This window comes from Mustelus asterias, chromosome 18, assembly GCF_964213995.1.
Source record: "Mustelus asterias chromosome 18, sMusAst1.hap1.1, whole genome shotgun sequence".
Classification (NCBI taxonomy): Eukaryota; Metazoa; Chordata; class Chondrichthyes; order Carcharhiniformes; family Triakidae; genus Mustelus; species Mustelus asterias.
This window is the reverse complement of record NC_135818.1, coordinates 85,243,010-85,315,098: the sequence shown is the minus strand read 5'-3', so window position 1 is coordinate 85,315,098 and position 72,089 is coordinate 85,243,010. Positions and strand designations below refer to the sequence as shown.

Sequence of the window (72,089 nt, the reverse complement as noted above, 5' to 3'; positions counted from 1 at the left end):
CTGTTAGCACTCCGTGCTGAGGCACCAGTTAGTTTGCAGTTAAATCCGCCCTGTCAACCAAATCAGCAGCTCTGCGCTGAGGCTTCCCTCTGCTGACTGAAGTCTTCATCCATTCGCTCGGGCAGACTTCAGAGCAACAGCCCAGATCCAGAAAGAGAATGCGAGCAAACTCTTCCAGTTTATAACTCCAGTTTTATTTCTTGCCTGGCTCACAGACAGAAACAAGGACAGTTGTTTAGCTCTCGCAGGCTTGCTGTGAAACCCTCCAGTTCAGTGCCCAAGATCAGTATTTCTCCCTCGCTTTGCACGGAATCGGTGGAGAAAATGGAGAAATGCAAGTGATCCCCAGGTAAGTTTTTTCTTCTTGTTTTGCTGTGGTGTGGGACTAAATAGGAAATCGGACATTCTGAGAGGGAGAGAGGCAATGAAGGAGAGAGTGGGATACAGGTGGGTTGGCAGGGCGACTAGGCAAACAGGATAAATCCCCCGAGAAAGTTAGAGAGGTGAGAGTGAGTGATAAGAAGAAACACTGTAGCCTTGTTCAAAGGTTTGCACAATGCGATCAGATATATCTTCTTCCTCGGAAGGTTGAGGTTTCACTCTGACTGCGGGTTGAGACTTTATTCTGCTGTTAGTCTGTTCTGGTCTGCCCGAATGAGAGATAATTGAAAATGAGCTCCTTCCAAACCGCGTGGAGTTTTGCTTTATGCCTGTCAGTGTGCTGTTTCAGGCAGCGCGGTCGCTGGGAGAAAACAGGCGATCCCAGCTTTATTTGTGTTCTTGTATTAAGCGAGAAACCTCAGCAGCGCCTGGGTGTAAATCTGCCCAAACTTCTGGAACTCTGAAATAAAAACAGAAACTGCAGCCTGGTCAGGCAGCATCTGCGGAGAGCCACGTTTCAGGTCGAAAGCCTTTCATCAGAACCTTTCATAAAATCACAGAATGCTTACAAGATAGGAAGGAGGCCGTTCGGCCCCTTGTGACTGTGCTGGCTGTCTGAAGGAGCAATTCACTAAGGGCCACATCCCTGTCTTTTCCCTACTGTCCTGCAGATCCTTTCTTTTCAGACAACAATCCAATTCTCCTCTGAATGCCCCTACTCACCCTGTCTCCACCACACTCCCAGACAGTGCATTCCAGATCCTAACCACTCATTGACACGTTAACTCCAGATGCTGCCAGACCTGCTGGGTATTTCCAGCACTTTCTGTTGTGTTGATAATTTTGTGGATTTGTAGAATACTGTGCATTCCTATAGAACATTCTATTGGAATGCGAGATGGGTGGAGTTCACTGACAGGAATAGACTTGACAGCTAAAGGCCTTTGCTTGTATTACATTTTTCTAATTTATCCAGTCGGCTATTGTGAAGTTAGGGAGTGAGCCTTTCTGCTGAAATGGATAATAAGGCAACCCTTCACTTAGTCTCTAAGTGTCTGTTGTTAGAAAATGGTTTAATTGTGGGTGTCAGCCATGGCTTGATAATTACACTTTCTCATCCTTAGTCAGAAGGTTGTGGGTTGGAAATTCCACACGGACTCAAGAGCACATATTCTAGTCTGGCGCTCCTGGTCCAATACTGAGGGAGTGCTGCACCACCAGACGTGCCATCTGTTGGAAGAAACATTGATACAATAAATTGTCTGGCCATTTATCTCAAGGCTGGAGCTGGAAGCTTGCTGTGTGGTTAAACTGCCCGTGCACCTTACCGACTCGAAGCACTTTGGGACATCTGGTGTTTGTGAAAGGGGAATAAAAATGCAAGTCTTACCTTTCTTAAACCATGCAAAAGCGAGTCCTATAAAGTAGGAAGAGGCCCTCATACATTTTGGAGGGTCTAAAGAGGAAAATGGAATCTGAACCAGTCAATTGTGATGGTGAAGATGAAGCCAAAAATAAAATTACTTTTGTGAATGTCTGTGGAGCAGAACTGCAGCCCTAGGCTCCATGGCAACAAGAACTTGCATTTTAATAGCATCTTTAACATGGCAGAAATTCCAAAACACTTCAAAGGAGCAGTGTGAGCTAAAATGTAACACAGAGCCACTCAAGGAAATATTAGGTCATTTTGGTCAAAAGAGTTTTTAAAGAACAGCTTATGGGATGGGGGGAGACAGAGAGGGGGAGGTTTAGGGAGGAAATTTCAGAGCTTAGGGTCCAGGCAGCTGAAGGCACAGCCATCAATGATGCTGGGTTCAATTCCTGGCTTGGGTCACTGGCTGTGTGGAGTCTGCACATTCTCCCCGTGTCTGCGTGGGTTTCCTCCGGGTGCTCTGGTTTCTTCCACACAAAGATGTGCGGGTTAGGTGGATTGGCCATGTTAAATTGCCCCTTGGTGTCCCAGGATGCGTAGGTTAGAGGGATTAATGGGGTAAATGTGTGGGGTGACGGGGATAGGGCCTGGGTGGGATTGTTGTCGGTGCAGACTCAATGGGCCTCCTTCCGCATTGTAGGAATTCTATGATTCGATGGGATTCTATGAATGATTACAATTAAAATTGGGGATGCTCAGGGCTCCAGGATTGAAGAGGTGCAGATATCACAAGAAGCCTCAGAGGGTTGTAAGGCTGGAGGAGGTTACAGAGTTGGGGGGTTGTAGGGCTGGAGGAGGTTACAGAGTTGGGGGTTGTAGGGCTGGAGGAGGTTACAGAGTTGGGGGGTTGTAGGGCTGGAGGAGGTTACAGAGTTAGGGGGGTTGCCGGGCTGGAGAATGTTACAGAGTTGGGGGGGTTGTAGGGCTGGAGGAGGTTACAGAATTGGGGGTTGTAGGGCTGGAGGAGGTTACAGAGTTAGGGGGGTTGTAGGGCTGGAGGAGGTTATGGAGTTGGGGGGATTGTAAGGCTGGAGGAGGTTATGGAGTTGGGGGGTTGTAGAGCTGGAGGAGGTTACAGAGTTGGGGGGGGGGGGGGTTGCCAGGCTGGAGAACGTTACAGAGTTGGGGGGGTTGTAGGGCTGGAGGAGGTTACAGAGTTGGGGGGGTTGTAGGGCTGGAGGAGGTTACAGAGTTGGAGGGTTTTGGGCTGGAGAAGGTTACAGAGTTGGGGGGTTTGTAGGGCTGGAGGAAATTACAGAGTTGGGGGGATTGTAGGGCTGAAGGAGGTTATGGAGTTGAGGGGGTTGTAGGGCTGGAGGAGGTTACAGATTTGGGGGGTTTGTAGGGCTGGAGGAGGTTATAGAGTTGGGGGGGTTGTAGGGCTGGAGTAGGTTATGGGGTTGGAGGGTTTTGGGCTGGAGGAGGTTATGGAGTTTTGCTGAGGATTTGAAAGCAATGATGATGCTTAGAAGTGGAGGCATTGCCAGAGCAGGAGCTCATACAGGTCAGAGAGCAGCTGAACCAAGCTTGGTGCAAGTTAGGATTTCAAGCAGTAAAACAATGCTGAGATCCTGAATTCGAGCTAGGGGCAATCTTTGGCCCAATACTGCTGCAGCCCAGAGTCAGGGATCTATAGCAGGACATTAATCTGGGTATATACCTGGAGCTATTCTTAGAGGAACAGGCCTCAAAATGAACCATCCCTCTTGCCAGGGACAACTGGCTGGATAATAGAGAAAAAAACACCATGAAACACATCATGAGGAAGACAGTTGAACTTGGAATGATTTATAAATAATTCACCACCCCCTCCCCCCCCCCACCGTCCCCCATCATCTCTTTTCTTTAACCCCCCTCCAATGCCACCTTTAGCTATTTGTTTACCATGGAACCAGGCAATTGAACCTCAAAGCTGGTGACCCAGACTGTTAATGATCATGTTGGGTTGTACCTTTCCTTAAATAAACCACCAGGGAGCAATTATAGACTGAACTAAAGTATTTTCAAAACCAACCATATTCCCTGAAGGCATCAGAGGAAATGTGAAGTAACTTAAAAAGTCTAAGCGAGTGCTGGATGATTCTCCTTCAAGTCACCGAGGTGACTCTGCAGTCAGTTCATTGCTTAACCTAACCGTAACCAGCAGAGCTCTGTAATTAAACCTCCCCCAGATCCAGATTTGCTTATTGTGTGAGTAACTTGCAAATATGGCAACAATTACAGTCTTTCATTACACAAAGCATTCTATATTTCGTCTAAAATATTTCAGTTGCTTTTGGCTTGGACCAATGTTGATACGGTCTGGTGCCAGTACAATCACTATTCTGTACAGCCAGGGGCACTGTCAGACATGAGAACTTTCTTTGATAAACATGATGGAAGCAGTCCCACTCTATAAACTCGACTCCCAGTTTACATCATAGCATCAAACAGGGCACAGCCAGGCTGTTTACCATTGCTCCATTGACTGAGCACGTTCAGACAGTGGGTGTCGCAGGATTGGCCTCCAGATTGCACTAGGCCAGTTCATTTCACTAAGGATGATAATTGGGATGCTCAGGAGAAGTAGGCAACATGATCCCCCTCAAGCCTGCTCCCAATAATGTCTCAAAGCCTTTACAGTCAACGAAGCATTTGTCACTGTTGTAATGTAGGAAACGCAACAGCCAGTTTTCACACAGCAAGCTGCCACAACAGCAGTGTGACCATGACTAGATAATCAGTCTTTTTCATGTTAATTGAGGGGTCGATATTGACCAGGACACCGAGGGAGAACTCCCCTTCGTTCCATTGAAAAGTGCCAGGGAATCTTTTACACCTACTCGAGCAGCCAGGTGACAGAGCCTCAGTTACTATGTCAACTGAGGGACAGCACCTTCACCAGGTCAGCACTCTTTCAGTAAGGTAAAGTCGCCATAGACTCAGATAACCATAGGCTGCTCAACCCTTTGAGGGGCAGAGCTGACTGGTAGTGATTTAAACCTGAGGTTCACAGCCTACTGTAATTTTCTTTATGACATGACAGCTCTGACGAAGAGGCATCCAGAATCAAAACATTGGCTCTATTCTCTCTCGATGTGGAGATGCCGGCGTTGGACTGGGGTAAACACGTAAGAAGTCTCACAACACCAGGTTAAAGTCCAACAGGTTTATTTGGTAGCAAAAGTCTCACAACACCAGGTTAAAGTCCAACAGGTTTATTTGGTAGCAAAAGCAAAAGCCACTGACTGGACTTTAACCTGGTGTTGTGAGATTTCTTACTCTATTCTCTCTCCACAGATGCTGTCAGACCTGTTGAGTTTCCCCAGCATTTGCTGTCTATATTTCATTTATCTCTGGGATCTGGGCAATATAAAAAAAACTATACTCTTTGATAAAGTAACTTGTGTAAAGCCATGTGGGACTTTGACCTGACAAGGACACTACAGACACAAGTAATTATTTGTTTACTGAACAGGCTAATTAGATGACTATGCAGCATGTCAGCTGAGAATTTTAATTTAAATGCTTAAGTGGCATTTAGTTTAATGAATGAATAATAAATATTTCTTTCAGCAGTTGTTAAACTGCTTCTAGATATCCATTGCCTTTGGTGGGTTATCTTCCATTCGGCCATTGACATAGACAGTTTTGTTTTTACCTTCAGTGGTACCAGGTTTTCTGTCAAGTGTTAACTGCAAGGTTTAATTATAGAATCATAGAATCCCTACAGTGCAGAAGGAGACCATTTGGCCCATCGAGCCTGCACCGATTCTCCGAAAGAGTATCCTACCTAGGCCCACCCCATCCCCGCTAATCCCCCTAACCTTCACATCTTGGGACATCAAGGGGCAATTTAGCATGGCAAATCCACCTGACCCACACATCTTTGGACTGTGGGTTAGTCATCGGGAGAATGTGCAGACTCCGCACAGACAGTGACGCGATAAATTAAGACAGCACATTCCAGAAATGATCTCTTTTCTCCCTCTCAATCTCTTTTCTCCCTCTCATCTTCTTTCCTACGTTTCGGAGACCACAACTCCACAAACTACTGGACATGTTTCAGTAACAGCCACACTTTCTATACAACCAGAGCCACCCAGCAGGAGGGGGGCGGAGGGAGGGGTTTGGGGGGTGTTGGCGGGGTGTTGGGATGGTTTGGAAGTCATGTGTTCAAGTCCCATTCCAGAGACAAGAGAATATAACCCAGGCCTAACTTTCCAAGTGCAGTGCTGAGGGAGTGCTGCTCTGCCAGAGGCGCCATCTTTTGGATGCACAATTAACTTGATTTTATATATCTGCCCTCTGAGGTGGATGCAAAAGATTTCACAATGCTACTCCAAAGAAGAGTGACAGGGGGAGTCCTGCCCAGTGTCTGGGCCAATATTTATCCCTCAAACAATATCACAAAAACAGAGTATCTCATTGCTGCTTGTGGGGGCTTTCTGGGCATGAATTGATAGCTGCGTTACCATGATGTGGAGATGCCGGCATTGGACTGGGGTGGGCACAGTAAGAAGTCTCACAACACCAGGTTAAAAACCACAGGTTTATTTGGCAGCGCTGCTCCGAAAGTTCGTGCTACCAAATAAACCTGTTGGACTTTAACCTGGTGTTGTGAGACTTCTTACTGTCACTATGTTACGACAGTGAGTACTTTTCAAGCATGCTTCATTGACTCTAAAATGCTTTGCTAAATCCTGCAGTCAGGAAAGGCACGATAGAAATGCAGACCTCTTAATTTCAGACCTTCAGTTTCCCTTTCCTGTGCACCTGAGTAACACTCAGTTTAATGAGTGTGCAGTCATAGAATCCCTACAGTACAGAAGGAGGCCATTTGGCCCATTGAGTCTGTACCAATGACAATCCTACCCAGGTCCTATTCCCGGAGCCTCACGCATTTACCCTGCTAATCTCCCTGAAACTAGGGTCAATTTAGCACGACCAATCAACCTAACCCGCACAACTTTGGAGTGTGTGAGGAAACCCGAACACCCGGAGGAAACCCACGCAGACATGGGGAGAATGTGCAGACTCCACACAGACAGTGACCCGAGGCTGGAGTTGAACCCGGGACCCTGGCGCTGTGAGGCAGCAGTGCTAACCACTGTACCACCCACTGCCTGTGTGGTTAAAGTCAACACAGACTGAGATCATGCTGCCAGTGCCAGTTGATTGTAAAAGGAAAGGAATAATAATGGAAAGAATTGGAAACACAGCATCGCTGTCAGTTACCGAGAGAGAGGTGGGGAGGATGTGTTAATGTTTAGTTAACTTCTCTGATCAGGAAATAAACTGAGCAAAACGAAGAGGAAACTGACAAAGGTCAAAGATACAGATTTGCTCATAACTCAAACTTGCGTTTATAAGGCCAGTCACAACCTCAGGGCATTGCAAAGTCAATTGATTCATTTTTAATGGGTGGTTAGATTTTGTTTTTATTCATTCACAGGATGTGGGTGTCATTGGCCAGGCCAGGATTTTGTGTCCATTCCTAATTGGTTTGGAAATGTTGGTTGCTTTTCTTTGAACAGCTGCAGTCTATGAGAATTATAGATTTCCGTAGGGGTTTGAAATAACTGAGTGGCTTGCTTGGCCATTTCAGGGGACCTGGAGTCACATAACAGCCAGGCTGGGGTAAGGATGGCAGATTTACTTTCCTAAAGGCACTGGTCAACCAGATGGGTTTTTGCAACTATCTCACTATTACTGGGTGGCACAATGGTTAGCACTGCTGCCTCACAGCACCAGGGACCTGGGTTCGATTCCCAGCTTGGGTCACTGTCTGTGTGGAGTCTGCACATTCTCCCCCTTGTCTGCATGGGTTTCCTCTGGGTGCTCCGGTTTCCTCTCACAGTGTGAAGATGTGTGGGGTAGATGCATTGGCCATGCTAAATCCACCCTAGTTTTGGGGGGATTAGCAGGGTAAACCTGTGGGGCTACGGGCATAGGGTGGGATTTTTGTCGGTGCAGGCTCGATGGGCCGAATGGCCTCGTTCTGTACTGTAGGGATTCTATGATTCTTCTATTCTACTAAGACTAGCTCTTTCTTCTTTGGTTCTCTACCCAACCCACAGAATCATAGCATCAGCAAGGAGGCAGGTCCTGAATCCAGATCAAATCCTGTGCTATTGCTACTAATCTGATTCACATGAGCCATCTAGCCAACTGAGCCAACCAGCCTCCAAAGAATCCAAGTTGCTGTGGCAACATCCAATTGTAGATGCCATTCTGCAGCTTGGAGCCATGGATTGTGATGGAAGAGATTATAATTTCTTTCCATCACATGACTGACCAGCAATCTTTCCAATTCCTACCACTTGCTGTTGGCATGCATTGGGAGGATTTACAGGTTGCTACTCACCATAAGTCCTGGAGTGACACTCAAAACTGAAGCTTCTGGCTCAGAGATAGGGACACTACACAATGCACCACATGACCTTCATAGCTCTTTATTCCAGATTTATTTAACGAACTGAATTTAAATTCCCCTGGCTGCATTGGTGGCATTTGCCTCCACTTGGATTTGTCAAGGTGAATAGCATGGATTTGTAAAAAACAAAGAACAGTACAGCACAGGAACAGGCCCTTCAGCCCACCAAGTCTGTGTCAACACATGACGCCTTTCTAATCTAAAGACCCTTTGCCTCTATGCAGTTTGTATCTCTCCATTCCCTGCCTAATCATGTATCTGTCAAGATGCTTCTTAAGAGGCGGCATGGTGGCACAGTGGTTAGCACTGCTGCTTCACAGTGCCAGGGACCCAGGTTCAACTCCCGGCTTGGGTCACTGTCTGTGTGGAGTTTGCACGTTGTCTGCGTGGGTTTCCTCCGGGTGCTCCGGTTTCCTCCCACAGTCCAAAGATGTGCGGGTTAGGTGGACTGGCCATGTTAAATTCTCCCTTAGTGTCAGAACTAACTAGAGTAAATGGGGATAAGGCCCGGGTGGGATTGTGGTCGGTGCAGACTTGATGGGCTGAATGGCCTCCTTCTGCACTGTAGGATTCTATGATTCTATGAAATGCTGCTATTGTATCTGCTTCTACCACCTCCTCTGGCAGTGCATTCCAGGCATTTAACACCATCTGTGTAAAAAACGTGCCTCTCACATCTCCTTTAAACTTTCCTCCTTTTACTTTAAACCAATGTCCCCTAGTAATCGACAGTTCTACCCTGGGAAAAAGACTCATGACTATCCACTCTACCCATGCCTCTCATAATTTTGTAAACTTTTATCATTTTGTAAATTTCTTTTAAGAGGAAGCTAGGTAGCTACATGAGGGAGCGAGGAGGAGAAAGGAATGTTGATGGGTGAAGTGGGGAAGAGTGGCAGTAGGCTCCTGTGGAGTATAAACACCAGTGTGGACCAGTTAGCACAAGAACACAAGAAATAGGAGCAGAAGTAGACCATTCAGCCCATCGAACCTGCTCCACCATTCAACATGATCATGGCTGAGCTTGGGCTGCATCTCCAGTTGGGCTATAAATTTGATCTAATTTTTGTCCACACTCATTGCCCATAGTTGCCTTGAAAGGGATATGGAGTAGAGTAATGAAATTCAAATGGATTGAATATAAACATGGTGTGGAGCTAGCTAAATTGGCCTCTCAGAGAGCCAACATGAACTGGATGGCCTGAATAAGCTTCTGTGCTGTAATCATTCAATGAACTTGGGTTCAATCCAGCCTCGGATCACTGTCTGTGCGGAGTCTGCACATTCTCCCCGTGTCTGAGTGGGTTTCCTCCGGGTGCTCCATTTTCCTCCCACAGTCCAAAGATGTGCGGGTTAGGTTGATTGGCCATGCTAAATGGACCCTAGTGTCAGGGGGACTAGAAGGGTAAATATGTGGGATTACGGGAATAGGGCTATGGGATTGTGGTCGGTGCAGACTCGATGGGCCAAATGGTCTCCTTCTGCATTGTAGGGATTCTATGATTCTATGATTATGATTCTATTCTTTGATGTGAAGGTGGTGGCAGTAGTTAAAAGGATAAAGTAATAATGCTTAAAACAACAAATTAACATGCATGAACTGTAAGGCATAGAATGTGGGAAATAAATTGAGGGAGCTGGAAATAATTATTTTACAGTAAACTCTAGAATTAACTGCAACAGAAACCGGCTAACAACTGGGCAAGAAAATACAGTAAATATAAACAGAAGAAAAAGAGAAGGGCAGTGCTGATTAAAGAGGAATAGGAAAGTGCAGCAGTTGTACACAGGGGAATTTCCCACAAGCAACAGATGAGATAAATAAACTAACTTTTGTTGTTGCTGGATTTTTGGTTAAGGGGGTATTATTGACTGGACGGAACTCTACTGCTCCTCTTTGATTAACGTTGGGAATCTTTTATTTCCACCTAAGCAGGCAGCTAGGACTTTTGACACCTCCCAGAATAGCAGCATCCCCATACAAAACCTGAGCATAAAATCCAGGCGGACTCTCCACTCTGGGGCTGAGGGAGTGCTGCACTGTTGGTGTGGTGGTACCATCTTTCAGATGAGACATTAGATTGAAACTCCCCAGCCTCTGGGGCAGTTCTTTCAGATATGTGCCAAACATGGCTCAGTTGGGAACTCACTCACTGATCTTACCTTTCAGTCAGAAGGTCGTAGCTTCAAGTCCCACACTCAGGGCTTGAGCATAACAATCTAGGCTGTAGTGCTGATGCAGTACTGAAGGAGCACTGCGCTGTCGAAGGTGCTGTTTTTGGGTGAGGACCTGCTCGTTTTCGCAGATGCCTGTAAAGGATCCTGTGGTTTAAGAAGGTGGCTCACCACCACTTTCTCACAGGGAATTAAGGATGAGCAATATATGCAGGCCTTGATGCATGTGTTCAACATCATGAAGGGCTTTGCTCGAGTAAATAAGGAGATATTGTTTCTAGTGATGGTTGTTGTGTTATTGCCCTCAAAACACAACTTACCAATCACACCTTGATGAATGGTAACAAATGCCTAGGTTATTTATTGTTGAGCACAGCGCTATATAGAGGATTACAGGAGAGTTCTACATACACATGCTATCCAACAGCTTTGTCACATGTTACTTGTCACTGCCTGCTGCGATGATGTGATTTAACCATGTACATATTCAGTAATGTGTGAATTAAAATACCTCACTACACACATTTAAGCAATAACTGGGTCTGTGGTAGAGTCTGTAACTAAAGGAAAATGATTTAAGGTAATTGGCAAAAAAAAAACAAGATTATTTTTTAACATAGCCAGCTATCACTGTCTGAGAGCATGGAGGAAGCAGATTCAATAGTAACTGTCAAGAGAGAATTGTATAAATAATTGAAGGGAGAAATTTGCAGGGCTATACAATGGCTGTGGGACTAATCACTCTCAAAGACCCCACACAGGCATGGTGGGCAGTGTAAAGATGTACTTTCACAGATTTCATTAATGAACACAAAAGGTATTTATCAATAAGAATTATAGAGCAGCCTGATGTCGCTTTGCCTAAGAGACTCTCTCACCATGGGGTGATTCCACACTGTGTCCCGATTGGCTACACAGGCCATGTGACCCTTACTCTGCTGTGTTGCCCTCAAAGGGATAATCACCACAGGTAGAATGTCCTCCTTCTGTACCATATCATTCTCTGAGGGAGGGGAAAGATTATCTTAGACTCTATCGCTGAAAGTTTGAAAGTGCGAGAGGAAAGTTGTGAAGAGCAGTGACCATATCCAAATTGAGAAAGTAGAGGAAGAGAATAGCAGGTTTATGTAAATATAAGAGCCGGAGTGTAGACATGAGAAAGGGATCTATCAAATGATAGTGGATGACTAGTTTTCAATTTATAAGCTGTCCAGGAGGATGAGAGTGTTGGTAAATGTGTCTTGCCAGTTATTGGAGTAGGACTGAAGACTCTAGATAGTTAAGGCTGAACTGTTTAACCAGTGAGTGATTCCTAGCTCTTACGCCTCTGTACCCAATAGTTCAAGAGACTAAGAAACAAGTTTATCAAGAATTGATGGTTTGTTGATAAGCGGTTGGGTTTTGAGCGCCTGTAGATTGTAGAATGATGGTAGGACTTAGAAAAGGGAGTGTTTGATCTCCAGCGAATTAATGAATTAGATTAGAAAATTTATCTTGTTTTCAATATGAACATGAATCTGGAGAGAAGAAAATCCACATGATATTTGAAGTTTTGTTCTTACATGGGATGTGGGTGTCACCTGCTGGGCCAGCATTTATTGCACATCCTTTATTGCCTTTTATTGCTATTTCAGAGGGCATTTTAAGAGTCAACCACATAGGTGTGGGTCTGGAATCACATGTAGCTTGTCACATATCCTTTCCTAAAAGGCATTAATGAACCAGGTGGATTTTTATGACAATGTTTCAAGTTTTTAAATCCAGATTTTCTATTGATTGAATTTAAATTTCACCTTCTGCTGTGATGGGATTGAAACCCAGGTGCCCAGAACCTTACCCTGCATCGCTGGATTACCTGTCCAGTAACAATACCACTGCGCCCCATCGCCTTCCAATTGGTTGACTGAAAAATCAACATGGCAGCAGATGCCAAATTATGATGATGATACAAACAAAAGATGTAATCATAACTTGTATATGGTTATAGGCTAGAATTAAAATAAAAAGAAAGTATAAATAAAGGATTGCATAATTATGAACGTTGTGGTGTAGAAATAAATGTGATACAGTACAGAATGTGGGGGCGGGGCAGGGGGTTGTCCATCAAAGAGAACTGCTGACCAATCTGATTGACTGACAGCTCTGTAGTCCCAGTAGTGCCAGAGGATGGTAGTGGCCATTGCTGAGATTTCAACCAGAACCCACAAAGAAGGGAAGGTACATACTGCACCAGGGATCATGGATGTGCACAGCTGGTAGACCCCAGTGAGTGGATGGGAGGCGGGTAAGGGAGAGTGTTAGAGAGAGGCCAGGAGATGAGGGGAAGGAAGGATACCCTGATAGGCACAGGTACTCCCTGAAAGGAGGTATTCGCTTTTCCTGCCTCATTCAGTGAAAGCTGCTGGGCTAGTTCCAATCCTTCCGCCTTTCCCTCACAGATTGAAAAATTGCGGCAGAGGTGGCATGAGGTCCATAAGGACCTCAATAAGCCTATGGGAAGGCAGCTGCCTGCCAACCTACCAACCCCACTAATATGTGGGATAGCCTAGGGTTGGGTGGAAAGGCAGGGCACTGGTTTTACACTTCATTTTACGTGTCCACACCCACCTTCAAATACACTGCATTGGAGGCATTAAATTCACCCACAGGTCTCCTTAATGTACTCAGTAAAAATGAAAGAGCAACTGTATCCTGCATCCATGTTGTCAGGTTGAGTGAGATCAATAAAGGATATTTCAATAGATCAATAGCCAATACAGTACTTGATAAAAAGCTGAGGTAACCTCGTAATGTCTCTTCTCCAAAATGAATCCTGTTAACACAATGCGGCAACAGCAGAGAGCCATTTAATAATTGATAAGTCATCAAAATTGCAAAGTATTAAGTTGTTTCACAGCTTCTCTTTTTTTTGTTTTCCAGCCAGACGACTTTCAATAAAGAGGAAGTAAAGGGAGAATTATCAGGACAATTTTGACACTAAACACAAGACTGTTGCCTGGGAATCAGCGCGAAATTAAGTTCATTTTTTAAAAAGGTTCCAGTCTTGTGTTCAATAATGACCAACATGAGCAACTGTACGGTCGACCACAGTATCCATCAGATCCTGTTTCCCATTGTTTACTCCGTTGTCTTCATCATCGGCCTCCCGACTAATCTGCTGTCCCTGTATCACAGCTACCTGCAGATCAGACAGAAGAATGAGCTGGGAATCTATCTCTGCAATCTGACCATCTCAGACCTGTTGTACCTCATTTCCTTGCCCTTCTGGGTTCAGTATATGCTACAGCACGATGACTGGGTCCTCTCTCGGGCACTCTGCATTCTCAGTGGTATGTTCCTCTACCAGAATATCTACATCAGCATTTGTTTCCTCTGTTTCATCTCCATTAATCGCTTCCTCGTCGTGGCCTACCCAATGAAATTTAAATTCTTACACACCAGGAAGGCTGCAGTGTTGATCAGTGCTCTCATCTGGCTCAAGGAGATACCTGTCTGCAGCTTTTACATCCACTCCCAGGTTCTCAGTAAAGACAAGGAGAATGACACCTTGTGTTTCGAACAATATCCCATGCAGACAGAGGACAGATACTTAAATATTTACAAGCTGTCTGCTGGCTTCTTCCTCCCTTTAGTTTTATTAATCTACTCTTACTACAGGGTGCTGGTGGTTGTCCACAACAGCCATGGGCTTGAAAGACAGCGGAAATTGAGAATTAAAAAGTTGGTGTCTGCAACAATCATCATTTTCCTCGCTTGCTTTGTTCCTTATCACATTTTCTTGATGGTCCGGACCATATCTGAGTATGACTGTAAATTTGCAGATGCAGTTTTTGAGGCTTACCATTTTGGACTTCTGCTGACGAGTTTAAATTGTCTAGCTGATCCCATTTTGTACTGTTTAATATCGCCGAGTTCACAGGGCTGGTTAGGCAGGTTCCTGGATCCTATTACAAACCTCCTTCCTTGCAAAAGAAGGAAAGAAATTGAGAATGTGGAGATGAAGACCAATTCACCGGCTACAGCCAAAATAAGTCTGATATCGCAAAGACTCGAAAAACCGAAAGAAAATGATTACCAGAGTTCAACAAATGCATGATTCGCTAATTAAACCTCTGATGGGATATCAGTAAAAACAACGTATGTATTTAGATGTGTAAAGGTCAACTGACAAAGTGTGCTGTATAAAAGAGGCACATTCCAAGGACTGTCTGAGCTTATCGGTCTGTGTTTGTTTGGGGGGGGGGAGGGGGAGGGGGGGGCAGTGTGCTATCTGTGTGCAATATCTGTGCATGTGTGTCCAATAGGGCCAGGGTGTAAAGGTAAAAGGTAAGGTAAAGTCACCATAGTTCCAAATGACCATAGGCTGCTCTCCCCTTTCAGGGAGAAAGCTGACTGGTGGAGATTTTAACCTGAGGGTTAGAACACCTCAGGTGAGAGGCAAGATTGAGAAGGTGGGGCCTTCATGAATAACCTCAACTAGGAATGGGAATTGAACCCGCGCTGTTGGCGTTGCTCTGCATCATAATCCAGCTACCCAACCGACTGAGCTAACCAAGTCCCCAAGGAACAGGGGGTATAATGGGGACAGGGTGTATAATGGGGCAGAGTGTATAATGGGGACAGGGTGTATAATGGGGACGGGGAGTATAATGGGGACGGGGAGTATAATGGGGACAGGGTGTATAATGGGGCAGAGTGTATAATGGGGACAGGGTGTATAATGGGGACAGGGTATATAATGGGACAGGGTGTATAATGGGGATGGGGAGTGTAATGGGGATAGGGTGTATAATGGAGATAGGGTGTATAATGGGGATAGGGTGTATAATGGGGCAGAGTGTATAATGGGGATAGGGTGTATAATGGGGATAGGGTGTATAATGGGGATAGGGTGTATAATGGGGATAGGGTGTATAATGGGGATGGGGTGTATAATGGGGATGGGGTGTATAATGGGGACGGGGAGTATAATGGGGACGGGGAGTATAATGGGGACAGGGCGTATAATGGGGCAGAGTGTATAATGGGGATAGGGTGTATAATGGGGATAGGGTGTATAATGGGGCAGAGTGTATAATGGGGATAGGGTGTATAATGGAGATAGGGTGTATAATGGGGATAGGGTGTATAATGGGGCAGAGTGTATAATGGGGATAGGGTGTATAATGGGGATAGGGTGTATAATGGGGATAGGGTGTATAATGGGGATAGGGTGTATAATGGGGACGGGGAGTTTAATAGGGGCAGGGTGAATAATGGTGATAGGATGTTAAATTATTGCGATTGTTTGAAATTTGGCATTCTTGCATTTGTCCTGATGGGTGCGAGACAGAAACATGTGTCCCCTTTCAGCAAATTTCAGGTATGCATAATTTTAAATTGTTTATAGGAATCGATAGGAAGGATGTAGAGAAACTATTTCCTCTGATGGCTCCAAAATAAAAAAGGCTTCTCCTTAAAATTAGAGTTGATGGGCGATCTCATGGAGTCATAGATATACAGCACGGAAATAGGCTCTTCGGCCCAATTCGTCCATGCCAACCAGGTTTCCTAAACTGAACTGATTTGCCTGTGTTTGGCCCATACCCCTCTAAACCTGTATCTGTCCTGTACCTGTCCAAATGTCTTTTAAATGTTGTAATTGTACCCACCTCTTACCAAAATGTCTGAATTAAACTCCACCTGCCATTCCTCGCCTCACTAATCCAGTTGATCAAGGTTCTGTTGTAGTCTTAGATAATCTTCTTCTCCGTCCACTGCACCAACAATCTTGGTGTCATCTGCAAACTTACTAACCATGCCTCCTATATTGTCATCCAACTCGTTTATATAAATGACAAATAACAGTGGACGCAGCACCGATCCCTGCTGCACACCACTGATCACAGGCCTCCAGTCTGAAAACAACCTTCTACCACCACCCTTGCTCTCCTCCCGGCAAGCCCATTTTTTTTCTAATTGGCTAGTTCTCCCTGAATCCCATGTGATCTTATCATACTGACCAGTCTACCATGCAGTCTACCTTGTAAAGGCCTTGCTAAAGTCCATGTAGACAACATCTACCACAGTTCCCTCATCTACTTTCTTGGTTACCCCTTCAAAAAACTATCAAATTTGTAAGACATGATTTTCCACTCACAAAGCCGGGCTGACTGTCCCTAATCAGTCCTTGCCCCTCCAAATGCTTGTAGATCCTGTCTCTCAGAATCCCCTCCAACAATTTACCCACCACTGATGTTAGGCTCAACGGTCAGTAGTTCCCTGGCTTTTCCCTGCCGCCTTTCTTAAATACCGGCACAACATTTGCCTCCCTCCAGTCTTCCGGCACCTCACCCGTGGCTGTTGATGATACAAATATCTCCACTAGGGTCCTCACAATTTCTTCCCTAGCTTCCCACAATGTCCTGGGATACACTTGATCAGGTCCTGGGAATTTATCTACCTTTATGCGTTTTAAGACCTTCAGCACCTTGTCTTCTGCAATGTGGACGCTTTTCAAGACATCACTATTTACTTCCCTGAGTTCCCTAGCTTACATGTCTTTCTCCACAGTAAATACTGACCAGAAATATTCATTTAGGATCTCACCCATCTGCTGTGGCTTCACACATTGATGACCTTGTTGATCTATAAGGGGCCCTATTCTCTCCCCAGTTACACTTTTGCCCTTGATATACTTGTAAAATCTCTTTGGATTCTCCTTTAACATCTGCCAAAGCTATCTCATGTCCCATTTTTGCCCTCCTGATTTCCCTTCAAGTGTACTCCTACACCCTCTATACTCCTCAAGGGTTTCACTTGGAAGCGTGTCCTCATACAAAGGGGGAAATCTGGAATCTCCTCCCATGAAAATACTGCTGAGGCTGAGGGGAAATTGAAGATTTCACAATTGTGATTGATAAATGTTAGTTTGGCAAGGATCTTAATGTACAGATGGAAGCAGGCAGATGGGCTGAAGATACAGTTCAGCCGTGATCTAATTCAACGGCATAACATGCTCAAGTGGCTGAATGGCCTCCTCCTGTTCACGCGGCATGGTGGCACAGTGGTTAGCACTGCTGTCTCACAGCATCAGGGACCTGGGTTCAATTCCAGCCTTGGGTGACTATGCAGAGTCTACACGTTCTCCCTGTGTCTGTGTGGGTTTCCCCCAGGTGCTCCGGTTTCCTCCCACAATCCAAAAATGTGCAGGTTAGGCAGGTCATGCTAAAATTGCCCCTTAATGTCCCAAGATGTGTAGGTTAGGGGGATTAGCGGGATGAATGTGTGGGGTTAGGGGGATAGGGCTGAAGGGGAGGGCCTGAGTAAGGTGCTCTGCCAGAGAGTCAGTGCAGACTCGATGGGCTGAATGAATTCCTCCTGTGATTCTGATCCTGAGCTCTTCTATCTGAAGTTAAGTTTTACTCCTGTATCTGCACAGAACATGGGGCAGCAATTGTTTAGCTTCACAACCTGTACTTTTTGTATTCCTCCCTGACCCCCATCCCACTTAGGAAAACCTCCTGCTTTGATTTTGTGGTGGAATTGAAGAGGTGAAGCAATTCAAAGAGGGTTCACTTTATATTGACTGTGGAAATGGCCAACCAATCAGCGTGCGACAAAGATGACTGCACCAATTGTACTCTAGATTACAGTATCCATCAGATCCTGTTTCCCCCCGTCTACATTATTGTCTTCGTCGTCGGCCTCCCGACTAATCTGCTGTCCCTGTATCACAGCTACCTGCAGATCAGACAGAGGAACGAGCTGGGAATCTATCTCTGCAATCTGACCATCTCAGACCTGTTGCACCTCGCCTGTTTGCCCTTGTGGATCCAGTACTTAATGATGAAAGATAATTGGGTGAATGGTGAGTTGCTGTGCAGGATCTCTGGGATCGTCCTCTACGAGAACATATATGTGAGCATCGCATTCCTCTGTTGCATCTCTGTAGACCGCTACTTAGCAGTGGTCCACCCTTTAAGATTCCACGCCTTCCGCACTTTGAAAGCTGTGCTTCTAGTGAGTGCTTTCGTCTGGGTTAAAGAAATCGGAACCAGTCTTTTCATTTTCTCTCATGATGGGTCAGTGAAAGATCAAAATAATAATTTACTCTGTTTTGAGCATTATCCATTGCAGTCCTGGCAAAGGGGGATAAACTATTACCGTCTCTCTGTTGGTTTCCTTTTCCCCATTGCTTTGTTGGCCTTTTCCTATCACAGGATGTTGATATCTATTCGGGAGAGTCAAGGCATTCAACAGAAACAAAAGTTAAGGATCAAAAAGTTGGTGTTAAGTGCCATTGTCATTTTTTGCATTTGCTTTGCCCCTTATCACGTTATGCTGCTGGTCAGAACTCTATTTGAGGACAATTGCAGCTTTGTGAGGCGCTCGTACCATTATTTTCACTTTGGGTTGCTGCTAACCAGTTTAAATTGTGTGGCCGACCCCATTCTCTACTCCTTTGTGTCAGAGAGCTCACACGGAGTCCTGATGACACTCTTGGAGCCTCTTGTGAATCTCTTCACTGCAAACAGAAAGAGGGAAGTAAATCTTCATCAGTTAGCACCCCAGAAACCTAGAAGATTGAACATTAACCCCAGGATGATAGCAACTGGTGTCAACTTTGGCGCGTCGGGTAGCTCGCTCTCATCTTAGAGTCAGAAGGTTCAAGTCCCATTATAGATATTATAACATATCCAGGCTGATTGCCTCAGTGTAGTATCCAGGGAGTGCAGCACTCTGAGATGCCGTATTTTGAGTAGGTGGTTAAGCTAAGGCCCTGTCTTCTCTCTTAGGTAGACAAAAAGATTCAAAGGAGAGCAGGAGAGTTCTCATGAGATTCTTGGACAATATCATGAAAGAACAGATTATCCCCACTGCTCTTACCATATCTGTTGATATCAATTTGCCACTTTCAAAAGGATAAAAAACCTTTCCATCCAACCCTGCAAAATCCTCTCCTGATATTACACTGTGCCTCAACCAGCCATCCTTTTCTGTTTTTGGGTAAATTTAAAGTTTGACGTTTATTTTATTAGTGTCACAAGTAGGCTTACATTAACACTGCAATGAAGTTACTGTGAAAATCCCCTAGTTGCCGCACTTCGGCGCTTGTTCAGGTACACTGAGGGAGAATTTAGCATGGCCAATGAACCTAACCAGCATGTCTTTCAGACTGTGGGAGGAAATCGGAGCACCCGGAGGAATAGAGTTAGGATTAGAGTAGAGTTTTCAGGTTGGATCTGGAGGAACATTTCAGGTAATGATTCCTATTGAAATAAAGCTCCCAAAAATGGGGGCAGACAGAAAAGTGGAATTGAGACCACAATCAGATCATGTTATCGAATGATGGAGCAGTCTGGAGGGGCTGAATGGCCTACTCATGCTCCTGATCCTTGTGTTCATGTGAGAAATACTGAGATTATATTTGAGTTTCCAGGAAGGATCAGGATTGGATTCATTCTTCCATGGAGAGTAGGATTGGATTGGAGCTTCAATAAGTATTAAGATTGGATTAGAATTCCTTTTAGGTACCGTGATACTTTAGAGTTTCAGATAATGACGAGGAGAAGACTGGAGCTTCAGGATTGATTTGGAATTGAATTAGAGGGATCATTTCACCTCCACCGGTTAGCAGCAAACTGATGAATTCAGATCAGAAAGCCATTTTATATCCCACCCTGCTGAGGTAAATGGATTGTAGAGTTGGGCAGGGAACAAAACAGGCCTCTTATCCAAAGCCATCCTGACAAATCTCAACCCTTCCCAACCTTGCCTAACTCATCTCATCTAATATCTCATCCCATCCAATTCCATAGAACCATAGTAAAGTTACAGCAGGAGATCATTCAGCCCAACTTGTCCTTGCCAGTCCGAGGATACCAAGACTTCCTTCCTAATTGCACCTTCCTGCACCTGTCCCATAGTCCTGTATCTTACAGCGTTTAAGGTGCAGATTCAGGTACTTTTGAGTTTAGGATCTCTGCCTCCACCACCAACTCAGCGAATTCCAAATACCCACCATCCTGTGTGTAAAAAAAGTTCTTCCTCATGTCCCCTCTACACCTACTGCCACTTATCTATGTCCCCTGGTTCTAGAATTCTAGAATGGTTCTAGAATGCATGGACTTTAACCTGGTGTTGTGAGACTTCTTACTGTCTAGAATTCTCTACCAGGGGAAACAATTTTATCTTGCCCACTCTATCTCTTCCCCTCATAATTGTGTACACCGCTATCAAGTCACCCCTCAGCTTTCTTTACTCCACAGAAAAGAACCCCAACCTATCTTCACGGCTACACTTTTCTACCCTAGCAACATTCTTGTAAACCACCTCTGCACTCTCTCCAGAGCAATTACATCCTTCCTGTAATAGGATGACCAGAAATGCACACAATACTCTAGTTGTGGCCTCAAAATTCCAACATGCTATCCTTACTTTTGTATTCTATCCCTCAAAGGGAGCATTCTATATGACTCCTTTACCACCTTGTCTACTTAAACTGCTACCTTTAGGGTTCTGTCTACTTGTATACCAAAATTTCTCACTTTTCCTACCCTTCTTAGTATATTCCCATTCATTGTGTATTCCCTATAACTGTTTGACCTCCCTAAATGCACTAACTCACACTTCTCCATGCTAAAATCCATCTGCTACTTTACCACCCACACCACCAACCCATCGATATTGTTTTATAGACTACAGCTATCCTCTACACTATCCACTACTCGGCCAATCTTTGTGTCGTCTGTATTCCATTCCAATCTGACTGGGCCAATAAGTTAAAATTAATTCCAGAGTTTCTGGTGAGAGATGGGCTTGTGCTGGAACCTCTATAAGGATTAGGGTTAGTTTAAGGGTTCAGGGTGATGGGACATTTTCCATAGTGAGCAATCAGTGTTTGCATTAAACTTTATGAGGTCAGGTGTAGCACAATTAGACACATCACAAAGCTTTCTCTATTCTGCCCCAATAATGTGCCTCAGCCCAGCATTTGCACTGTGTACAACTAGGCTCCATAGTCATTCTGATCCCTATTCTGAATTAAATTGCCAATTTTGTCCAATGATTGGGGGAATTCTGCACTGTGTGCACATTATGGGTGTCACAATGGTTAGTGATTAGCACTGCAGCCTCACAGTGCCAGGGACTTGGGTTCAATTCCCGGCTTGGGTCACTGCCTGTGTGGCATCTGCATGTTCTCCCCGTGTCTGCGTGGGTTTCCTCCAAGTGCCCTGATTTCCTCCCACAGTCCGAAAGACATGCTGGTTAGGTGGATTGGCCATGCTAAATTCTCCCTCAGTGTGGTGACTAGTGGATTTTCACAGTAACTTAATTGCAGTGTTAATGTAAGCCTACTTGTGACACTAATAAATAAATAATAATAATGCTTGCTGCAATTAGGTTAACACATTTCACATTCATAGCAACCATTTGAATCTTCCACCTACATAAGCGAAGGAATTCCACAAGGATCTTAAACAGCAGCACAGACCTGTTGGGCTGAATGGCCAGTTTCTTTCCTGTAAAACTCAATTAAATGAACACAGAGAACACTGGGCATGAATTGCTGATCAGTCAAAATCTGAAAGAGAAAGGACAGGTCTACATTGAAGCTGCGATTCTTCATCAGAACTGGAGAGAGGACCCCCTTACAATGTCCCTTTCCACATAATTAGAAAGTTATCCTCCAAGTCTCCGCTGTTCCTTGGGATCTTACATTGGATAATAGTTAGTGAATGTCAAAAATTACAACAGGAGGTAAAACCCACTGAGAATATTTCTAACTAACTCAATAGATTAAAACGTTTTGAAAATATCATTATTGTACAGTATCCATTAGTTTTGATTTTCCCCTGGTCTTCACAGTTTACACTCAAGAATTTCAGACTTGTTACCAACAGTGTCTTGAAGACAATGATAACTTGATTCCTCCTTTCGCAACACCAGGAAGACAGCACCTCTGACTATGCAACACTCCATCAGTACTGCACTGGGAGTGTCAGCCTGAATTTTGTTGTTGTATCTGGAGTGGGATTTGAGCCCACAGCCTTCTGACTCAGAGGGGAGAGAGCTACCCACTGAGGTAAGATGATACCTGAAAGCTATGCGCAGTTGACAGCAGCTACAAAAAGAGAACTTGAATTTCTGTAGCTTCACAACTTCAGGGTTGCCCCAAAACACTTCACTGCCCATGATGTACCTCTGAAAACCCAAGTCTTGCTGTGGCATAGAGAAACATGGAGGTCACTTTGTGCACAGCAAACTCCCACTAACAGCAGTGAGCTATAATGTCCTGTGCTGTAGAATGAGAATTTGCCGGCATGCACACAGTAAGTCGCTGATCAGAGGGTGGTTGCCAAGTATTGGCCATTGCACTCCGACACAGGGAGGCAAAGAAAAGGACCATTTATCTACCCAAATTCCTCTAATTTATCCCTCCTGGGCAGGCTCAGGATTCTGACCAACAGAAGTCTAAAGAATGTGAATGTGGAATGATGTAGGTTAATTTGAATAAATCTTTTATGCAGGCATTTTTAATGAACAGTTTATTCTATTTAAAGGTTATATTTCTGTACTGAGCTTTATCAATATGAATTGCACTTATATTTTTCTTAAATTGTAATAACTTTGTCACTTCAATGTTAAATAAAATTTGTTTCACTTGGCTAAACAATACATCACTTTGAGCAGTGAGTGCTGTGGGGTGGAAATTTTGATCGGGAGGGAAACTTCCTAGGAGATTCATTCGTGTGAGGGAGATGGGAAGGAATGATCCAAGGACTTGGTGTTGGAGCAAGCTAATCTTTCTAATGTGTAATCAAGGTAATCTGATCAATAGCGAAGAGATTTTTACTCGGGAAGGACTGAACAGGCAGGGCTCTTTTCACTAGAAAAGAGAAAGCTGATAGATTACCAAATTCACCTTGAGTACTTGTCCAGGGACACACTGGAGGTAATGCAGAAGAAAGGAGCCAGGGGCCTTATCCCCAAGATTTAGAGTTGCAGTGGGAATGAAAAGCTGGAGAAACTTGTAATATCCTAACTATGTTCGGGTTTGTGGGTTTTAAACAAAAATAAAAGATGTGATTTGCATACTGTTAGGATCCTGGACCAGAACCACAAGTATATTATGAAGCCAGACTAGACCCCAACAATTTTTCTATTTTGGCACAAATATGAGGAAAGGATGTTTCGCTCCAGTAGTAATTCTACTGACAAATTAAAGATCTTTTATAGTAAAACAAACTTGGCTTAATAATGTAGTTTAAATATAGCAGCTTAACTATTAACAGTAGAACAATATTTAAAAATGAAAGGAAACAACTTTATTTTCTAACTTATCACTGTTCCAGTTCCAAATAAGCCATATAATAAGAACATAAGAAATAGGAGCAGGAGTAGGCCATCTAGCCCCTCGAGCCTGCCCCGCCATTCAATAAGATCATGGCTGATCTGATATATTCCTCTTACAGACTTAAATGCCACTTTAAGTACAGTTAACAACCATAGATATATTTGCTATAATGAATGTAGACAGTCTTGAAGCTTTCAGGGAGAAAATGAGTTGCAGAGCAGCTTGCAGGAAACCTCTGTCTTCAAACAATTACCAGCTAGAACTCCAACTCTAAACTCCAAAAACTTTTTTTTCTGTCTGCTAGAGACCCAGCTCTGTCACTAACCACATTATCACATGATCCTGTGCATCAACTTTCTGAGGAATCTTTTCGGTAAGCAAAAGCCCATTAGTTCTACCAAACTAACAAATTCTAGCTGAAATGAGTAATTAACTTGCTTTTACAACCCATGAACTAAATGTCTTCCAGACACAGCAATTCCCTGCAGAATAAAACTAAGTTTTAAACTTTCCCCTTAAACAAAATTAACAAATGTATATTTATATCAATTGTGCTACTATCATCACAACACGTGGTTTCAAAATAACAACAACAGGGTTTTTGGAAGGAGTCTTGTGTGTGCAGAGAAGAAAATTAAATTTACGCAGGAGCCTGTGAAACACCTTAATGACATCGTCATCAAATCATGTGAACAACTCATAAAGCAATCATTCAACCACTTAAATATATAGCATCTCCCATTTTACTTCTGTGGTCAGGACAACAAAGTACTATCATGTTATACATTGACTCAATAGTACTCCAGGTAAACTGCACTGCACCATTAATCCTACACAGGCAATGAGAAAGTTGATCAGGAGGGTGTTTATTCTTCTTTGGTTGTATATAATGTATGCCATTCACAACACTGGGCACTAAAGAAGTTGCTACTTCTGGGTTTGGAGATGATTCTGAGAAATTATTTCGAGATGACAACAATTGGTCAGCATGGTGTCGCCAAAATAATTCATCTTCGGTTTGAACCATGGATGGAATTGGACGTGTTTTTGCTAAAACTATGGCCAGTACCCATTTCCCACTCATAGCACGATTACACGCTAACACTCAATCTTGTTAAAATCCATAGAATCCCCACATTGTAGAAGGAGGCAATTTGGCCCATCGAGTCTGCACAGACCCTCCAAAAGAGCACTCTAACTAGGCCCACTCCCCCGCCCTATCTCTATAAAACTGTGCTTTGATTATGGCCAATGCACCAGGGGATTTTCACAGTAACTTCATTGCAGTGTTAATGTAAGCCTATTTGTGACTAATAAATGAAGAAGACAGAAGACCCAAGCTGCACATCCTTGGACACTAAGGGGCGATTTAGCATGGTCAATCCACCTAAGCTGCACATTTTTGGACACTAGGGGGTGATTTAGTCATGGTCAATCCACCTAAGCTGTACATCTTTGAACTGTGTGAGGAAACTGGAGCACTCAAAAGAAACCCACACAGATAGGGGGAGAACGTGCAAACTCCTGGGCATTGTTTTGTCCTCACTTCTCATCTAGCAACTTGAGATTGTTGTTGACGCTCAACTTTCTCTGAAGTTTCTGCGGTAATAACAAATCAAACATAGTTGTCAACCTTATCTTTAAGAGTAGCAATGCAGGTGAACTTTGGATAGTTGCATGAGCAGTGTTTCTATAAGGTGCCAAAAAACTATTCACACGAATCTTTCAGCTAATCCATTGGTTGATGGATGATAAGGTGCAGATTTTATTAAAATCATAGAATCATACAGTGCAGAAGAGACCCTTCAGCCCATTGAATCTGTACTGACACAGAAGAAACACCTCACCTCCCACCTAATCCCATTTACCAGTACTTCATCCATTGCCTTGCATGTTATGTCATGCCAAGTGCTCATCCAGGTATTTTTTAAAGGATGTGAAGCAACTCACCTCTACCACCCTCCCAGGCAGCACATTCCAGACTGTCACCATCCACTGGGTAAAAAAACTTTTCCTCACATCCCCCCAAACCTCTTGCCTCTCATCTTGAACCTATGTCCCCTTGTGACTGACCTTTCAACTAAGGGGAGCAGCTGCTCCTTGTCCACTCTATGTCCATGTCTCTCATAATCTTGTACATCTCGATCAGGTCGCCCCTCAGTCTTCTCTGCTCCAATGAAAACAACCCAAGCCTATGCAACTTCTCTTCATAACTTAAATGTTCCATCCCAGGCAGCATCCTGGTGAATCTCCTCTGCACCCCCTCCAGTGCGATCACATCCTTCTTATACCTGAATACCATTTACTTTGAGATAATTCTCAAGCTCTTGTGAAGTAAACTGTGAACCATTATCACCAACAGTCTGTTCCGGCTTACCAAATCTTACAAACATTTTGTCAAGTTTTTCAATGGTTTGTTCAGATTTAACAGATTTAACGATAACAACCTCAGGCCACTTTGAGTGCATAACTCAAATGGACCAGTAAAATCTACATCCAATCATTGCCATGGCAATTTAGGCCATTCCTAAGGGTGTAAAGGCGGCAGCGGTGGTGTATGTCTTATTTGTGCACAAGGCTGACACTGTCTGACCTTTTCTTCAATCTGAGTATCCAGACCTGGCCACCAACAATAACTACATGCTAACTCCTTCATCCGGACTATACCAGGATGTCCTTCATGTGGTTGTTTAAGAATTCTTCCATGCAGACTTGGAGGAATTCCCTCCAATAGACACCCACCTTGGACGGTCAACTCAAGCTTTCTTGACACAAATAGCTTCAAATCAGGATGTGTACGAAGCTTTCTAGCTATCATTCCTTTCAATACCATATCCATCACCTTCCCCATCAGGGTATCATTTCTGGTATATCTCTGAACTTGAGAAGCTGCCACAGGCAAATGATCTACTGGTGAAAAATAAAGAATATTAACAAAACTGGTTGGTGGTATCTGTTCAAAAGGTAAAAGTAAATGTGATAGGCATCAGCATTAGCATAACACTCTGATTGGCAATAATTTATATTGTAGGAGTGTGCAGATAGGATCAGTGACCATCTTTGCAATCAGCTAGCAGCTAATGAAGGTATGCCTTAATGCAGCCCACAAATAGCAGTTCAGGGTCGATGATCAGTTAATAATGTGAAATGATGACCATATAGATAATGATGAAATGGTCATACCCCAGAAAGTATACTCAATGCCTCTTTTTCAAGCTGAGCAGAGTTAGATGCAGCACTAGTCAGAGTACGCGAAGCAAAAGCTATTGGTTGTTCTTCTCCCGAAGACATAATATATGAAATGACTATCCATATTCCATAAGGTGAAGCATTGCAAGCAAGCAGTAATGGTAGCTGCAAATTAAAATTATCAATACTTCAGACTTCTGCAGAGCATCTTTGACAGACTTGTATGCTTTCTCACATTCTGTTGTCCAGCCCCATGACTGTTTCACACATAGTAAATTATACAATGGCTTCAATAATGCAGCTAAGTTCGGAACGTATTTGCCATAATAATTTACATATCCTCGAAAGGACCTCAGTTGTGTCACCTTCATTGGATGTAGTGCTTCTAAAATATTTGAGGTGCTTTATGTGGGCCTTTACCATCAATAGCATAACCCAAATACTGGACTGACATCTGGAAAAAGTCACACTCTTCTATCTTGATATGCACACGCCATGTGCTTGAAGATGTTCCAATGTTGCTGCTAAATTATTTAAGTGCTCCTGTTCACTGGACCCTGTAATTAGAATATCATCCAGGTAACATTTTATACCAGAGACCATTTAAAATTTGAGGTATTGACCTTTGAAATAGTGTGGATTTATTCCAAAAGGCAATCTTTTATAACAAAAAATACCTTTATGTGTAACAATGGTAAATAATGGTTGAGATTCAGTGGCTACATTCATCTGTAAATGTGCTTACGAATGTGTGGTGGACCTCAGTTGTGCCTTTGTCCTATATGGACCACCGTTGTGTGTGTTTGTCATACCTGGACACATCCCCTTCCAGTTTGGTTCCTCCCCTCAGCACCTAGTATAAAGGTGGCTGTCTCCTCCCCCTTGTTCAGTCCAGGTCGGTTAATTGTTGGGATCTGCTCCTGATTCTGTTGTGAATAAAAGCCTACACTTATATTGGCATATCGGTAGTCTTTCGCCTTATTGATAGCGCATCAGAATGATCAATCTTGCTGAATTTCTGCCCACCTGATAATCCCAGCAAACAAATCTTCAATTAAAGGAAGCAGATATTGATTGGCACACAACAGTGCATTTATGGTTATTTTAAAATCACCACAAATACAAATTGAACCACCTGGTTTCATGACAGGCACGATGAGGGTAGCCCAGTCATTCATTGTAACCGCCTCTAACATACCAGTGTTAACAAGTTGTACTAATTCTTCTTCGACCTTGGGACAAATTGCATGTATCATCACTCTTGCTTTGAGACCTTTTCAGTTGACTTTTAGGCTTTATCTTGAGTTTCACTTGAACTCCCTTCATTGAGCCAAGTGTCTCTTCGAATACACTTTTGTATTTATCCAGAAGGTGCTGCAGGTCAGTTTTGCCATCGACCAATCTGTTGATAGCACTCCAGTTAGGTTTTATCTTCTCCAACCATGATCCCCCAAATAGAACTAGAAAATTACCATGGACCACATGGAGAAGAAACTTTGCTGTCTGTCCACTCAACTCTATGCTGATCATGGCGGAATCTTTTAATAGCATGATCTCTTCCAGGTATGTCCTTAAAATCTCATCAGCTAGTTTCAAAGGAAGATGCTCCAGCTTTTGTTGGTATGTAGTCCCAAGAATTAAAAAATACAGCAGCACCAGTATCAACCTCCAGCCGAATAGATTGTCCACTTAACTTTAAAATCACCCAGAATCTATGAGATTCATCCTGTATGAATAAGATGTTCAGTTGAAGCTCTTCATCATATTTCTGGACATTCTCTTCTTCACAGCCGTAATTCTTTCCTTCCATGTTGTAAATGTTTTTGTAGAATGCAACTTGTTCTTCTTGAAGGTGCGCAGATTCTTCTTCTGAATATTCTTCTCAGGGGAAGCTGGTCTAGCCCAACAAACTTTTGCAATGTGATCCATTTTGCCACAATTCTTGCATTGACTATCATTGCTCCAGCATTCATTGTTGGCGTTTTGGCTTCTTATGGGCAGTTCCTAACTTGTGCACCTTCATTCCTGCACTAAATTGTGAAACCTCTTTAGCAGCCAGTTCCATTAGTACTGCGATTTCTACTGATGTCTTTAAAGCCAAAACTTGTTCAGTAAGCAATCTTTTTTGAATTGCCTCATTTTGAAGACAACAAACTAGGCAATCTCAATGAGTATCTTCTAATGACCCACCATGCTCACAATGTTGCGCCAGCCTTTTTAAGGTTGCCACAAACTGAGTAATACTTTTGCCTTCCACTTAATTCTTTGGTGGAACCTGAACTGTTCCGCAGGGAGAGTGGCTTTGGAGAGTAATGCTCCTGGAGGATCTTTGTCAAGTCATTGTAAATTTTGTTTCCTGGTTTTTCTGCATGAACCAATCTCCGGAGCAAATTAAAGGTTTTACTTCTTACCGTACTGAGAAAAGCTGGTACAAGCAACTCGTTTGAAATTTTATTTGCTTGTACAAAGTATCGAAAACACTCTGCATAGGAACTCCATGTTTCATTTTCTTCATTGAAGGGATCCATGGCACCTAATTGATTCGCCATTTCTCTTACAAACTCGAGTGACTCGAGGCTGCTCAGTATATATTTTTTACTGTCTTCCTAGTACTACCCTTCTTACTGTGGAGACCTTTGACTTGATGTATTCTTTTTTCAAACAGCTCCTTTTCTTTTCAAATATGCCAGACACTACCTGGAATCTCACCCTTTTTTGATCAGATAAAACCCTCTTTTAAAACAACATGGAGAGCTTCCACCCTTTTTCAACTGTGCAGTGAGTCTCCCACTCTGTTGCTTCACACTGCAACATATGTGTGGACCCTGTCATCTACCTTTTTTTTCAGTATGACACATTTTTTTTCCTTTGAGAGATATAATCTAGTTTTAGGAGGGGTTTCCTTTAATGTTTCTGTGCCGGGAAGGAACCTGCAGTTAGATTAATGCTAGACAAAGGTGTTTGTATATATGAGGTGGTTAATTTCCAACTGTGATGCTATTGTGCTTAGAGAGAGCTATGGCATGAAGAAAAAGTATAGTTGCTTAGCAACTGTAGACCCTTTAAGAAAAAAAAGCTTTTCCTTTGTTCTCAGTTTAACTGGAATTTAGAAAGTTGCAGATCGACAGCCAGAGACAGAACATCGCCCACATTTCTACTAAAAGCAGTTGGTGACAGGCTGCTAGAGAGAGAACATCTCTCTCAAATTTGCTAAAAGAAAAGCTGTACAATGGGAGTAAGGTGCAAAAAAGCAAGCTCCATAGGAACTAAAGGGTGGTTGGTACTGGAAACCCGGAAATAGAACAGGAAACTGTTCATGGGCATCCAAGACAGTGCTGAGAAGGAATCAGCTGGTGAGAACGCCAGAGAAAGGTTTCTAAAGTGATCCTAAAGTTTGGAATGTCTTACTACCATCCCTGAAACAAAGTAATTGGGAAGAAAACATTAGCTGGATATCCGAATTTCTATACCAATGGAAGTCAATCAAGACAAAGAAATCGTAGGGGGGGTTGGTGTAAAACCTGAAGTGGAATCATTGATAGAAAAGGAACAGAAACTCTATTCAAAAGAGTCTTTTGGAAAATATGGAGTGGAATTCAGAATGGAGCGCACCGGCTAATGGAAAGCCTTATTACAAAAGACGGTTTTTGGGAGTGGAGTTTGGAAACTCTCATATGACCATCCTTTGGGGGGGGATTCTGAGGAGAAATCCACAGACACTAACTTGGGTTCAGAGAGGAGTATGTATTTGCCCACAGCCAATCTATGTGCTTTAAGAAGGGACTTTGTGTGTTAATGGGACCATTGTAGAGTCAAATGCACTGTGCCATTTGTGTTAATTTTAAAACTGTGTTTATTCATTAAGTCAAGGGTAGAGTAAAGGAGTATTACAAATATTGAAGTATTACAATCCAACTTTTTCATGTTTAATAAATGTTTTGTTTTGTTGTTAAACTAAACATCAATCCTGTGACTCTGTTCCTCCATGTTTGATTAAAAAAAAGTAATTGTTACAGTCTTTTTGAGCCAAGTTCCATTCTGGGATCTTCCCATCCAGTTATAACATTAACTGGGATTGTAACAATACAGCGTTATATCCCGACATATGAACTTGACAACAGCTTTTGAACTTAGCTGTCAAAAGGTTCTGGACTCAAGAGCAGTGCTAGCCCATGGCTAATGGCACCCTTGAGCTGGTGTGAACAATGTCAAAAGCCAGCCCGATTCCATGAAAATTACAGGTGAAATGCCAACCTTCACCTGAGGCTGGCAACAACTTTGCCTGCAAGCTCACAACCTGCAACTTTATCCAAGGCAGTTCAAAATAGCCAGCATTAGGAATGAGAATGAGAATCCTGGAATTTTTAAGGTCTGCCCAACATGGGTAGGCCCCAGGATGGGTCAGGAAAATCCCCCCTCTAAAACCAGCAGAGAAACAAAACACTCAGGCCTGTTAGTCCATGTCAGTGTTTGTGCTCCACCTGAGCTTCCTCCCATGCCTCTCCATCTCACCCTATTAATATATGCTGCTGTTCCTTTCTCCCTTGTGTGCTTATCTAGCTTCCCCTTACATACATCTACTATACTAACCTCAACTATTCCTTGTGGTAGTAAGTTCCACATTCTAACCATTCTCTGGGTAAAGACGTTTCTCCTGAATTCTCTGTTAGATATATTTAACTATCTTCTATTAATGGTCGCACCCACAGATGGAGACATTTTCTCAATGTCTACCCTGTCAAACCCTTTCATAAACTTAGTTATATCTCTCATCCCTCAGCCTTGCCTTTTCTAGAGAAAATACCTCAACCTGTTCAGTCATTCCTCTCACTTCTGGAATCATCCTGGTAAATCTAATTTTACACCTTCTCCAGAGATTCAACGTGTTTCGTAGAGTTCAGTGCTTTATGGACATTTCAGTTTAGTGACTGCAGTGTTGAACATAGGATGTGAGTGTTGTTTTAGACATTAAGATGTTGACATTGATTGTCTCTGTGGGTTTCTCTTTGTATACCTCATGGCCTCAAGGCTGTTCATGTTGCCTTGTTTGCATTCATAAGTCCAACCTTTTCCTGCCATGAGTTGTCCCAGAACTAGGGGGCATGGCCTCAAAATAAGGGGGAGCAGGTTTAGGACTGATGCGCGACAATCAAGCACGAGGTACAAGGCTTCAGCTATTGAAGGCTTTTATTAGCAAACAATGGAACTAACTAACACGAGTACACCAATTCAGACTGGAGGGGTCCCGCCTGAGCAGAGGGTCTTATACCTCTCCCCAGGAGGCGGGGCCCGACCGGGATGTGCCATAACAACATCTACCACAGGTAAACACCCTAACCCAACAACATTATACAACCCCCACAGTGGCAACACCCTAACCCAACAGTAACATAGGAATAACCCCACAGTGGTAACCAACGATGGTTCACCACATTCACCCCTCCTTTAAAAACAAAGGCCGGCGGGGTGCGAAAACAGGTCACATATATACAAAATTCACAAGTCCAGACGGTCTGGAGGACCGCACCGTCGCTGTGATCTCCTCAACACCGGTTGCGACACCGGAGCAGGTGCTTGCGGTGGCGTTCTCTCCAAAACAGCGTCCGGCTGTCCCCTCGAGGACTCCCGGGCCGGTTGACCCTGGTGAGGCGATGGTGCAGGGGATCCTGGAACCTTCTGTGGTGGCGCCGATCTCCGAGTCTCAGGCAAGCTGTACATGGGAGTATAACTGTTATGCACTGGTCCCGGTGCTGACCGCGCCACGTCTGGGGAAGAAATAAGTAGTAGGGGATTCGTGACAGGGGGTATGGGAGTGACAGGAGTTGCTACGTCCCCTGCGGGCGCCAGGTCTCGAATCGAGACTGTGTCCTCTCGCCCGTCAGGATATGCCACATAGGCATACTGAGGGTTGGCGTGGAGGAGTTGGACCGGTTCGACCAAGGGGTCGGACTTGCGGGCCCTCACATGTCGCCGCAGAAGGACGGGTCCTGGGTACGTCAACCAGGCTGGTAAGGAGATCCCCGAGGACGACTTCCGAGGGAATGAGAACATCCTCTCGTGGGGAGTAGCATTGGTTGCCGTACACAGGAGGGAGCGAATGGAATGAAGCGCATTTGGAAGGACCTCCTGCCAATGGGAGACTGGAAGGCCCCTGGATTTCAGCGCCAGTAGGACAGCCTTCCAGACTGTAGCATTCTCCCTCTCCACCTGTCCGTTACCCCTAGGGTTGTAGCTCGTGGTTCTACTAGAGGCAATCCCGTATGAGAGCAGGAATTGCCTCAAGTCGTTACTCATGAACGACGAGCCCCTGTCGCTATGTATGTAGCAGGGGTACCCGAACAGGGTAAAAAGATCACTGAATGCCTTAATCACTGTGGCAGTCGACGTGTCCGCACAGGGGACAACAAACGGGAACCGGGAGTATTCATCTATTATATTGAGAAAATAGACATTCCGGTCCGTTGAGGGAAGGGGGCCCTTAAAATCCACACTCAACCTCTCGAAGGGGCGAGTGGCCTTGACCAATTGTGCCCGGTCCGGTCGATAAAAGTGCGGTTTGCATTCCGCGCAAATCCGACAGCTTCTTGTTACTGACCTGACATCCTCCACCGAGTAGGGCAGGTTGCGGGCTTTTACGAAGTGGTAGAGTCGGGTGACTCCAGGATGGCACAGGTCATTGTGGAGGGCCTTCAAGCGGTCCTCCTGCATGATGGCGCATGTTCCGCGCGAGAGGGCATTCGAGGGCTCATTGAGCTTCCCTGGACGATACATAATATCGTAATTATAGGTGGAGAGCTCAATTCTCCACCGCAAGATCTTATCATTCTTGATCTTGCCCCTCTGCGTATTACTGAACATAAACGCCACGGATCGTTGATCCGTGATCAGGGTGAACCGCTTCCCCGCCAGGTAATGGCGCCAGTGTCTGATGGCCTCCACAATGGCCTGAGCCTCCTTCTCCACCACTGAGTGCCGAATTTCGGGACCTTGAAGGGTGCGGGGAAAAAACGCGACGGGCCTGCCTGCCTGGTTTAGTGTGGCGGCCAGGGCGAAATCAGATGCATCACTTTCCACCTGAAAAGGGATGGATTCATCCACCGCGTGCATCGTGGCTTTCGCAATGTCGCTTTTCAAAGCCTTGAAGGCCAATTGGGCCTCCGGCGTGAGTGGGAAGGTCGTGGACTTGATGAGCGGACGGGCTTTGTCCGCGTAGTTGGGGACCCACTGCGCATAATACGAAAAGAAGCCGAGGCATCTCCTCAGTGCTTTTGTGCTAGCGGGCAAGGGAAGTTCAGTAAGGGGGCGCATACGGTCTGGATCAGGGCCGATGACCCCGTTTTCCACCACGTATCCAAGGATAACTAACCTGCGCGTACGGAATACGCACTTCTCCCTGTTATAGGTCAGATTCAGGCGAGATGCAGTGCGCAGAAAGTTTTGGAGATTCGTGTCATGGTCCTGCTGGTCATGGCCGCAGATGGTGACGTTATCCAGGTACGGGAAGGTAGCCCGCAACCCGTTCTGGTCCGCCATTCGGTCCATAGCACGCTGGAAGACCGAGACCCCATTGGTGACACCAAATGGAACCCTAAGAAACTGGTATAGACGACCATCCGCCTCAAAAGCCGTGTATTGTCGGTCCTCTGGGCGGATGGGGAGTTGATGGTAGGCGGACTTAAGGTCTATGGTGGAGAACACCCGGTACTGCGCAATCTGATTGACCATATCAGATATGCGCGGGAGAGGATACGCATCCAGCTGCGTATAACGGTTAATGGTCTGACTGTAGTCGATGACCATCCGAGGTTTGTTCCCGCTTTTAACCACCACGACCTGCGCTCTCCACGGACTAGCACTGGCCTGTATGATCCCTTCTTTGAGGAGCCGCTGAACCTCAGATCTGATAAAGATCCGGTCTTCAGCGCTGTAACGCCTACTCTTAGTAGCGATGGGCTTGCAGCCTGGTACCAGATTCTTAAATAAAGAAGGTGTGGTGATTTTTAGTGTGGAAAGATTGCATGCGGGGCGCTTTGGGCAATTTGGAGGCTGCGGCTGATTCCCTACTGCCAGTGAAGGGAGTGGCCCACCGTACTGTAGGATCACACTCTTCATGTGGACCATAAAGTTTAGTCCGAGGAGAATTGGCGCACAAAGGTGCGGTAACACAAGGAGCCTGTATCGCTCGTACATTGTGCCCTGCACCTCTAGGGTTACCATACAACGTCCTTGGATCGGTACAGACCGGGACCGTGATGCCATGGAAATTGTCTGTTTGGCAGGTAGAACCCGGAGTCCACACCTTTTTGCAGTGTCAGGGTGAATAAAACTCTCGGTGCTCCCACTGTCAAACAGACAATACACAGTACGACCATTTACCTTGATGTTCATCATGGAACTGTCAAGCCTGTGGTGCTTTGTCTGGTCCAGAGAGATCGACGCCACCGTTGGCCCCTGGGCGTCACTGCATGCAGCCGAGGTTGATACTGAGGACCCCTGCTGGTCGCTCCTGGTCGTCGTCGACCATGATGGCCGCCCCCATGAATCGCACGTGGGTGAGGGCGCCAAGCGTAGCGACTCCTGGTGGTCTTCCCCCTCCTCCGTCAGCCACGATGGCGCCGTCCTGGATTCGCACGTGGTCGGGCCTCGCGGGTACCGCGACGTCGAAGGAGATTGTCTCCGCTCTGGAGGGTCACAGGCTGCACTGCCGTTCTTGGGCTTCGACCTGCAAACTTTAGCATAGTGCCCCTTTTTACCACACTGACTGCAGATCGCCGTTTTTGCAGGACACTGTTGCCGTGGATGCTTGGCTCCGCCGCAAAAATAGCATCGCTGGCCGCCTGGAGCTGCCGCCGTCGTCGGATCGATATGGGAGCGCGAGCCCGTGGGGCGAGGAGGGATTTGTGCTTGCTCCTGCCACGTTGTCTCCACGTGGTCTTCGGGGTACAGAGCCAAGCTTTTCGACGCTGCCTCCAGCATCTCAGCCATCTCCATCGCTTGGGTCAGGTTGAGGTTCCCTTTCTCTAATAGCTTAAGCCGGATGTACGAGGACCCTACCCCTGCTACGAACGCATCTCGGGCGAGGTCGTACATATATTGCTCTGCCGACACATCTTTGCAGTCGCAGCCCCTGGCAAGCTGCAAGAGCTCATTGGCGTAGTCCTCCATGGTTTCGCCCGACTGCCGCGTCGTGTAGCGAGGAGGTAACGAGCGTGGATCTCGTTGGGTGGTCTCGTGTATCGTTTCTTCAAGAGCTCGATGGCCCTCGGGTAAGTGGTGGCCGCACGAATCGCAAGATAGACCGTGTCGCTTACCCTCGCGTGGAGGACCTGGAGTTTGTCGTCGTCCGTAGTAACAGCTGCAGAGGCTGCCAGGTAGTCCTCGAAACACTTCCACCAGTGGTCGAAGGTGTTAGCAGCACCGACCGCACGTGGGTCCAGCGTCAGACGCTCTGGTTTTAGTATTTGTTCCATACTCCCTTTACTGTCGAGAGTTTTATGTTTGCTAATAAAATTGATGCGCGACAATCAAGCACGAGGTACAAGGCTTCAGCTATTGAAGGCTTTTATTAGCAAACAATGGAACTAACTAACACGAGTACACCAATTCAGACTGGAGGGGTCCCGCCTGAGCAGAGGGTCTTATACCTCTCCCCAGGAGGCGGGGCCCGACCGGGATGTGCCATAACAACATCTACCGCAGGTAAACACCCTAACCCAACAACATTATACAACCCCCACAGTGGCAACACCCTAACCCAACAGTAACATAGGAATAACCCCACAGTGGTAACCAACGATGGTTCACCACAAGGACTGAGTTGAGGAGGAACTTCTTCACCCAAAGGGATGTAAATCTGTGGAATTCCCTGCCCAGTGAAGCAGCTGAGGCTACCTCATTGAATGTTTTTAGGGCAAAGATGGATAGATTTTTAACAGTAAAGGAATTTAAGGGTTATGGTGAGCGGACGGGTAAGTGGAGCTGAGTCCACAAAATGATCAGCCATGATCTTATTGAATGGCGGAACAGGCTCGAGGGGCCAGATGGCCTACTCCTGCTCCTAGCTCTTATGTTCTTATGTAAGCACATTTCCTCAAACTCAGTCTCAGTTCTAGAGCAGGCAGTGTAAGCCTGAGAGAGGTCCTCAGTGTTACCTCACTCCAATAAGTTAAAACAGATGATGAACTTCGAGATGAACAATTCAATCGATAAGTTAGTGTACAGACATTGGTGCTGCTCCTTATCAACTACAAGCAACTTACTTCTTTCACTGGTGAGTGTGATTCTTTACATATATTGAGAGAGAAACAGGTCTGGCTTTCCTTACAGCACAGTAAGAAGTCTCACAACACCAGGTTAAAATCCAACACGTTTATTTGGTAGCACAAGCCACTAGCTTTCGGAGCACTGCCCCTTCATCAGTTGAGTGGGAGTTCTGTTCACAAACAGGGCATGTAAAGACACAAACTCAATTTACAAAATAATGGTTGGAATGCGAGTCTTTACAGGTCATAGAGTCATAGAGGTTTACAGTATGGAAACAGGCCCTTCGGCCCAACTTGTCCATGCCACCCTTTCTTTTTTAAAACCCCTAAGCTAATCCCAATTGCCCACATTTGGCCCACATCCCTCTATACCCATCGTACCCATGTAACTATCTAAATGCTTTTTAAAAGACAAAATTGTACCCGCCTCTACTACTACTTCTGGCAGCTTGTTCCAGACACTCACCACCCTCTGTGTGAAAAAATTGCCTCTCTGGACACTTTTGTATCTCTCCCCTCTCACCTTAAACCTGTGCCCTCTAGTTTTAGACTCCCCTATCTTATAGAACATAGAACATAGAACAGTACAGCACAGAACAGGCCCTTCGGCCCACGATGTTGTGCCGACCTTCATCTGAAACCAAGATCAAGCTATCCCACTCCCTACCATCCTGGTGTGCTCCATGTGCCTATCCAATAACCGCTTAAATGTTCCTAAAGTGTCTGACTCCACTATCACTGCAGGCAGTCCATTCCACACCCCAACCACTCTCTGCGTGAAGAACCTACCTCTGATATCCTTCCTATATCTCCCACCATGAACCCTATAGTTATGCCCCCTTGTAATAGCTCCATCCACCCGAGGAAATAGTCTTTGAACGTTCACTCGATCTATCCCCTTCATCATTTTATAAACCTCTATTAAGTCTCCCCTCAATCTCCTCCGCTCCAGAGAGAACAGCCCCAGCTCCCTCAACCTTTCCTCATAAGACCGACACTCCAAACCAGGCAGCATCCTGGTAAATCTCCTCTGCACTCTTTCCAGCGCTTCCACATCCTTCTTATAGTGAGGTGACCAGAACTGCACGCAATATTCCAAATGTGGTCTCACCAAGGTCCTGTACAGTTGCAGCATAACCCCACGGCTCTTAAACTCCAACCCCCTGTTAATAAAAGCTAACACACTATATGCCTTCTTCACAGCTCTATCCACTTGAGTGGCAACCTTTAGAGATCTGTGGATATGGACCCCAAGATCTCTCTGTTCCTCCACAGTCTTCAGAACCCTACCTTTGACCCTGTAATCCACATTTAAATTAGTCCTACCAAAATGAATCACCTCACATTTATCAGGGTTAAACTCCATTTGCCATTTTTCAGCCCAGCTTTGCATCCTATCTATGTCTCTTTGCAACCTACAACACCCCTCCACCTCATCCACTACTCCACCAATCTTGGTGTCATCAGCAAATTTACTGATCCACCCTTCAGCCCCCTCCTCTAAGTCATTAATAAAAATCACAAAGAGCAGAGGACCAAGCACCGATCCCTGCGGCACTCCGCTAGCAACCTGCCTCCAGTCCGAAAATTTTCCATCCACCACCACCCTCTGTCTTCGATCAGATAGCCAGTTACCTATCCAATCGGCCAACTTTCCCTCTATCCCACACCTCCTTACTTTCATCATAAGCCGACCATGGGGGACCTTATCTTTGGGAAAAAATATTGACTAGTGGGGGTTCCCACGACATGCCTGGGCTTGCAAAATCTCACTAACTGTCCAAGCTGGAGACAATACACATCTCTTTAACCTGTGCTTAACCCTCTCTCCACTCACATTGTCTGTACCTTTAAGACTTGATTACCTGTAAAGACTCGCATTTCAACCATTATTTTGTAAATTGAGTTTGTGTCTATATATGCCCTGTTTGTGAACAGAACTCCCACTCACCTGATGAAGGGACAGCGCTCCGAAAGCTAGTGGCTTGTGCTACCAAATAAACCTGTTGGACTTTAACCTGGTGTTGTGAGACTTCTTACTGTGTTTACCCCAGTCCAATGTCGGCATCTCCACATCTTTACTTACAGCGCACAAGGGCAAGGCAAGATTTAATGGAGATATTTGAAATAAGGAACAAACTTAATAGAGTCATTGTGGAGGGATGATTTCCAGTGGTTAATGTGGAGAGCTGCCTGAAAGTGTGGTAGAAGGAGGTTCAATAGTAACTTCCAAAAGGGAATTGAATAAATAGGGAGATATTTATGGGGCTATGTAGAAAAGCAGTGGGTGTAGATAATTCTTTCAAAGACCACAGGCACAATGGCCCAAAGAACTTCATTCTGTTCTGTAAGATTCAATGGTATATGCAACTGAATCTCACTTATAAAATCATAGGATCCGACAGTGCAGAAGGAGGCCAATTGACCATCGAGTCTGCACCGACCACAATCCCACCCAGGCCCTATCCCCATAACCCCATGCATTTACCCTAGCTAGTCCCCCTCACACTAAGGGGCAATTTAGCATGGCCAATCAACCTAACCCGCACATCTTTGGACTGCGGGAGGAAACCCGAACACCTGGAGGAAACGCACGCAGACACGGGGAGAGCGTGCAGACTCCACACAACAGTGATCCAAGCCGGGAATCGAACCAGGGTCCCTGGCGCTGTGAGGCAGCAGTGCCAACCACCATGCTGCCCCATAAAGAGTGGGGTGGTAACCCACATGGTAAACTTGGTGAACCCATTAAAGTTGGTAAAGAGTGAGGTGCAAGAGGTATGAAATGGTCAGACTGCAGTATTGTCCCAGTGTCCTGGAGAATTATTTTCCCCACAGCCAACCTAATCCAAACACATTATCTGGTCATTTATAACGTGATGATTGTGGGGTTTGTTGTGTGAAAATCGGCTACCATGTTTATGATGTTATATTTCAAAACTCATTTCATTGGTTGTGAGGAGCTTTGAGACATTCTGGTTCATGGGAGATTGCGTTAAAGATGCAAATCTATCTTCTTTACTCCCTGTGCTGTACAGCTCATTGATTGTATTGTTGGATAATTTCCTACCTGCAGGGGAACATTTTCAATCATGAAGAATTCATAATCAACTATCAGAAGAATCTAACTCATGGACTCAGTCCTTAGGAACTGGTAAAAGAATATTTAATAGAAAAGAAAGTTCCACGATTGTGTTGAATGAAGTCCAACTGTTCCATCAACCACAGTATCCATCAGATCCTGTTTCTCCCCATCTACATTATTGTCTTCATCATCGGCTTCCCGACTAATCTGCTGTCTTTGTATCACAGCTACCTGCAGATCAGACAGAGGAACGAGCTGGGAATCTATCTCTGCAATCTGACCATCTCAGACCTGTTGTACCTCATTTCCTTGCCCTTCTGGGTTCAGTATATGCTGCTGCACGATGACTGGGTCCTCTCTCGGGCACTCTGCACACTCAGTGGTCTGCTCCTCTACCAGAATATCTACATCAGCATTGGCTTCCTCTGCTTCATCTCCATTAATGGCTTCCTCGTCGTGGCCTACCCAATGAAATTTAAATTCTTACACACCAGGAGGGCTGCAGTGTTGATCAGTGCTCTCATCTGGCTCAAGGAGATACCTGCCTGCAGTTTTTACATCCACTCCCAGGTTCTCAGTACAGACAAGGAGAATGACACCTTGTGTTTCGAACATTATCCGATGCAGACAGAGGGTAGGTATTTAAATAGTTACAAGCTCTCCACTGGGTTCTTCCTCCCTTTGATTTTATTTCTCATTTCATACAAGAAAGTGTTGACAGCTGTCGGTAAGGTTCGCGGGCTTCAACAGGTGCAAAAATTAAGAATTAAAAAATTAGTTTCTGCGTCAATCATCTTTTTCCTGGTTTGCTTTGCTCCTTATAACATTCTCCTGATGGTTTGGATCATATTCGAGCACGACTGTAAATTTGCTGACTGTATTCATGAGGAATGGTTGAGGACTCTGGGTCTGTACCTGTTGGAGTTTAGAAGGATGAGGGGAGATCTTGTTGAAACTTGCAGGATACTGCGAGGCCTGGATAGCGTGGACATGGAGAGGATGTTTCCATAGTTAGAAAAACTAAAGCCAGAGGGCACAACCTCAGGCTGAAGGGACGATCCTTTAAAACAGGGCTGAAGAGGAATTTCTACAGCCAGAGAGTGGTGAATCTGTGGAACTCTTTGCCGCAGAAGGCTGTGGAGGCCGGGTCATTGAGTGTCTTTAAGACAGATAGATAGGTTCTTGATTGATAAGGGGATCAGGGGTTATGGGGAAAAAGCAAGACAATAGGGTTGAGAAAAATATCAGCCATGATTGAATGGCAGAGCAGACACGATGGACCGAGTGGCCTAATTCTGCTCCTGTGTGTTATGGTCTTTATGGACGTGCTGAAACTGTGTGGCTACACTACATGGTCATCAGTGAAGGAGGCGCAATTTGGTAGACTTGGTCTAGTGTTGGTCCTATTTCTAATGTTCTTATTATGGGCCTGAATAAACAATGCGGACACTAAATTGCTGTTGTCCGTTTTGTGCTGCTTGGAACATTTTCACTCCCTCCACGTCATCCAATCATCCCACTGGAATTCCTCAAGTATCTGACCTGGAATTGTGAAACTATTTTAATCATGGCTCATCCCTCCATTCACTTTATCTTGGTGCTCTTACCACAAGGTGGTGACAGTTATACAACAGGTTGGCGAGTTTCAAAGAAATCAGAAATGTCAAATAAAAAACAATATCTGAGTCCATAATCATTTTCCTTTATTTTGGCTCCTTATTACATTCTCCAGACGATCTGAACCATCCCATTGTCATTCCTGAGGTATCAGACATGAAATTGTAGAAACATTTTAATCCTGCTCCACTCCACCTTCTATGATAAACGTCTCTCCAACTCCGGCCAAGGTAGACAAGACTAACAGGGAGCCAAATGATGGGGCAATGCTGAGTATGAGGCTCCCTCTTCTGACAGCTGAAGGGATTGACACCTCTTGGTAAAGTCTAGCCACTCAATGGTCAAGTAAGGTGCAGCTTCAGACTAACCAGCGAGTATATTGTGTGAATTAAGACACACCTCCCCCTCCAAAATGTTTTTGGCAATTAGAGTCATAGAATCCCACAATGAAAAAGAACATCCCACACAGATCCTCCCCTCCGCCCTATTGCCGTAACCTCGTGCATTTACCACGGCTAATCCACCTAACCTACACATCCTAGGATACTAAGGGGCAATTTAGCATGGCTAATCCACCTAACCTGCACATTGTTGGACTGTGGGAGGAAACCGGAGCACCTGGTTTCCCTCCGCAGCATTTACCAGCAGAATTGATCAACTCGGGACTGAAGTTCTATCCTTCACACCACGGACATTGAAAGACAATTAAAGAAAAACTGAACATTTTAGGTTGGGTGCCAGACGGAAACTGGGGGAATGAGAATACTGATCTGAACTGGTCTTGTATACTTTAAAACAAAAGTATTGGGAAATAAGAATACTGGTCTGCACTGTTTTTGCCCAGTAAGAAGTTTAACAACACCAGGTTAAAGTCCAACAGGTTTATTTGGTAGCAAAAGCCACACAAGCTTTCAGAGCTCCAAGCCCCTTCTTCAGGTTTTTGCCTCCCAGCAGTTTTAACAAAGAGCATTGGACAATGTGATTTAAGGTGAAAGTTCATAGAGCAGTGTGGTCCTGTGAATGCGTCAATTCAGGTCTAGCTGCAAAAAGGAGTGTAAGAGATTGGAGCTTTCCTGAAGTGATCAGGAGCAATCCTGACAATGTGTCACAAGGAGATCCACAATCAACAGGGGCTGTGCACGGTGACTAATTACTGCTCACATAGTTGAGCTAGACATTTTGGAATAGTTGATTTGCTGCAAGTAGCATAACAAAGTAGCTTTATATTTCCATTCATTTCCATTTTCCATTTCCATTCCATGGGGAGGCACAGTAGCACAGTGGTTAGCACTGCTGCCTCACAGCGCCAGGGACCCGGGTTCAATTCCTGGCTTGGGTCACTGTCTGTGTGGAGTCTGCACGTTCTCCCCGTGTCTGCGTGGGTTTCCTCCAGGTGCTCCGGTTTCCTCCCACAGACTGAGCTTTATAGCTTGTTTTGACCTGTGGATAGAACAGAACAAATTGATGACTCTGTCAAAACATTGAAGGGGATTCTGGGAGGTTGAGTCTTAGTATAAAAGGCAGTTACTTGGGGGGTTTGCCGGGAGCATAAAAAGCCGTCTGCACTATACAGCGGGCAGCGTCGGGAGCGGGCAGTGGAGTGAGTGGGTAGCAGAGTGTGCACTATAAGGGCTTTGGCTCACAGGGCTTGGGCAGAAAGGGCAAGGCAGGGCTAGTTATTTTTTACCTAACCCTATAAAGGATAAGGGCAGGTATGAGTGATCGGCCAGTTCAGTGCTTCCGATGTGGGATGTGGGAGTTCCTGCAAACACCTAGCTTCCCAGAGGTTCACATATGTGCCAGGTGCGTGGAACTGCAGCTCTTGAGGGACCGTGTTAGGGAACTGGAGCTGCAGATCGCTGACCTTAGCCTAGTCAGGGAAAATGGGAGAAAAATTGACAGCAGTTATAGGCAACTAGTTACACCGGGGCATCGGGAGAATGACACGTGGGTCACAGTTAGGAGGAGTAAAGGGCAGAAGGGTAAAGTACAAGGGAGGACTCCAGAGGTGTCTCAAAATAGGAAGGGCTTGGTGACAGGTGTGAGAGGGGAGGGGAGTGGACAGTTAGAAGAGGGGTCACCTGTGGTTGTCCCACTCCAAAACAGGTACATTGTTTTAGATAGTGTGGAGGAGTGTGCCTCTCCAGGGGTAAGACACAGTGACCAGGTCACTGGCACACAGTCAGGCTCTGTGGCCCGGAAAGGGAAGAGAGGGGTTAGGAGAGCGATAGTGGTGGGGGATGCGTCAGTTAGAGGCACAGACAGGCGATTCTGTGGGGGCGAACGGGACTCCAGGATGGTAGTCTGCCTACCTGGTGCTGGGGTCACGGATGTCTCCGAGCGGATAGGAGGCATATTAAAAGGGGAAGATAAAGAAACGGATGTCATTATACACATTGGTGGAAATGACGTAGATAGGAAGAGTAGGGGGGTCCTAAGAGAGCAATTCAGGGAGTTGGGAAATAGGTTAAAAAGTAGGGTCACTAGGGTGGCCATCTCTGGGCTGCTCCCAATGCCTCGTGCCAGTGAGGCTAAGAATAGGGAGTTGGTTCAAATGAATGCCTGGCTAAAGGACTGGTCCAGGAGGGAGGGCTTTATTTTCATAGACCAATGGGAGGTTTTCAGGAGAGGATGGCACCTGTACAAGAGGGAGGGGTCACAACTAAGTTGGAAGGGCACAAATATCCTGGCTGGGAGCTTTACTAATGCAGTTCGGGGGGGTTTAAACTAGTATGGCAGGGGGGTGGGGATCAAAGGTCTATAAGTGTGGTGGCTGGGGACGAGCTTGGGGCTGGGACAAGGCTGGCAAAGAAGAAGAGCACTTTGGGGGAGGACGACCTCACTGAGCCTGGGGGTCTGGAGTGCTTATACTTCAATGCAAGGAGCGTAGCAGGTAAAACAGACGAACTTGGGGCCTTAATGCGCACGAGGAATTTGGATGTGGTTGCGGTGACAGAGACTTGGTTGAAAGAGGGACAGGACTGGCAGCTGAATATTCCAGGGTACAAGTGTTTTAGGCGAGACAGAGGAGGGGCCAAAAGAGGTGGGGGAGTAGCGGTATTGGTTGGAGAGCATATTACAGCGGTGCAGAGGGAGGACAATTCGGAGGAGTCGTGTAGCGAGTCACTCTGGGTGGAGCTTAGAAACAGGAAAGGCGCAGTCACTATGTTGGGGGTGTACTACAGGCCCCCCAACAGCCCAAGGGAAGTGGAAGAATGGATATGTCAGGAGATACTGGATAGGTGCAGGAAATATAGGGTTGTTGTAGTGGGAGACTTCAATTTCCCTGGTATAGACTGGAAATCGCTGAGGGCAGGGACTCTGGATGGGGAGGAATTTGTAAAATGTGTACAGGAGGGTTCGTTGGAACAATATGTGGACAGCCCAACTAGAGAGGGGGCTATACTGGACCTGGTACTGGGGAATGAGCCCGGTCAGGTCTTCAAAGTTTTGGTTGGGGAACATGTGGCAAATAGTGACCACAATTCTGTTAGCTTTAGGATAGTGATGGAAAAGGATGAGTGGTGTCCCAAGGGTAAGGTATTGGATTGGGGGAAGGCTAACTTTATTGGGATCAGGCAGAAATTGGCAGCTCTTGATTGGGAGAGGCTGTTTGAGGGTAAATCCACATCTGGTATGTGGCAGTCTTTTAAGGAACGGTTGTTAGGGCTACAGGACAAGAAGGATAAAGTAAAAAAGAAGGATAGGAAGGGTAAAAAAGTAAAAAAGAAGGATAGGAAGGGTAGGATTCGAGAACCGTGGATAACCAGGGAAATTGAGGGACTGGTCAAAAAGAAAAGAGAGGCGTATGTTAGGTCCAAGCAGCTAAAAACGGAGGGAGCTCTGGAGGAGTACAATGAAAGTAGGAAAATACTCAAACGGGGAATTAGAAGAGCAAAAAGGGGTCACGAAATGTTCTTGGCAGACAGGATTAAGGAGAATCCCAAGGCATTTTATTCATACGTTAGGAACAAAAGGGTTGTTAGGGAAAAAATCGGACCTCTCAGGGACAAAAGTGGGGACTTATGCTTGGAGCCCAAAGAGGTAGGGGAGATCCTAAATGAATACTTTGCGTCGGTATTCACAAAGGAGAGGGATGTGTTGACTGGGAGTGTCTCGGAGGGGAGTGTTGAACCGTTGGAGAAAATCTCCATTACAAAGGAGGAAGTGTTAGGTTTGTTAGAGAATATAAAGACTGACAAATCCCCAGGGCCTGATGGAATCTATCCAAGGCTGCTCAGGGAGACGAGAGGTGAAATCGTGGGGCCTCTGACGCAAATCTTTGTCTCGTCACTGGACACAGGTGAGGTCCCAGAGGATTGGAGGATAGCCAATGTGGTCCCGTTATTTAAGAAGGGTAGGAAGGATAACCCGGGTAATTATAGGCCGGTGAGCTTGACGTCCGTGGTGGGGAAGTTGTTGGAGAAGATTCTTAAAGATAGGATGTATGCGCATTTAGAAAGGAATAAACTCATTAACGATAGTCAACATGGTTTTGTGAGAGGGAGGTCATGCCTCACTAACCTGGTGGTGTTTTTTGAAGAAGTGACCAAAATGGTTGACGAAGGAAGGGCCGTGGATGTTGTCTATATGGACTTTAGTAAAGCGTTTGACAAAGTCCCTCATGGTAGGCTAGTGAAAAAGGTTGGATCCCATGGGATAAAGGGGGAGGTGGCTAGATGGGTGGAGAACTGGCTTGGTCATAGAAGACAGAGGGTGGTAGTGGAAGGGTCTTTTTCCGGCTGGAGGCCTGTGACTAGTGGTGTACCGCAGGGTTCTGTATTGGGACCTCTGCTGTTTGTGATTTATATAAATGATCTGGAAGAAGGAGTAACTGGGGTGATCAGTAAGTTTGCGGATGACACAAAACTGGCAGGACTTGCAGATAGTGAGGAACATTGTCAGAGGCTACAGAAGGATATAGATAGGCTGGAAATTTGGGCAAGGAAATGGCAGATGGAGTTCAATCCTGATAAATGCGAAGTGATGCATTTTGGTGGGAATAATGTAGGGAGGAGCTACACGATAAATGGAAGAACCATAAAGGGTGTAGAGACGCAGAGGGACCTGGGTGTGCAAGTCCACAGATCTTTGAAGGTGACGTCCCAGGTGGAGAAGGTGGTGAAGAAGGCATATGGCATGCTTGCCTTTATAGGACGGGGCATAGAGTATAAGAGTTGGGGTCTGATGTTGCAGATGTATAGAACGTTGGTTCGGCCGCATTTGGAATACTGCGTCCAGTTCTGGTCGCCACACTACCAGAAGGACGTGGAGGCTTTGGAGAGAGTACAGAGGAGGTTTACCAGGATGTTGCCTGGTATGGAGGGGCTTAGTTATGAGGAGAGATTGGGGAAACTGGGGTTGTTCTCCTTGGAAAGACGGAGGATGAGGGGAGACTTAATAGAGGTGTATAAAATTATGAAAGGCATAGATAGGGTGAACGGTGGGAAGCTTTTCCCCGGGTCGGTGGTGATGTTCACGAGGGGTCATAGGTTCAAGGTGAAGGGAGGGAGGTTTGACACAGATATCAGAAGGACATATTTCACACAGAGGGTCGTGGAGGCCTGGAATGTGTTGCCGGGCAAGGTGGTGGAGGCGGACACACTGGGAACGTTTAAGACTTATCTAGACAGCTATATGAACGGAGTGGGAATGGAGGGATACAAAAGAGTGGTCTAGTTTGGACCAGGGAACGGCGCGGGCTAATTGTTCCTTGTTTCTCGTTTCAAGGCTTCATTCTATGATCATCTTGCTGGTGCCAGTACAGAGCGAGACTGCGGATAGTTGGGAACCTGTCTCGGGGGCAGGGAATTCATATGGTGTTCGTGGAAGTGGAAATGACTAGGGTTGGGAAGCATTTTCCGATCAGGGCCATTGTGATCTCCTAGACTCGTTTCGATCGCCTCAGGGGGTCGGAGAGGAATTTCCCAGATTTTCTTTCCCCATATTGGCCCTGGGGTTTTTCACTCTGGGTTTTCGCCTCTCCCTGGAGATCACATGGTCTGGAATGGGGGGGGTGGGGGTGAGTCAATAGGTTGTAATGAACAAAGCATCGTAGCTGTGAGGGACAGCTCGGTGGATAGGATATTGGTATGTAGATAGGCTGGAAAATTGGGCGGGGATCCTGGATTCAGGATTCAATCCTGGACCGGGGAGCGGCGCGGGCTTGGAGGGCCGAAGGGCCTGTTCCTGTGCTGTATTGTTCTTTGTTCTTTGTTCTTTGTTATTGTTAAGTTTAAGGGAGAATTTAGCAATCAACTTTCAACCTGCGATTGCGCATATAAATAAAGTAATCCCATTCATTGTAACAACAGTTTGACTGAGTCATCAATTTGTTCTGTTCTATCCACAGGTCAAAACGAGCTAGAAAGCTCAGTGTGTTTTAGTGGAAAAAGGTTTAAACCATGACACCCCATGTAGGGCGGGAGGAGGTTACAGAGTTGGGTGGGTTGTAGGAGGTTACCCGAGGAAACTGGCGCACCCGGAGGAAACCCACGTAGGCACAGGGAGAACGTGCAGACTCCGCACTGACAGTGACCCAAGCGGGAATAGAACTCGGGACCCTGGTGCTGTGAGGCAGCAGTGCTAACCACTGTGCCACCGTGCCGCCAAATCTATCCCATTTAGCACCTGTGGAGAGAGAAAAGAGAATGAATTTTACCATCCTGCCGGCCAAGGGAATTGGAGCGGGCGAGGGGGAGAGGTCTGTTGACCTTGGGCAGGATTTTCCGGTTTCAGGGCGAGCGAGGCTGGAAAACTCCTCCCAAGGTCTCAAGTCCATATGTCTCTTCTTCAGAGTTTCTCTCTCCACAGATGCTGCCAGACCTGCTGAGTTTTTCCAGCATTTTCAGTTTCTGAACTTAATAGATTAACGGAAGTTACACACAAAATCTAAAACAAGACTGGCAGAAAATGATTGTCTTGATCACAATGCTCAGCAATGGGATGAACACATGGTCCAGAATGTTGGTGCTGCTGTCAGCGTTAAGTGTAAAGAGTGACTGGTTTACTCACTCCGCAGGTCCATGTACAATGCTAGAGCAATTAAATGGCTTCAATTAATCTAGCACATGAGCATGTCAAGACCCTTCTCACTTTCAGTTAGACACGTTAACATATATAGTCACCACCTTGAGAGTAGAAGAGGAAGAGATAAACTAAACTCATACCTTATAGAACAATCAGCTCCTTGTTTAACTAGATCACTCAGTCATCTCCGACATCTCGTGCAAAGAAATAGTGAGACAGGAAATTGTTGCAAGGTTTTCACTCCCTGTCCTCACATATCTAGGCTACACAAAGTGGATGACCTGTTCAAGCCAGGTGCACCAACAGTAACACTGTGCCAACCAACCAGGAAGTCGTGCATAGCTAGGGGCGTGGGTACAGCAGGAGATGGCACTGGGAGCAATATAGTCAGCCGATTGAGCCCAGGATCATCACTTGGGTGGCATTAAGAAGACAGGGAAAACATGGTTCTGTGGAGAATATTGTGAACTCAATTACTTGGCGGAGAGCAGCATCTAATTTTTGCCAGTGTGCAGACACTGGAGAAGCTCATGGAGGGCGGAAGAGGTGGAGTGAGGTTGGTGGGGAAATCAGGCACACAGACTGGTGAAAATTTATCAACTGTTGGAATTTAGTGCAGAAGACCATCCACCTCACACGCCTCAAATCTCAAGGGATTCCAAGTTTATATTTCATAGAGTCATATTTTTTAAATTTATTTTATTTATTAGTATCATAAGCAGGCTTGCATTAACATTGCAATGAAGTTACTGTGACAACCCCCATAGAATCATAGAATTCCAACAGTGCAGAAGGAGGCCATTCGGCCCATCAAGCCTACACCGAAAACAATCTGACCCTAGCCCTATCCCTGTAACTCCACGTATTTACCCTGCTATTCCCCTGACATTAAGGGGCAATTTAGCATGACCAATCAATCTAACTCACACATCTTCAGAGTGTGGGAGGAAACCACAGAACCCAGAGGAAACTCCACACAGTCACCCGAGGCCGGAATTGAACCCGGGTCCCTGGTGCTGTGAGGCAGCAGTGCTAACCACTGTGCCACCATGCTGCCCAAATTTCTCCAATAGAAAACATATCTGCTACATTGCACCATCTGGCAGATTCCATTTACACTGGGACTCCCAGCACACATTGATAAAATGCCCCTTTTTCGACAGAAAGTAAATTGAGGAGGATTTACAAAAACTAGACTCAGATTCACTGGAATAGAAAAGGTGAAATTTGACGCTGGCTTTAAGGATTTTGAAAGAAATCGATCGTCTAGGGAGAGCGATGTTCTGTGGCAGAGATTTTAAGGAGATTCATCAGGATCTGCCTGGGATGGAACATTTAAGTTATGAAGAGAGGTTGGATAGTCTTGGGTTGTTTTCATTGGAGCAGAGAAGACTGAGGGGTGACCTGATTGAGGTGTTCAGGATTATGAGGGAAATGGACAGAGTGGATAAAGAGCAACTGTTCCCCTTAGTTGAAGGGTCAGCTACTAGGGGAGTTAAAAGTGAGGGGTGGGAGGTTTAGGGGAGAGTTGAGGAAAAACATTTTTACCCAGAGGGTGGTGAGGGTCTGGAATGTGCTGCCTGGGAGGGTGGTGGAGGCGGGATGCCTCACATCCTTTAAAAAGTACCTGATTGTGTACTTGGCACGCCATAACACTCAGGGCTATGGGCCAAGTGCTGGCAAGTGGGATTTGGTGGGCAGGTCAGGGCATTTCATGAGTCGGTGCAGACTGAATGGGTCAGAGGGCCTCTTCTGCACTGTAGTATTCTGTGATTATGCGATTCTGGCTAGAGAATCTAGGACATAACAAAAAGTGAGAAATAGAGAACACATCTTCACAAAGGGTGGAAGAAATGTGGAACTCTGTCCCTCACAAAGCAATAGATTCCAACTCAATTAATAATAATCCTTCAATTGATCGGTCTGCTGGCGAATAGTATTAAGGGACATGGGGCTAAGGCAAGTGGGTGAAGCTGAGATAAGATCAGCCATTATCTCATTGATGCGCGATTAATTCACTCGGGAGGCTGGATCGTACCCGGGAAATAAAGGCTTTTATTAGCAACAAGAATAGAGCATACTGCTTAACAATACAATCCCAGACTAAAGGGTCACTAGGAAGTGCAGTGACCTTTATACTCCTATAGGAAGGCGGAGCCAACCGGAGTGTACCACAGAACAATGCCAACAGGTGGAACACTCCAACCCTAACCCCAACAGTAACAAGAGTAACATATGTACAAGTACCCATAGTGGTAACCATCTATGGTTCACCACACTCATGTTCCCAGTGAATGGCAGAACAGATTCATAATGTGAGCACGTGTTGAGCAATAGCTGAATGAAATGTGGCACAGCAACTCCAGAATGTCAATGATTATAAATCCATGATGTTAAAAAAGGCATTGAAGAAAAAATAAAAGCACAATGTTGCAGCTGTAGCAGATATGACATAAAACCCAAAGCTCTGGAAATTGTCAGCATGTCTGGCAGCTTCTGTGGAGGAAGAAACAGAGGTAACACTTAAAGTGCAATATGCTTCTTTAAGATCAAACGTGGGATGTGATTATGATTTTGCATATAGATGTCTTTTTGTCAATCTGATTGAATATAGATGACAAATATTGCTTAGGGTGTTGGCTATCATTTGGCAGATCTTAATGACGTCTTTGTAGTCCTAAATATTTTAACAGTAGGTATTTTTTAACAACTAGAACAATGTTCCTATATACACTAAAGGGTTCAACCGAAGAGTTGTCTCCTTGCTTGCTTGTACACATGGCTCTGTCCAACACTAGACTGACCTCTCAGTAGGGGTTAGGGTTCTCTTACATAACTGTGTAGGTGGTACTGTATTCAGTCCAATGTTAACCCTATATGTTCCGGACCCTTTTATCACATTGACTTTCATACAGATTTCTTATTAGCAATTCTAACTGTCCCATTACCGCTTATAAACGTGATATAATGCAACTCCACAGAGCTAGAACTTACCAACTGTAATTTAAGTAGAAGGTTGGATATCTTCAAGTCGTTCAAGTCAGCTAAGGTGGAGATTTGGGAACTGATCCCACTAACAGTCGGAAATAGATAACAGGGGTCTTTCCTGGAGGTAGATATTCTGTTTGTTTCAATATCTCGAGAAACCAGGTGAGGAAATCAAGTGTAGGGCACCGCGACAGAGAAAAGACAGGTAAACAGAGAAGTAATCTTTGAGTGACATTAAAATATTTCTTTTTGGAGTTGTACAGCCATGCTTTTACAACACACCTGATTTTACACTCCATTAAACCATTTTACATTCCATGGTGTCAGGAAATAGTCAAATTCCCAATTCCCATCTTCAAGGTGCAAATTCAGCCCAATGTATTATGTAGTAGATCCTAGGCTATGGGTCTGGTAGTTGCTGAATTAACTGGTCTAACACTGGGGGACAGATAGCCTCTCCAATCAGAAATGTTGGAGACAGGAGTGAAAGAAATGACTGCTCAACACACCATTCTCCCTCTCTGTCCCTATATTACTCACCAGTCCCAATAGACCTTCAAACAATGACGAGACACAGTACAGGAAAGAGATAGAGAATCTGGTGAACTGGTGCAATTACAATAATCTCTCCCTCCATGTCAACAGAACAAAGGAGATAGTCATCGACTTCAGGAAGCGTAAAGGAGAACATGCCCCTGTCTACATCAATGGGGATGAAGTAGAAATGGTCGAGAGCTTCAGGTTTTTAGGTGTCCAGATCACCAATAACCTGTCCTGATCCCTTCATGCCGATGCTATTGTTAAGAAAGCCCACCAATGCTTTTACTTTCTCAGAAGACTAAGAAAATTTGGCATGTCTGCTACGACTCTCACCAACTTTTACAGATGCATCATTAAAAACATTCTTTCTGGTTGTATCACAGCTCGGTATGGCTCCTGCTCTGCCAAGACTGCAAGAAATTACAAATGGTCGTGAACGAAGCCCAGTCCATCACGCAAACCAGCCTCCCATCCATTGACTCAGTCTACACTTCCCGCTGCCTCAGAAAAGCAGCCAGCATAATCAAGGACCCCACGCACCCCGGACATTCTCTCTTCCATCTTCTTTGTCAGGAAAAGATACACAAGTCTGAGGTCACACACCAATCGACTCAAGAACAGCTTCTTCCCTGCTGCCATCAGACTTTTGAATGGACCTACCTCATATTAAGTTGATTTTTCTCTACGCCCTAGCTATGACTGTAACACTACATTCTGCCCTCCCTCCTTTCTTTCTCTATGTACAGTATGCTTTGTCTGTATAGTGTACAAGAAACAATACTTTTCTCTGTATACTAATACATGTGACAATAATAAATCAGATCAAATCAAAATGGACACATCCCCAGTAACCACTGAACATAGAACTCACGTGCCCTATAATTACATTTGCAAGACTTTCAAATGCACATAAATCTGTCAAAACAAACAGTCATTCAAAATGCATTTGACAAAAACCACAATCCTATTGGGGGATCATAAAAGATAAACCAAACATCATCCAAAATCCACTTAAAAATTAACCCAATTTAGACCACATAACTCTACCATGATAAACAGTCACTCAAAATCCAATTATATTCTATTAGACCTCAAAAATGTTTAGAACAACTAAGTAGGCTAAGATCCCTTGGGATCTGTGACAACAACTCCTGCTGAGCTAAATACATTGCTGGGCCTGGAACTCAGCCAGCATATTCATGAAATCGCCATTCAAAAACTACGTTAACAAGGCCTCTAGAGATGATTACGTTCAGGTCTTTGAAGTCATCTAATGGCTCAGCCATCTGTCCAAGCTTTGAAATATTCAGATGTCTGAGCTGCAGTTCAAAAAGCTCATTCATCCGCCAAAACTACGAAACTGTCAAATAGATGACTGAGTTGAAACTCAATGAAAAGTTGAGAGCAAGGGTGGCAATTAGCACAGTCGAATCCCAATTTCGCAACTGTCCCACTCAGAAGAGCACCTCATCAATTGGAAATTACTTTTACTAAGAAAATGACGCTGGAGAAATTGATGGGACTGAAAGCTGATGCAATTAACAGATTTAGTAAAAAAGGGAATAGATCTAACACCCTTGCATTAAAGTAAAAGCACATGCTAGTCAAATGCTTATCTCTCAACGTGCTACTATCAGCAGACCTCACCAGCAAGGTTGTTTATCTGTTAGAAAAACAGACAGTTCCCAGCTAGATTACAGACAAGCCTTTGGGTAAAGGTTTAATAATAAACCTATATAGACAAGATCAGAATTTTAAAACAATGTTCTGTGTACTGACTCACTGAATAACCAGTGTTTGCATTAGAGCTAAAAGTTGTACTCGAATGCTCTCCCTGCAAGAGCAGTGTTAGAGCTAAGATTTGTATTCTAAGAGGATCCTGCTCCAGAGGTTTCTCTGGGGTAGTTCCCTCCATGCTTGAATCATGAATAAACTATTGGACTATGTTCCTGTGTCTCCTGTGGTCAGTTGGAAGAAGTCCACCAGAACAACAGATAAATTGCCAGGGCCTGGTAATCTATATCCCAGGATGCTAATAGAGTTGAAATAGTAGATACATGGTTTGACATCTGCAGATTTTTGATCAGTCCCAGCAGATTGGAGGGTGGCAAATGTAATCGAACTAATCAAAAAAGAAAGGAAGAAGAAAACAGGATATACCGGCCAGTTAGTCTAACATCAGGAGCAGAGAAAATGCTTGAGTTTAGTATAAAGGATCCGGCAACTGGACACTGAGAAAATATCAACAGGATTAGTAAAAGTCAACATGAAATTATGAAAGAGAAATCATGTTTGGCAAACCTACTGGAGTTGTTCTGAGGAGCAGAATAGATGAGGTAGAACCAGTCGATGTGATGCATTTGGATTTTCAGAAAGCTTTTGATAAACTCTTTCGATAAAAGGTGCAAAATTAAAGCACATGGAATTGGGGATATTATATCAGCATGGATTGAGAACTGGTCAGCAGACAGGAAACAGAGAGTAGGAATAAATGGGTCTTGTTTGGAATGGCAGGCAGTGACTAATGAGGTCCTGCAGGAACCAGTGCTTGGGCTCCAGCTACTCACAAAACATATCAATGATTTGGATGAAGGAACCTAATGGAATATTTCCAAGTTTGCTGATGACATGAAACTAGGTGGGAATATGAGTTGTGAGGAGGATTTTAAAAGGCTTCAAGATGAAGGGGCAAACACATGGTAGATGCTGTATAACTGCTATGAAGTTATGTATCTCAGTAGGAAAAACAGAATGGCAGAGGGTTAGTTAAATGGTGATAGATTGGGAGATATTTACATACAAATGGACCTGGGTGTCCTTGTACACAAGTCAGTGACAGTAAGCATGAAGGTACAGCAAGCAGTTAAAAGGCAAATGGTATGTTGGCCTTCATTGCAAGAGGAATGGAATACAAGAGCAAGGATGTTTTACTGCAGCTGTAGAGGGTCTTAGTGAGACCACACCTGGGGCATTGTGTGCAATTTTGGTCTCGCTGCCTAAGAAGTGAAATAGTGGCGGGAGTGCCGCAAAGATTCACCAATGGATTGGCAGGATTGTCAGATGAGAAGTTGAGTTGACTAGGTGTTCAAAAAAATGAAAGGGAATCTCATTGAAACATACAAAATCCTGACAGGGCTGGACAGACTGGATGCACAGATGATGTTTCCAGAAGACCATAAGAAAAATAGGAACAGAGTAGGCCATTCAGCCCCTCGAGCCTGTTCCACCATCCAATAGGATCATGGCTGATCCAACATTTCTCATATCCACTTTCCTGCCCTTTCCCTATACTCTTGATTCCCTTACTGGTCAAAAATCTATCTCAGCCTTAAATATAGGTGGGGACTCTGCTCCTACAGCTCTCTGTGGCAAGTAGTTCCAAAGACTCACAACCCTGAGACATTTCTCCTCATCTCAGTCTTCAATTGGCTCCCCTAAGAGTCTCTTCTGAGACTATGCCCTTTGGTCCTAGACTCTCCTATGTGGGGAAATATCTTCTCAACATTTACCCTGTCAATCCCCTTAAGAATCCTATATGTTTCAGTAAGATCACCTCTGATTTTTCTAAATCCCAATGAGTAGAGTACCAATTTGTTTAATCTTTCCTCATAAGACAATCCCTCCATACCAGGGATCATCCTAGTCAAGTTTCTCTGAACTGCCTCCAAGCAAATAATGGTCAGAATTCTCTCCAAAAAATTCTCAGTGTCGAATTCGCATGCAAACTGGAGTAATTCACACTGATTTTTTCAGTGGGAGTTCAGAGAATAATCTCCCACACTCAGTGCACTGCAGAGGCCACTAGCACGAATATCATTAAAAACTAGGGGGCGCAGGGCCTATCCCCTGTGGAGAGGCTGAAATCAGCGCACAGAGCGGCCCTCTCTGCATGCGGCGGTCTGTCAGCGCCGAGATTGGTGTACGCGCAGTGGCCCTGCATACGCAGTCTCCCGATTGCTGGCCAGCCCCACGACCCCTACCCCACCACCCCCCCCTCCCCTTGGCCCGATCACTGCCCCCCCCGACCATTCCCAGGCCCAGCCTCGACCCTTCCTTCCCGGCCCATCCCACCCCCCTGCAGTCCTGACCACCCCCCCCCCCCACCGCCCCGCAGTGCCAGCCCCCCCACAGTAAGCTGACCACTCCCCCCCCCCTCCTCCCCCCACCCCGACTGACACCTACCCCCAGCCCGCCCCAATCGCTGGCCTCCCTCCTTCCCCCAACCGATCCCTATGCAGAGTGGCAGCGGAACACCCCACTCCCTCTGATCGCCTCCTAGTCCCCACCCCATCAACCTCCCCATATGCTCCGCCCCCTTGGCACTGCCCCATTTTCCCCCTTGGGCATTGGCATTTTGCCCCTTGGGCAGTGTCGGGGGCACAGTCTGGCACTGCCAGGGTGCCAATGCCGAGGGGGCACCCCCCCCTCCACCCGATCTTCTGGGGGGGCCCTGATTGCCTTCATTCACTCCAATGGGGTCAGACCACTAGTTCCCCGTTAGTGGGGAGCTATTCTGGGAGACACTATCGGCGTGGGAACATTTATACAAATCCCCGTATCGCTCGCCATGAGATTCCCCCAGCCTGCTGCACTAAAACATTAGCGCAACGGGATGGGAGAATCACGGCCAATATCTTTCCTCAAATAAGGGGACCAAAGTTGCTCACAGTGCTCCAGATGTGGTCTCACCAGTACCTTGTACAGTTGCAGCAAGACATCCCCACTCTTATACTCCAACCTCTTTGATATAAGGGCCAACATTCCATTAGCCTTCCTGATTACCTGCTATCATTCTGTGTTTCTGTACCCCCAAGTCTGTTTGTTTGTAGCTTTCTGCAGTTTTTCTCCATTTAAATAATACTCTTTTTTTTGTTCTCCCTTCCAAAATGAACAACTGCGCATTTTCCCACATTATACTCCATTTGCCAACAGTTTTCCCCCTTACTTAACCTGTCAACACCTCTTTGTAAACGGCTTGCATCCCTCTCACAACTTGCCTTTCCACCTATTTTTATGTTGTCTGCAAATTTGGCTACAGTGCATTCGCTGCCTTCCTCCGAGTCATTAATATATATTGTAAACAGTTGCGGTCCCAGCGCTGATCCCTGTGGAACCTCACTGGTCATCAACCGGATAAAGAACCCCTTATCCCCAATCGCTGTTTCCTGCCCATTAGCCAATTCTCTATCCCTGCCAATGTACTATCTCCAACCCTATGGGCTCTTATCCTATGACTTAACCTTTTGTGAGGTATCTTGTCGAACATCTCCTGGAAGTCCAAATACAACACATCTATTTGTTCCCCTCTATCCTCTCTGGTTGAGACTTCCTAGAAAAACTCTGTTAAGTTAGTCAGACATGATTTCCCTTTCATGAAGCTATGCTGACTCTGCCTGAGTAGATTATGATTTTGCACTGCTAGATATACCCACCACTGTGGGATGTGCCCACCATTGTGAGATGTACCCAGCACTGCGAGATGTACCCAGCATTTTGAGATGTATCCAGCATTGTGAGATAAACCCAGAACTGCGAGATATACCCAGCATTGTGAAATATATCCAGCATTGTGAGATCTAACCAGCATTGTGAGATCTAACCAGCACTGCGAGATATACCCAGCATTGTGAGATGTACCCAGCAATGCACTGCTAGATAAAACCAGCACTGCGAGCTGTGCCCACCATTGTCAGGTATACCTAGCACTGCAAGGTGTACTCAGCATTGCGAGGTATACCCAGCATTGGGAGATATACCCAGCACTGTGAAATGTACCCAGCATTTTGGGATGTATCCAGCATTGTGAGATAAACCCAGCATTGTGAGGTGTGTCCAACATTGTAAGATAAGTTAAGTTTTACTTATTGCCACAAGTAGGCTTACATTAACACTGCAATGAAGTTACTGTGAAAATAACCTTGTCGCCACACTCCGATGCCTGTTCGGGTACACTGAGGGAGAATTTAGCGTGGCCAATGCACCTAACCAGCATGTCTTTCAGACAGTGGGAGGAAACCGGAGGACCTGAAGGAAACCCACGCAGTTTGGGGAGAACGTGCAGACTCCACAGTGACCCAAGTCAGTAATTGAACCCGGGTCCCTGCCACTGTGAGGCAGAAGTGCTAATCACTGTGCCACCCTACCCAACATTGTGAGGTGAATCCAGCATTGTGGGATATAGCCAGCAATGAGATATAAAGTTTAAGATATACTGGAGCAAGTCAATCACTAATGTGGGATAAGGATATTTGCTGTCCAGAGGGGATTTTAAAGGAAGCGGTTCGAATCAGTGGTATTCATGAGGAGACTAAAAGAATTCCTCTGGCTAAAGTAAACTTGAGAAGTTTGTAGGCACGAGAAGTGATCGTAGGATTGATAGAAAAATTGTGTAATGCATGGGTTCAGGTTATCTTTGGAAATGATGGAGCTGGGGTCACAGATGATAGTGGTGCCTACTGTAGTTGAATAGCTTGAAGTAGGTCAAGATACAGAAGGAACACAACTAGAAAATCTTGGATCGTGAGATAATGGGATCATAGCACACAAGATGAAACTGGAGGAGGGGTCTAGCTCACCGGATACGGGAAGTGAGATACAATTAGATGACACTATCTTCTGAGAAATGGTTCACGCTGACAAGGAAGGAGATAAGGGAGTTGAAATTGAAAAGAATTGCAGAAAGGAGATGCAAAGATAAAACAGATCTCTCACACTATGTACTTAAGGGTTAGAAGCCCAATGTATTCCTGAATGTTTTTATGTGAAGGATAATATATTAATGAGAAAATGGAGACTTTCTCCTGATAACACAGATGAAGAGTGGCTGGAGCTCCATCATGTTGTACTACCACCTGAGTCTAGAAAGAAATTGTACAAATAGTCCTTCCATTATGGGGACATTTAGGAATAAGGAAAACTCAAGTGAAGATACAGTTTTACTGGCCTGAGCTACACAAAGATGTAGTTAGATTTCGTCGAACATGTCACACACGTCAAATGATAGGAAAAGTACAAGCTGTAATAAAACATGATGTGGAGATACCGGCGTTGGACTGGGGTGAGCACAGTAAGAAGTCTCACAACACCAGGTTAAAGTCCAACAGGTTTATTTGGAATAAACTGCTCCTTCCTCAGGTAAGTCACTCTGGGGAGCAGCGATCCGAAAGCTCGTGATTCCAAATAAACCTGTCAGACTTTAACCTGGTGTTGTGAGACTTCTTACTGTAATGAAATAGGCACCTTTAATTCCTATTGCAGGTTTTGAGGAGCCTTTCACAAGAGTTCTGGAAGATTGGGTTGAACAAAAAGTTGCAATCAGTACTTACCGATGATTATAAGAACATAAGAAATAGGAGCAGGAGTAGGCCATCTAGCCCCTCGAGCCTGCCTCGCCATTCAATAAGATCATGGCTGATCTGATAGTGGTTTAGTTCCACTTACCCGCCCGCTCCCCATAACCCTTAATTCCCTTATTGATCAGAAATCTATCTACCCGTGTCTTAAACATGTTTAACAAGGTAGCCTCTACTGCTTCAATGAGCAGAGAATTCCAGAGATTCACTACCTTCTTAAAGAAGAAGTTCCTCCTCAACTCTGTTCTAAACTGACTCCCCTTATTTTGAGGCTGTGTCCTCTAGTTCTTGTTTCCTTTCTAAGTGGAAAGAATCTCTCTGCCTCTACCCTGTCTAGCCCCTTCATTATCTTATATGTCTCTAGAAGATCTCCCCTCAGCCTTCTAAACTCCAATGAGTACAGGCCCAATCTACTCAATCTCTCCTCATAAGCTAACCCCCTCATCTCTGGTATCAACCTGGTGAACCTTCTCTGTACTCCCTCCAAGGCCAATATATCCTTTCGCAAACAAGGGGACCAAAATTGCACACAGTACTCTAGTTGCGGCCTCACCAGTACCTTGTACAATTGCAGCAAGACCTCCCTTCTTTTATACTCCATCCCCTTTGCGATAAAGGCCAACATTCCATTTGCCGCCTTGATCACCTGCTGTACCTGCAAACTGAGTTTTTGCGATTCATGCACAAGGACCCCCAGGTCCCTCTGCACAGTAGCATGTTGTAATTTTTCACCATTTAAATAATAGTCCATTTTACTATTATTCCTTCCAAAATGGATAACCTCACATTTGCCAACGTTATACTCCATCTGCCAGATCCTCGCCCACTCACTCAGCCTATCCAAATCTCTCTGCAGACTTTCCGCATCCTCCACGCAATTCGCTTTCCCACTCATCTTTGTGTCATCCGCAAACTTTGTTACCCTACACTTATGGATGCATCCATTAATTTCCAGAAGCCATGGCATTAAGAAACATTACAGCAAGAAAAGAGTTGCAGACGAATTGACCAATTTATTTTACTAGATAGGGTGACCAATGGAAATGCAATCAGATCGAGGGTCAAATTTTGCGTCAGGATTGTTTAAGAAAGTCATGAATAACTTGGAGGTAAAGCAGTTTAATTCATCAGTATATCATCCAGAGTCACAGGCATCTTTGGAGAGATGGCATCAGACTTTGGAAAGAATAATGAAAGCGTATAGTCAGAATTACCCCCATGATTGGCACAAAGGAATTCCATTCTTACCATTTGCCATTAGGGATGCATCAAATGACTCTATGAAATGTAGCCCTTTTGAATTGGTGGATGGGCATTGAAGGAGGGTAATATAAAACTTATAGTATAAAAGCCCCTCATCTTAAATTTACTATAGTAAGTAGATTAGGTTAAGGTAAAGATTACAAGGTACATTATATATAGAATAAGGATTCACCATGTGCCCAATGCAATATGCAAAGGTATTGTCTGTATAACCACAATTTAACCAAGAATTATGAAATTAAACTGTACTCTTAATGTGTTTTGTAAACCTTGGCCAATGGGCAATCTAACTGCTCAGCATGATGGGAAATAGACAATAGTGGACAGACCAAATTCTTTTGAGGCAATGGAATATAGAGAGAGCAGTTCTCCTTATCAGCTTGTGTCAGGCAGCTGCAAGTTAATCAGGGCTTTGGAATATACTGGAGTGTATTAGCTCATGGTTAACGACATTGGTATGGTTACTCATGTGGGCAACGGGACTGAACATAGGCAAGGGAATTGACTCCCTTTACCAATTAAAATTATCCTTGAATCTACTGGATTTACATTGTTAGGTTTCCTAGTAATGAGGGAACTTTCAGTGCAATGGACTAATGAGCTCCTAATCCTGCTGATAGATAGAGCGTTATTGGCTAAGATAATAATGTGCAATATTGTAATTGGACCCTCCAGTTTGGGCGGGAAATCGAAGTGTTCAGAAGAGTATATCAATCTCACACTTGTACTGTTACGTCAGAAAGGGTTACCGGTACTTGCTGACTATATTTTCTCCTAATGCATGCATTAGCAATAAACTTCTTTTTGCTCTGTAACTACATGCTGTCTTTTGTGGTCTCTGTATTGGTTGAGTTCAACTGAGTACCACACCCCTCAGAGAGACACCCTGGAAAATTCCTCTTACAGGTCTGAGGTAATCTGATTCAGGAGAAGGTGTTGAGTAAGAAGTGTCAAATTTCAAAGAGAGACTGAATGGGGTTTGTGAATTGGTGAGGGATTATTTAAAAATATCACAGAAAGTGACGTAAACAGAAACTAGTAAGAAAGAGACTCGTAGTTTTGTCGCAGAGGAGAAAGTGCTAGTTTAAATACCAGTGTCGCATGAACCATTAACAGCTAGGTTTAGTAAACTGTACGAAACTGAGAAAAAAGTTAGTGAACTGAATTATCTGGTTAGCACTCCATATAGAAGAATATCCCACAGAATATGTCACATAAAGATGCTCATGAAATATTTTGATAGGGAATAAGACAAAAACAAGTTGTATTGATATGAATGATGCAGAGAGAAGGGTTAAAGTCTGAAAATGAGTTTCCTCAAATTCAATTGAGTAATGCGGAAGTATTTAAAAATGTCTAAGTTATCTTCTAGATAAGAATTGAAGGATAAAGAATGGTATGAAGTGACAGTGTTAAAGGGGATAGAATGGTGTGAAGTGACAGTGTTAAAGGGTACAGAATGGTGTGGAGTTACAGTGTTGAAGGGGACAGAATGGTGTGGAGTTACAGTGTTAAAGGGGACAGAATGGTGTGGAGTTACAGTGTTAAAGGGGACAGAATGGTGTGGAGTTACAGTGTTAAAGGGTACAGAATGGTGTGGAGTTACAGTGTTAAAGGATGCAGAATGGTGTGAAGTTACAGTGTTAAAGGGGGCAGAATGGTGTGGAGTTACAGTGTTAAAGGGGACAGAATGGTGTGGAGTTACAGTGTTAAAGGGGACAGAATGGTGTGGAGTTACAGTGTTAAAGGGGACAGAATGGTGTGGAGTTACAGTGTTAAAGGGGACAGAATGGTGTGGAGTTACAGTGTTAAAGGGGACAGAATGGTGTGGAGTTACAGTGTTGAAGGGGACAGAATGGTGTGGAGTTACAGTGTTAAAGGGGACAGAATGGTGTGGAGTTACAGTGTTAAAGGGGACAGAATGGTGTGGAGTTACAGTGTTAAAGGGGACAGAATGGTGTGGAGTTACAGTGTTAAAGGGGACAGAATGGTGTGGAGTTACAGTGTTAAAGGGGACAGAATGGTGTGGAGTTACAGTGTTAAAGGGGACAGAATGGTGTGGAGTTACAGTGTTAAAGGGGACAGAATGGTGTGGAGTTACAGTGTTGAAGGGTAAAAAAAAATATCTTCCTGGGGCTGGTTGGAATTGACAGCTCCACCTCCAGATGGACAAATTCTGCTTCATAACTTTTCCCTTTCTTTATTCATGGACTGCTGTGTTTTTTACTCTGATGTGGCGAATGAGTGTTACAGGTATGTTCTTGTTTATCTCATTGTTTTCAGGTGGCAAGTTTGTTCTTGACTAGCCAGGATGTAATGGAGATTGTGGTGGGTGGGGGGAGAAGCCAGGGGAGGAGTCAGGTTTCTCATGAAACTTTTTAGTTTCTGTTTCTTGCTGTCTTGGTTGCAGTCTGCATCACCCTGGTAAGAGGCTGAGTGCTAAAGTATTAAGATGAAGTTCGTATCTTAAAATCATGAACACAGGACATGCGTATATTTCTGGACGCTGATATATTTTAGCCTCTCTGGTGAAGATTGCTTTGCGTTTCTTGTGAGTTTCCCAGCAGTAATTCTATTTGAACAATAAACACTTTGTGATACTGTGCAAAACAAAGTGACCAACTGTAACATAAATAGAGAATCGCAATCTTGAAATCGCTCAATGCAGCCAAGACAGACTTTCAGGAACGGATCCAGCTTTCTGTCAGAAATAGACAACAGGATTCTTTCAGAGGTAGGTGTTTCATTTTATTCTACATCTCAAAAAACCAGTGGAGGAAGTAAAGAGTCAGGACACAAAGGGACAGAATGAAGACAAAGGAGGCGCTCTTACCAAAACAATTCTCAGTCCTGAACAAGGATGAAAATGGGAGAGTTTCAGGTCCATTTTTTCGGTGAGGACACAAGTCCAATCTTATGCCACTCTGGAAAAAAAATGCAAAATCTGTATCCCACCAGTAAGGACCTAAGCTCACTGGAAAGCCGGCAGCTGACATAAGAGGATGCAATGACCACTGGCCTCCCTGACCAATCGCTGCCCCCCCTCCCCCCCTCCCCCCCAGTAGACCCTGTCCACAGACCCCTTGGTGCTGCCCAGTACTGGTGGATACTGCCAGGGTGCCAGGTGGGCAGGGCCAAGGTGCCAAGCTGGCACTGCCCAACGGGCACTGCCCCACCTGCTCTACGCCTCCTTGGAGGCCTCCAGTCCTACCAGTGAGACCATCACAACAGGTCCCTGTTGACAAGGACCATACGTGATCCTTGCCGGTGAGGACATTCATTGCGCCCTTTTCAGGTGTGAGGCTGATCTCGCCGTATACCTGGGCCTGGGAAGATTGTGATAGGTGAGAAATCGGGCGTGCACCCAATTTTTTGCCTATCTCATGATCTTACCGGCTCACCCTGTCCATTGACCAGTGTGATGAGAAGATAGCCTCCAAAGTAAATGGAGAAGTAATGTTCGAGTGACTTTTGAAAAATTTATTTGCGAAAGTTTGTAAACTGCAGGAGTGTCAAATTTCCCCAAACCCAATTAGCAGAAAATTGACCAGGTAGAGTTGTACAACTCCGGTTTGACACCTCGCCTCTTATACCCGCTCTTAAAGTCAATGAAGGCAGGCAATGGGTTTTAGGAAAACAATTCAAAGACTTTGGGTCTTAACATTTGAAGGCGAAGCTTTGAGTGATGGTTGAGTACACAAGAGGTCATAGTCGGACGAACCGAATTAGAAACACAGGAACAGGAGTGGGCCATTCAGCCCATCGAGCCTGTTCCAGAGTTTAATGAGATTATTGCTGACCTATGGTTTAACTCCATATACCTGCCTTTGGCCCATATCCCTTAATACCTTTGCTTAACAAAAAATCATCTACCTCAGGTTTAAAATGATCTCACATCAACTGCCGTTTGTGGAAGAGAGTTCCACATCTCTACCACCATTTGTGTGTAGAAATGATTGCTCACATCTCGCCTGAACAGGCTGACCCTAATTTTTAGACTATGCCGCCGAGTTCTAGAATCTCCAACTAGTGGAAATAATTTATCTTTATCTACCCTGTCTTTTCCTGTTAGAATCTTGAAGACTTTGATCAGATCACCCCTTAACCTTCTAAATTCTGGAGAGAACAGGTCTGATTTGTATACCTTCTCATAATTAAACCCTTGAAGTCCAGGTATCATTCTTGTAAACCCTTCCTAAGGGATGGTGCCCAGATCTGCTCAGTGACTCCAGGTGAGGTTAAACCAGGGTTTTGTGCAGCTGCAGCATAATCTCTGCGTCCCCATACTTCAGTCCCCTCGATATAAAGGCCAGCATTCCATTAGCCTTCTTGATTGTTTTCTGCATCTGTATGTGGCATTTTAAAGATCTATGTACCTGAATGCCTGAGTCTCTTTAACATCTATTGTATTTAACTTCATACCATCTAGAAAGTACTCAGATTTTTCCTTTTTTGGTTCAAAATGAATAACCGCAACACTTGCACAGATTGAAATCCATCTGTCCATTCACCTGAAATCCATTTTGCTCATTCACCTAGTCTCTCAATATCTCTTTGTAATTTTTTGCTGTCATCTACACTGTCCACAGTGTTCAGGTGGGGTAAGGGTTGGGTTGCAGGAAGATAGGGAGGAAGGGCTGAGGCTAGTAGCAGATTTAATGACACGGATTAATATTTTGAATCAGAAATGTTGGTGGACAGGTTGAGAGAGATGGGCAAGGACAGAGGGAATGGATAGGTGGGACACCGTGAGGAAGAGGCATATGAATGGATACTCAGGACTATGGCATTAACCAGGATAACACAGCCGGCTTCATCAGGCATGTGAACCATTAACCATCATTACAGCAGCGTGAGTACTATCCACAGGGTGCACTGTAGTAACTTAGCAATTCTTTTACAGCTGCACTTTCCAACCGTCGACCTCAACAACTAGAAAGACAGTAGCAACGGGTGCATAGTAACACCACCACCTGCAAATTCCCCTCAAAGCCAGACATCATCCCGAGTAGAAAATCTTGTCGTTCCTTCACCGACTGAGTCAGCTTTCTGGAACTCCTCTCCTGGCTCCATTGTGGGTGCACCAACACCACATGGACTGTTGCAGCTCAAGAAAGTAGCTCACCACCATCTTCAAGGACAATTTGGAATGGGAAATAACTAGTGAGCTCACCAGTGATGTCCACATCTGAGAATGGTCACATAGCTGGGGAGGTTAAGAGGATAATGATTGGGATTCAAATCTCAAGCACAGAATAAAAACGTTGGTGGGATCAGGTCCCACTTTGTAAACATTGAAGGGGTATGGGGGGAAAGGGCAGTTGATCAGGACAGATTGGAAATTTGATCTTACAGATAGCTGGTACAAACAATGAGCCAAAGGGTCTACCTCTGTTCTTTAAAGTTTCACTACTATACTGCTTCATAACTTCTCAATTTTTCTTCTAGGGAGACAAATTGCAGTAAAGAAGAATTAAATAAATAACCATCGTAAAAAGTTAACTTCCACAGCTGTGAAAATATTTGAAGAAAAGTTCCAATATTGTGTTCAAAGATGAACAAATGTACCGACCACAGTATCCATCAGATCCTGTTTCCCCCCGTCTACATTATTGTCTTCGTCATCGGCCTCCCGACTAATCTGCTGTCCCTGTATCACAGCTACCTGCAGATCAGACAGAGGAACGAGCTGGGAATCTATCTCTGCAATCTGACCATCTCAGACATGTTGTACCTCATTTCCTTGCCCTTCTGGGTTCAGTATATGCTGCTGCACGATGACTGGGTCCACTCTCGGGCACTCTGCACACTCAGTGGTCTGCTCCTCTACCAGAATATCTACATCAGCATTGGCTTCCTCTGCTTCATTTCCATTAATCGCTGTCTTGCTGTTGCCTACCCTCTGAAATTTAAATTCTTACACACCAGGAGGGCTGCAGTGTTGATCAGTGCTCTCATCTGGCTCAAGGAGATACCTGCCTGCGGCTTTTACATCCACTCCCAGGTTCTCAGTACAGACAAGGAGAATGACACCTTGTGTTTCGAACATTATCCGATGCAGACAAAGGACAGATATTTAAATAGTTACAAGCTCTTCATTGGATTCTTCCTCCCTTTGATTTTATTTCTCTTCTCTTACAAGAAAGTGCTGTCAGTTGTCAGTAAGGTCCGTGGGCTTCAAGGAGAGCAGAAATTACGAATTAAAAAATTGGTTTCTGCGTCAATCATCATTTTCCTGGTTTGCTTTGCTCCTTACAACATTCTCCTGATGGTTCGGTCCATATTCGAGCACGACTGTTGGTTTGCTGACAATATTTTTGAGGTTTACCATATTGGCGTGCTGTTGACGTGTTTAAACTGTGTGGCTGATCCCATCTTGTACTGTTTCATATCGCCAAGTTCGCAGGGCTGGTTAGGCAGGTTCCTGGATCCTATTACAAACCTCCTGCATTGCAGGAAGACAGAAGTAACTGAGGCCCCAGATATACAGGCCAAAACAACGGTTACGAATAGAACTGAAATAACATGTTAAGGGTACCAGGATGTGGACGAATAATGGGCAGGATTTTACGGCCTCCCTCGTCCCGAAACCGTAAAATTCCGCCCGAGGTAAACAGACCTTCCCATGCTCCGCCCCTTGCCAGATCCAATTTCCAGGGGAGGGGGCAGGGGGCAGGGGGCGGTAAAACCCCGGCCAATGTTTCTATTTAATGGGTGTTGTATATGAGTAGTTAAAAGGGAACCTTGCACAATCTTGATTTATATTTCCTCTAGTATAAGAGATTAGAGGGTGAGTTGAATGATGTATTTTAAAGCATAGCCAGAACTAGGTAAAGCATATAGAGAGAACAATTTCATTAAATTAATTGGTTTGGAGTTTTGAAAGAATGGAATTAGTTTAAGAATTTCACATTGGAGTAGTGTTTCTGATAAAAGTTGTGATTGAATTACATGTATCAATTTACTTTGGATTAGGGATTCTGGTGGAGATTGTGGTTGGACTAGAGCTTCATACAAGGACTGAGATTGGAATATAGTTTTGGGGATGGGTTAGGGTTGGATTTGAGTTTCAAGGCGAGACTGTGTTTGGATTGAAGTTTTTTCTAAAGTATTGCACCCAGATCAGGATTTCAGTTAAAGATTATGTTGGAATTTTGGTCGGCTGGGATTGAACTCAAGCTCCTTGTAAAATACTGCAATGGGAGTAGAGATCCTGGTGCAACGTAGGATCGGATTAGAGCTTGGGGGCTACATGATGATATGGCCTTGTGAGAAAATCCAGTTTCTAAATGCAATGTTTTTATTCTCGATATCTTTTCACTTAAATTGTTCATATCCCTGAGATTGCTATCTCTTAGATTTCCTTTGCCCTTTTGTTTTTGTGTACTGTTGGGGATAAAGTAAGTCCATAATTCTTTCAAAGTCTCTATACAGTTAAATGCAAAATAAATTATGTACTCACTATGAAACTCTGGCTCCTATAATAGCTTTTGATCTGAAGGCATTTGAATTATAAATAATGTGAACCTCATTTCTTATATTCTCTTCACCTGAGGATAAGCATATCACTAGGACAACATTTATTACCCATCCATAATTTGATTGAGAACCCTCCTCTTGAACTACTGAAGTCCACGAGATGTAGAAACTTGCAGTGTTATTAAGGAGGGAGCTCCAGGCAATTGGCCCAATGAAAGAAATGGTGATAAATGTCCAAGTTGGGAAGTGTGTGTGTGGTGTTGGCATTGGTCCCAGTATTCACCGAAATGGAATACATTCATCTTCTACTATTGTACGTTTGACCTATCTTGTTTTTTAGTTCTATCTCCAATGCCCTCTCAAGAAAGGGTAAATACACCATGGGTGGAATTGTCTGCTCCCCCATGGGTGGAATTGTCTGCTCCTGCCCACCCGAGACTGGAAATTCCCACCCGAGGTCAACGGACCTTGCAGTGGTCCATCAAATTTTCCCTCCCACCCGTAACAATTCCCATGGTGGATGGGACTGGAAAACTTACTCTCATAATTTTGTTTCACCTAGCTGAACTGGAACTACAGAACATGGTTGAGGGAGAACTTCATAGAGCTAAAAACTCTATCTTATGTCAATACAAAATCCATTTTAAAGATTTAGAAACAAGGTAACATATCTTTGAAATCCAAGTAGTGTGTAAATTTATTATGGTGATTTTTTTTGCTTTGTATAAACTCATATGTTACAATAAATGCCATGCATAACTAAACCTGAAATATACATTATTTTTCACCCTACTGGGGTGATCAGAAATGTGTGTTTTGGAATCCCATTATATGTTTCCAGTGTTTTACTGCGAAGTCTTGGGGCAGTATTTATGGTTCAAGCCACAGAGCTTGTAGCCAAGCTCTCTAAAATACTCCAGTCGTAGAAATATTTCCAAGCTATGTCCTCTCTTCTTCATTAAATCTGTCAGTCTTCTGGTGCAAAGTGGAATCCCGAGTGGCACTGTTCACAATTATCTAGAGAACAGTTTAGAAGTCACTGACATAGACACTGGAATAACCTGCTCTTTGGGGGAAACAAAAGTCATCCAAAAATGCATTTTCTGAAACAGTGGCACAGTGGTATTGTCACTGGCCTAATAATCCAGAGCCCTGGGGTAATGCTCTGGCAATCTGGGTTCAAATCCATCATGGCACATAGTATAATTGGGTTGTAATCCAATAAAAATCTGTAATTAAAGATCTCATGAAACCATTGTCGATTGTCATAAAAACCCATCTAGTTCACTATTGTCTCTTAGGAAAAGAAATCTGCCATCCTTACCTGGTCTGGTCTACATGTGACTCCAGACCTACTGCAATGTGGCTGACTCTTAAATGCGCTTTGAAATGGACTAACAAGCCAGTCAGTTGTATCAAACTGCCAAAAAAGGCAAAACAAAGGGAGTTAGGAGTCCTCTTGCATAAATCACAAAAAAACAGCGTGCAATTTCGACAGGTATTAGGGAAGGCAAATGGATCATTGGCCTTTATTCCAATGAGAATAGAGTATAAAAATAGGGAAATGTTGCTACAACTATACAAAGCACTAGTTAGACCACACCTGGAATCTAAAGTATACTGGCATTGGAGGCAGTCCAGAGGACTTTACTAGGTTGATTCCAGGTAAGGAGTTATCCTGAGAGTCCTCAACATTCATTAACACAGTCCTCAACATTAACATTAATTCCGGAACCCCATGAAGTCTCATGGCATCAGGTCAAATATGGGTAAGGAAACTTCTGTTGATAACAAGTACCAACCACACCCGCCCCCCCCCCCCCCCCCCACCCCAAGTGAAGAAATGAAAGGGGCAAGGGTGCAAAATGTACTCTTAGTGGGGGACTTCATTGTACATCACCAAAAGAGACTCCTTGGCAACAACCACAGACTGAGCTGGCTGAGCACAAAATGACATAGCTGCTAGAGTGGGTGAAGGAACCAACAAGAGTGAAAAACATACTTGACTTCACCCTCACCAACCTCACTGCGCAGATGCATCTGGCCATGACAGTACCAGTAGGACTGACCACCTCACAGTCCTTGTGGAGACATTGAGGATATCGCCCATCTTGTTGCGTGGTACTACCACTGTGCTAAATGGATACCATGATGTGGAGATGCCAGCGTTGGACTGGGATAGGCACAGTAAGTAGTCTCACAACATCAGGTTAAAGTCCAACAGGTTTATTTGGTAGCACAAGCTTTTGGAGCGCTACCCCTTCATCAGGACTCACCACGTGGTCTGCAGTGGTTCAAAGAGGCAGCTCACCACCTTCTGAAGGGCAATTAGTGATGGGCAATAAATGTTGGCCTAGCCAGTGAAGCCTATATCCCTTAAATGAAAATAAAAAAGCTACAATGTGGAAAGTAATGTCCTGTACACAAAAAGCAGGTAAAACCATCCAAGCCAATTATCACCCAATCAGTCTACTCTCGATCAGAAAAGTGATGGAAGGGGTCAAAGACAGTGCTATCAAGCAGCACTTACTCAGCAATGACTTGCTCACAGACACTCAGTTTGGGCTCCATCAGGGTCACTCAGCTCCTGACCTCATTACAGCCTTGGTTCAAACATGGACAAAAGAATTCCAGAGGTGAAATGAGAATGACTGCCCTTGACATCAAGACCACATTCGACCAAATGTGGCATCAAGGAGCCCTATCAAAACAGGAATCAGGGGAAAACCTTCTGCTGGTTAGAGACATGCCTGACACAAAGAAAGATGGTTGTGGTGGTTGGAGATCAGTCGCCTCAGTTCCAGGACATCAGAGCAGGAGTTCCTCAGGATAGTGTCCTAGACCCAACTATCTTCTGCAGCTACATGATTGACCTACTTTCCATTATCAGGTCAGAACTGAGAATGTTTGCTGATAATTGCACCATGTTCAACACAATTCATGACTCCTCAGATACTGAAGCAGTCCATGTCCAAATGCAGCAAAACCTGGACAATATTCAGGCTTGAGCTCACAAATGAAAGTAACATTTGCATTGCATAAGTGCCAGGTAATGATCATCTCCAACAAGAGCAAATCTAACCATTGCCCCTTCACATTCAATGGCATTGCCATCGCTGAATACTACACTATCAACATTCTACGGATTGCCATTGACCAGAAACTGAAAAAGTCAAGGCTAGGGACCCTAAGACGGGTAACTCACCTCCTGACTCCCCAAAGCCTACCCACCATCTACTAGGCACATGTCAAGAATGTGATAGAATACTCTCCACTTGCCTGGATGAGTGCAGCTCCAACAATCCTCAAGAAGCTCTACACCATTCAGGACAAAGCAGCCCGCTTGATTGGCACCCCTTCCACAAACATGCACTCCCTTCACCATTGATGCACAGTGGTAGCAGTGTGTACCATCTACAAGATGCACTGCAGGAACTTACCAAGGCTTCTCAGGCAGTACCTTCCTAAACTATTACCACCACCACCTAGAAGGGCAAGGGCAAAAGACTCATGGAAACACCACCACCTGGAAGTCCCTCTCCA

General features: G+C 44.8%; 4 protein-coding genes across 4 annotated transcripts; all 4 read left to right on the top strand.

Moving 5' to 3' along the window:
* The first annotated feature begins 13,346 nt into the window (after positions 1-13,346).
* On the top strand, positions 13,347-14,499 carry LOC144507335 (G-protein coupled receptor 68-like). Its single transcript, XM_078234497.1, has one exon. The coding sequence runs from the start codon at positions 13,459-13,461 to the stop codon at positions 14,497-14,499; it is 1,041 nt and encodes a 346-aa protein (XP_078090623.1). The 5' UTR covers positions 13,347-13,458.
* A 3,479-nt stretch (positions 14,500-17,978) lies between these two features.
* LOC144507333 (G-protein coupled receptor 68-like) lies at positions 17,979-19,144 on the top strand. Its single transcript, XM_078234496.1, has one exon. It carries the CDS (start codon positions 17,979-17,981, stop codon positions 19,038-19,040), a length of 1,062 nt encoding a protein of 353 aa, XP_078090622.1. The 3' UTR covers positions 19,041-19,144.
* A 21,248-nt stretch (positions 19,145-40,392) lies between these two features.
* On the top strand, positions 40,393-48,303 carry LOC144506777 (G-protein coupled receptor 68-like). The gene is made up of 2 exons (XM_078233136.1): positions 40,393-41,185; positions 48,248-48,303. The coding sequence occupies exons 1-2, from the start codon at positions 40,393-40,395 to the stop codon at positions 48,301-48,303; spliced, it is 849 nt and encodes a 282-aa protein (XP_078089262.1).
* Positions 48,304-63,448: 15,145 nt separating this feature from the next.
* LOC144506861 (G-protein coupled receptor 68-like) lies at positions 63,449-69,307 on the top strand. The gene is made up of 2 exons (XM_078233217.1): positions 63,449-63,801; positions 66,516-69,307. The coding sequence occupies exon 2, from the start codon at positions 66,622-66,624 to the stop codon at positions 67,597-67,599; it is 978 nt and encodes a 325-aa protein (XP_078089343.1). The 5' UTR covers positions 63,449-63,801; positions 66,516-66,621; the 3' UTR covers positions 67,600-69,307.
* Positions 69,308-72,089: the final 2,782 nt, after the last annotated feature.

Excerpts from the sequence above, each read along its gene's own strand:
- LOC144506861 (XM_078233217.1), top strand. The coding sequence starts at position 66,622 with ATGAACAAATGTACCGACCACAGTATCCATCAGATCCTGTTTCCCCCC.
- LOC144506777 (XM_078233136.1), top strand. The coding sequence starts at position 40,393 with ATGAAGTCCAACTGTTCCATCAACCACAGTATCCATCAGATCCTGTTT. Across the intron at positions 41,186-48,247 it reads GGAATGGTTGAGGACTCTGG|GTCAAAACGAGCTAGAAAGC; the intron begins GTCTGTACCTGT and ends TTCTATCCACAG.
- LOC144507335 (XM_078234497.1), top strand. The coding sequence starts at position 13,459 with ATGACCAACATGAGCAACTGTACGGTCGACCACAGTATCCATCAGATC.
- LOC144507333 (XM_078234496.1), top strand. The coding sequence starts at position 17,979 with ATGGCCAACCAATCAGCGTGCGACAAAGATGACTGCACCAATTGTACT.